Below are 72,089 nucleotides of genomic sequence, written 5' to 3' on the forward strand. Positions count from 1 at the left end.
ATAATAAGGTGAATGTTATGCTGTTTATATATATTTGCCTAATTTATTAAATAAAGATAAAAATTAATATTTAAATTAAAAATATAAAAATAAATAATTTTTTAATATTTAAAACTTATTATAAAAGACAAATTTAACAATTTTAACACCAAAATTATAAGTATCACAGAATTTGTCTATATATATATATATAACTGTTGCTGGGAAATTAAATATGACCCAGCAATATGATGTTAGTTTGTTATTCAATAATGACCGTTGTGATATGAAATATCATCAGAATAATATAACTTGCAAGCTAGATTCCCTAGCATAGCAATAGCATCGTAGCCAAGCTCACAACTGATGAAGAAGAAAATTATTGGTGACAACAACTACTATAACTATGGCATTTTAAAAAGGTGTTGTTAAAATTAAAATAATATTTTTTTTATTATTTAGCAATATCTTTTAAAAAGTGTTGTTAAAAAAGGTTTAATTATTTTGTTGATCTCTATAGTTTTGCAAAATTTTTAATTAGGTCCTTATATTTTTTTTTCTAATTGAGTCTTTACACCAATTTTTTTTTAATTGAGTCCTTACACCTTTTTTTTATTTGAGTTCCTGCACCAATTTTTTTTTTTAGTTGGATCCATATACAATTAAGCCAATTACTATCAAGAATGACTTAATTGAAAAAAAATTTGGTACAGAGATCCAATTAAAAGAAAAAAAAAGTATAGGAACTTAATTAAAAATTTCGCAAAAATATAGGGACCAACAGAATAATTAAACCTTAAAAAAATATTACTAAAATGTGAAAAAAAAGTGTGATTTTAATTTTAATAATACTTACATAATCATCACAGTTACCATAATCATAGACGTATTAGAATTCACCAATTTAAAATAAGATCTCTACTATTTTACTATACTAGGAAACTATATGGACCTTGAACTTAAGAAATCTCGACAAGAAATATGATATGTTTCGTAGCCAGTCTATTACTACCGAAAGGTGAACTCCAATGGTGTTAGAGATTAATTGTTGGCTTTTGGCAAATGGATACCCTTAGTATCCCCGAAAAGAGGACTTCAAATAAATGAAATTCGATGTAATCATGAGAGCTAGCAGACAGAGTAATTTGTTGGGGTTGCTTAGATATCATGTCTCTTATTCACCAAAGGCACCTATTCTCCCCTTTGAGTTGCACTTGAATACTGTGTTTAAGAAAGAAATAGACATGTAGACAAAGACGAACAAGAGTCATTGTATCATGGTTGTAACGTGAAACAAAATAGTAAAGATGAAAACTTCTTCAACGTCAGTTAAACAGTTCGTGATGGTGGTCCAATACAGTATGGGAAAGCAATGTGGTGAATATTTCCGGTTCCCACGTTCTCTCTCTTACGGAAAATACAAGATTTTTCTATCTTCGAAATAGAAAATATTATATATGTCTTTATCTACACAACCAAACAAGTTTTTATCTCAACTATCTCTACGTATCAACGACGATATTCATAATCTTGAAAAATTACAGAATCCACTATGGTGAGGACACAACCAATATTAATAAAACTAATGTGAAAAAAGAGGAAAGCCAATAGTGTCATTGATAACAAATCCAACTACAATAATGAAGCTACCAAAAGAATTACAAAAATGGGAACACAGGAAAACATATGTGAACCGAAGGGGACCAAAATCTGACTTAGAAAAAATCCAATTCAAACGACAACACAATGATACTACTATATGGTGATTGTACAGTTTGTCCATATGAAAAAAGAATAATAAATGCTATAATCTAATAATTTCTGCCTTCTAAAAGTTCTACCAGGCAAAACAACTGTATCAACTATTATAAGGTCAGAAATGTGATCCCCTTTTTTTGGTTTTCCCATGGTTTCCATTTCTATTATGGTTTGAAATAACTTTCTAGGTAGCTGAAGGCAATATATGACTTGGCACAACAAGAGGGAAGAAATCTTTACACCAAAAAAAAAAAAAAGAAACAATCTGAACTGCAAGTTTTGGAGCCAAGCCGCAACTGAATCGCTTCAAGTGGGAACCAAAAACCACATGGTATTTAAACATCTTAGGATCAAAATCAATGTGATCATGGGGTTTAAGGTTTTGGCCATTCTGACCTTTTAATTTGAATCAATGGGGATCCGAGAAGGTTATGCATCCACCCGAAATTCCAAATACAGAAGCTCAGCTAACCTGCTCGCCGATCAAATCGAGACCAACAACCAGGAAGCTTATACCTTGAAATAATAGGAAGTAGAAGTGAATTCCTTGTGCAGATAATAAGCTTCTAACCGAAGCAGTTAGCAAGATAAATGCGAGAGCAAGTTCTTTCCTGAACAGAAGATTTCTCTTCGTCTTTCCACTTTTCTTAGACAAATCTAGTTTGCTTAGTTCTTCGATGCCCGAATCCGAGGATGATCTATGAAGAGTGGCAGATTGCATTAGAGGTTCAGATTCCTTCTCGTAGGCGATCAAATCTGTCTCTGATGACCTTCCTAGTTTTTTCGTGACTACCCACTCATAAGAACTTCCAAAGCGAAATAAGCCGGATACCATGGCATTGAATTTGGTCACTGACATGGTGTTCTCAAACAGAAGGTATGGTACAATGAATGGAAATGAGCGTGGAGCCGGAAGAATGCTTAGGACAGACATGAGGCCAGGAATGTAACAAACAACTAAGGCAGGTAGTTCAGCTTCGGGAAGGAACATCGTCATTGGAAGAATGAAGCAGAAGAGGGTGAATGAATAAAATGGAAGAATGAGCTTCCTTAGAAGGAAGAAAAGAAATATCATATTGGCCTTCTTTACCCAACTAATCTGGAGAAAATAAAATTTACATCGGCACAATAATATTAGATCCTTCTGTAAGTCAAATACTCAATTATTTTTAATGAAATGGATGACATAAACTAGGTAGCAGTACATGCATTAAAAATAAAAAGCATATTTGATAACAATTATCTATTATTTGATTCTCTCTACCTTCAATCTATAATGTTTATGAAGATTATACACAAATTTAGAAAAGATTTTCAAATGAAGGAGCTATTAGAATTATCCTGATTAATCCTGGTAACCACAAAAGGCAACTTCAATATGTGACTGATTGAACATCTTTGTAAGTTATTTTAAGCAATAATTCTTCCAACTCAACCACCAAGAATAGGAATTCTTAGTGAAACAGGAAACTTGGAAATCAAATTCTGACTTTAAATGACTGAAAAGCTTTCAACTTTTGTATTCTGATTCTAAATGTAAATATTTTAATGTAGAGGAAATAGATGATTGTATATTTTTGTGCCTGCTACCTATGTTTGTCTTAAACTAGATTTAGGTTCTTTTGAGCATACACACCATTCTTACTTTCACTATATAATAACAGAGTAGTAGTTTCCTCGATTTAAGATAAGTCAAATTATTCTTAAAAGAAAACATACATAAAATTGAATACCTTCGAACGAAGAATGTCAAAAAAGCATAGACGAAACAATTGCATTGGACCAGAATGCCATCGGTGTTGCTGCTTCTTATATGCCTCATAGGTCTCTGGAAGCTCGCAAAGGCACTGCAAGAACCATAAATAGATATATAAAAACTAAAATATTTCAGATTAAGCTGCGATATTTGAAATAATGCTCACCTTAACGTCATTGATAAATACAAACTTCCATCCATGCAGATGAGCACGAACGGCAATATCCATGTCCTCGACAGTTGTTCGCTCCAACCAGCCACCACTGTCCTCTAGGGCCTTTATTCTCCAGACACCTGCGGTTCCGTTGAAACCGAAGAAGTTTAGGAACCAGCCATTCACCTGCTGTTCAACTTCAAAGTGGAATGATAAATTTATGTTCTGCAATCTTGTAAGCAAGTTCTCATCCTTGTTTACAAACGCCCATCTTGCTTGGACTAATGCCAAATCATCATTTCCCTTCAATGAGAGAAAAACAAGGACCAATCAGATTACAAAGACACTCACACTCAATACCGGAACCAAAAGGAATTTTCATTTAGCAATCAATCTTTTTTTTGTCCTCTTTTAAATTATTTAAAACATTTGCAGTATTTATTTAGTTCATTGGAATATCTTCTTTATACAATGAAATGATTTGTTAATAACTGCCATTTGTGATGACATCTCCTGACCTGAATTGTTAATTCAAACCAAATTTAGAAGTGGGGATATAAAAAAAGGAGATGCATATCACACTTATTGAATAATAAAAGAAAATTTATTCTTAATGTAAATTGTTAACTTCCTAGATTTATATACTTAAAAAGAAAAACTCAACTATCAGCATAATGTGTTGCACTTGGGATGAATTGGACCAAAATTTATGATGCCACAAAAGAAAGTGTACTCCGTTTCATAGTTGAAGTTAATAATTCTTCTTCCTGTTATTTTTTCTTTATCCCTTAAATGTATAAACATGAATTACCTCGAAATAAGGTATCGTCTTCAATAAGAAATCTGGAGTTGGCTGAAAATCAGCATCAAATATCGCTACAAACTCATAATCCTTAACATAATCACAGCTCATTGCAGATTTAAGATTCCCTGCCTTGTAACCTGTACGTATGAGACGATGTCTATATATTATCCGAACACCCCTCTGTTGCCATTTATGCACTTCTGCCTTGATGAGTTGTTGGATGTCTACATCATCGGAATCATCAAGAACCTGTACAAGCATTCTCTCTTTTGGCCAATCCATGATACAAACCGCTCCAATGGATTGCTGGTAAACCTATGGTCAACAAGGTACAAATTATGATGATACCAAAAAGGAGAGTATGGTAATATAAATTAAGATATAAGATTCTCAGCTCATACAGAAAAGTCAGCACCATCCATGCTCCAATTGATAAAATCAAAACATTTCCAAGAAAGTAACTATGCCAATCGCCATCTAAAGAAAGGACAATCTTATCTAATTCACTTTGCATTACAAATCAAGACATAAAAGGTAACACCAGCCAACTCAGAAGTTATAGGTGTTCATGAAACCAAATCTGCCTTGTATGCAGGAGAAATATTTTTTTTCCCCTCCATGTATGTTTGTGTTGTATGTGAAGAAGAAGATTATCTGAAACCTGAGTAGGACCACGCTTGAGGCTGTCACCAAGTAGAATCTCAGGAAGGTATATATAGACAGTCTTACCCTCGAGCAGAGCGTCTGGCATTTGATTTGGGGAACTTGTAGGTTGCAGGACAACAATCTTATTATTATGCCAAGGTTAACTCTCTAGATTTTAAAACTAGTAGGTCTAATAAATCAAACTTGAGATATTTTGTGATGATTAGGCTAAGAGAGCACTCCATTGCAAAACAACCCAACTTTATCCAGTTAAGGAAGGTCGTCTACATAAATCAAACACTATCATACTGCATCGAAATCCAATTTCCCCAAAATACTTCTAAATCAACCATCTTCTCTTCTCTACAACTATTAATTACACGTTTCTCATTTGAACCTATGTTGATCTTCTCATCGTATAACTAAAACACCTTTGGCGAGTCAACAAGCACACAAAACATTTTGAAACTAGACGATTCTGCTATCATTTTGTGCTTTACCCCACTTTACACATCCTTCTCTTTTATTTTCCTCTAAATTCAACATGGTACTGGAGCAGTACCACTATTTTTCAATTCAATCCCCAGCCCCCCTCTCAGTTTTGGTTTGCCCCAACTCAGCCTGTTAAAGCTTAATTACTTGGTTATAAATAACTCCCTACATATAAAATCCTACCCTTCCCCATTAGAATTCGTTTCTTTTCAGAATCTCTAACAATCATATCCTTTCTTTAATTCTACAATGTTGCACATAGTTTTAGGTAACTATCTCAAACTAGCCAATCACATACATTTCCGTATTTTTCTAGATTTGCAGCCATTATGGAACTCAAACACACACTTTGACACCGAACTGTCAACCTTTTCTAGTTCAAATTCGTCTAGAAAATCAACATTAAGCAACAAGTTCCCTAACAAACATTGACTTTAGACTGATAAACCAACAACTAAAAATTCATTGTCAAATTAGAAATAGGGTAAAATCCAGTTCACCCGTGGTTTTTTTTACCCCTGCTCAATTTCCACACATCAGAATTTTTTACCAAAACAAAAAAACGAATCGTTGTGGTATCACTAAACCACCTCATTTTTTGTTTTACACAAAACTGTTAAAATCAAATGCAGGTTAGCACCACAAGGCTATTCATGAGCCCTTATCATTCATTTCACCAATGAAAGAACAAAATTTAACATGCATGGTATTTTACAAAACAATTTACATCCCATGAAGAAACAACACAACCCCAGTGAGGATTATTTCAATTTGAGCCTTTGTTGGTGTACTGCTCTGTAGAATTTAAGGATTTGAAGAGACATAGAATACACTAGCACCTTTCAACAAAAATGAACATTAATTTGAGTCAAAAAAGACAACGGATGAGGTTTACATGGGAGAGAATTATATACAAAGACATAATTAAATCATTGATATAAATTCTATAGCTCCAGCAACAGAGCCATCCATGACTGAACACACATTGACAAATTCAAATGAAATTCACAAGAAGGTGCACAAGAATAGCTCCTAGATTGTTTCATTTATCTAATCATCCATTCAATCAACGGAACCTTATTACAAGTTAATGTTAGTATGCCAACAAATATGTGTCATATTACTCCAGACAAATGTTCTCCAACCTACTAACACAAGAAACTATAATTTGGAAATGAAGCATTACTTAAGCATCTCAATAAGTTAGAAAACCAAGTTGGCACCATAAGCACAAATCACAATCAAATAAAACAAACCAGCATCAGCATTTTTAAATATCAACAAGTGCAACATTAACAAATCTAAACGACAAACATAAGAAAAAGAATTCGTTTCGAAAGGACAATGGAACCTACATCATTCTTACCTCCCTCTCATTGCACATGGGAATCTGAATCAACACCATAGGATATTCTTCCACATTCACCTCCCTATTCTCTCCAATGCTGGCATACTCAATCGAAGCCACCGGCTTGAGCCGCCGGAACTTGATCCAAAAACACCCCAAGATCAACACAATCCTATCAACTGTCTGCACAATGAACAAAAATGTGCACACATTGGCCAAACCCTGCAGTGGCGGGGCAAGGTACTCGGCCCGAATCTCGAGCCATCTGGCGTAAACAACTCCCACCATCCCCAGCACCTCGGCGGACCCAACCACCGGAGGGCTGAAATGCCATCCTTTAAAATATGCTAACAATTCAAACCCTAATAAGAGGATCACCACAATTAAGAACGCCCTGATCGCCCGGTAGAGCCGCGACGAGGAATCGGACCGCGATCCGGCCGAGGAGATCCGCCGGTTGGCTGTCCGGACGAGATGGACGGCGCCGTTCGATATCCACGCAAGAAACGCGCCAACCTGCTGGAATTTCAGCCTCACAACCCATGACAGCTGGCGTGCGCTCCGTGCCCGGTCCTTCTCCACCAATGGATCGGAGGAACGAGCTTTTCCGCCGCGTCCGCCGCCTCCACCACCACCCTTGACATCGCCGCCGCCCTGGATGTCGACGGAAAGAAAAGGAGCTGATTCCGTTTGGTGCTCCTTGTCTTGGAAAAGGTCTACGTTGTTCTTTTCTCTCTGCTTATTCCACCATTCCTGAAACTCATAGTTTGGTGCCCGAGACATAGGAAGAGTAACAATAACCGAAAAAAAAAAAAAAAGAAACAATGAATGAGGAATAAATGGTGAGAAAAAAAACGAAGAGACTCGAGATCTTTTGTTTCTTCCCCTTTTTTCTCTCTTATTTTTTGGGGCTGTGTTTTGATGTTCTATTTTTTTTTTTTTTCTTTTTGGTGAAGTGTGATCCAAATTCCAAAGGCAAAGGGCGAATGAAAGCTAGAAGAGTATAACTATATTTGGAAAATGTGGAACCAAAATTTTAGCCACTTGATCTTGTTTCAGCTCATTTTTTGTTTTATTGTTTTATTGTTTTTCTTATGGCACCGACGCGGGTGTTGGCTGCAACGAGATCTGTTATTATTGAGCGGAGGACGGTGGCGCGTGAAGTGGTAGATGGGCGCGTGGGTGAAGAAGGAGTTGAATTGGATTTGGCTCGTGTGTTTGTTAACTGAAATGATGGCAGAATCATGTGAGTTCAATTAAGGGAGACCAGGGTAACCACGTTTTTATGTCGCTGTTCAGATCGCGAGACTACTATTGCTGCTACTTCTACTAGTGAGCTTTCTTTCCCTTTTATATCAGTTTCGGAACAGTATCAGTGTTTTACTTAACTTATCTTGGGAAAATCCACTGCCCAGTGGGGTTTCTCTTTCTCACTTGTGTCTCTGTCATTGTGTGTGCAATTTCATTAGAAAATAACTGACATTATTAAAATAGTATTAAAAAAAGTTATATAATTAAAGAAATAATTTTAAAAAATATCAATAATAAATTTAAAAATGTGATAAAATAATTAAAAACATCAAATTTTAATATATTTAATATTTTTTATTAATATGATTAGAAGAATGAAATATTTTTTATTTTTAAAATTTCTTAATTTTGCTCTAAATATTTTTTTGTAATTTTTTAAAATAAAAAAGTGAAAAAAATTTCCAGTTATTAAATTTTGTTGAGTTTTGTATACACCTAAATACGCAGTCAAATATTTCCAAAAAATTCAAATTAAATACATAAATTATTTGCCAAATACAACTTTTGTTTTCTACTTATAAAACAAAAAGGCATTTTTTATTATTTTTGTCGTGATTTTTTAATTTATTTGTCGTTGGAATTTTTTTTTTTTTAAAAAAGATTTTCGTCAATGATACAGATTTTTTGGTACCATTCCAATTGTTTAGCCAAAATTAAATAAATGTTTATATGTGAAAATAAATTTAAAAAATGGATCAAGTAGATAAAGCCACATAATCAGAGGATTATAAGTAGTAAACTCTCCATTCCCAGAATGGGTGTCGGAGATATTCACCAAGTGTCAAGTGTCAACAGCACACATTTTCTTAGCAGTTAGTCCCCATTTGGACCGAATGGAACAACAAAGAAAAATGCTTATTTAATAGATGTATTACAAGCGATTGAGAGACACCGATAAAAGTTTTTAAAAAGTGCAATTTTTACTATATCCTTATGCATCTCTAACTTGATCTGCCAATATAATTAAGCGAAGTATTATCTATCAATTCAAAACATTTTGATGAAAATTACTAGTACTCATAATTTAAGGGAAAAAAAAAACAAAAACAAAAGGAACATCAAAAACAAAACTAAGATAACAATACGCGTTAAGTCACACTAACGTGTTATGGCTTCATTCAGAAGGTGATGACGGTGCAAAAATCACCAAGAATGGAACCAATCCCCAACAAAAACGAATAAATCCATAATACAAGTATGAGAATAGAACAATTAGGCAGCACCCTTTCCCTTCTTCTTCTGGATTTTCTTCATGTAAAATTCAAGCTCCTTACCTTCCAAAATATAGCTGCAGCATTCAAGAAGGAATGAAACAAGCAACGGATCAAGAATCAAATTAGCCAATTCAGTGCAACCCAAACAAGCAATAATTATATGCATTACCCGTCAGCCCTGCCACATTGACCAGGTCGAGAAGCAATGCAAGCCAGCAATCTCCCACCACCAAACTGCTCTTCAATATGGGGATCAAGCTTACGATCTTTCTGACGTTTCTCGATTTTTCTCTGCACATGGTTGCTTTTCTTGGCTTCCTCCGTGGGGGTCTCACCTTCCTGCAAATTAGACATCAATGGATAATAAGAAACACATCAGCCTCTGCACAGCATTCTTATTTATGCTGCATTTTGTGCATTTGATCTAATGGAAAATGAAAACCAAAATTCTAAAATGCAAAAATTAGAGTATAAGAAAATCACATTTTAAGGGGTGAAAAGCACAATGAAAATTTAATAAAAAACACAAGTCAAATTTAAAATAAATGCTACTAATAGATTTTCATAAATTATATGCAAAGCATCAAACAAAAACAAATATATCATATTGACACTGTTCAGGCACTGTTAGATGTAACAAACATAAACAAATGCATGAGAGTGGTTACTTAAAATCTTGAGATATTCATGAGTAATGACCAATATTATTTGTATGACAAAAAATGCAAGAACACCCAAGTTCAACATCGAAAGGATAAAATAAACTAATCAATTGGACTTCAGTATACAAATATTGTATAAATATCATTATGCTTACAGCTTAGTTTATAGAATTTTGTTAAAAAAGAAATACCACTTCCCCTAATTTCCTATATTGTTTGAATTAAATTCTCAGGAGTAATAAAAATAATATCTCCATTTTTGTTTCTTTAAGGAGCAACTAGAAGTTGGTTAATTATTTTCAAAAGGCTTATCATTTACATTGATTATGAAGACAGGATAAAACATGACGAAAGCTTATCATACTAAAACAAAACAAAGAGAAAAGATCAGAAGGCTTCATTCACCTCAGCATCCTTCTTGGCAGCAGCTGTTTTCTTCTTCCTGCCAATATCAACACCATAATGCTGAAGGTACCACTGCTTGAATGGGGCAGCATCAACCTGAACAATGGCACTCTTGACAAGAGTCTGAGTTCTCACGAGCTCATTGTTTGAGGCATTGTAAACAACATCAAGAATACGAGTCTTGCGAGTCACAGCTTCACTTCCCCATGAATAGTTTCCGGTATCCAACCTCAATGCCCTCCACTTCACATTGCCACCTCTAACACGAATCCTCCTGACCGTCTTATTGCTCGATAACTTAGTGTTGGCTGGCTGGCGCCCAAGCTCATACCTATGTTAAACCATAAAAGTATCTTGGCTTCATAAAAATTATTTAGGACATATATATATATATAGGCCAGTTTATTAAGAAAATGTTGTATAGTACTATTTCATTTCAATTTAGGTTTTACTACAGGAATAGAAAATAAAACAACCTCATTGTATTGCATTTCCACTTTCTGTACTTATGATTTTCTATTTCCTAAATATATAAAACGAAATTATTAAATAACACATATCAGGAGAAGAAACTGGATCCTTTCACAAATCAGGCAATAACAGATAAGCCACTTTCAAACAAGTTCTACATTTTGCATCAAACTTCTATGCAACATTCCAATGAGCTAACACTGTCAGTTCTTCATCTCCCAATTTAATCCAAGAAGCCTAAATAAAAAATGAAACTAACTAGATCCAATCAAGGACAAGGGTTGAAATTTGGGTTTGAAACTAAGAGAAACTAAGGCACTTCGAAAAACAAAAAAAAACAAAATGAAGAAAAACACGGAGAATCGAAAGAGAGAGTGAAATCGTACTTCCTCTTCTTCCTCCAAACCTTCTTCTTGCCACCAGTGGCGCGCCTCTTGTGCATAGAATCCCTGGAAATACCTGCAACACAACAAACAAATCCATCACATAATTGGTGTTGCAATTGGATTCTGTGAAATCATGACATAATTGGCGTGGCAATTGGAGAAGAGCGATAATGTTGATTGAATCATACCCATCTTGGCTGAACCAAAACCACAACAGAGTCGGCCTCTCCCTGCTACCACCTTAAACCCTAATTGTGCCTTACACTATATATATATATATAGTTATATACGAGCTTGTGTTCTTTTCTCTTTGGGTCAGGGCTTCTTTTTGTTTTTGGTAATGGGCTTCTCTTTTTTTATGACCTAGTTTCTGATTTTTTTTTCTCTTTGGGTTACGATTACAGGCCTAAATTGAGCCTAATGTTAATTGTAATCAGTAACTGGGTCTTGTTTGGTTGGGTTTTCCTCAACCGGACAACGCTTTGTCCCCCCCACCCCCCCCCCAAAATAAAACTCAATTGTAAATTTGTAATAGCGAGCCATACACGGAAAAATGATAATTTTATAATTTAATATCAATTTTTATCTTAAATTTTAATTTCATCACTATTCATAATTTATTTCTATTTATTATAACCTTTTAATCTCTTATCTCCACTATGATAGTCGTCTTCTACTATAGAATATAAACTCTAACTACTTATTTTTATCTCTTATCCCAATTAATAGAATGTATAAAAGAAGATTTACTTGTGAAAATAAGTCGCTAATACAAAATTGACAAAAAAGTTAATTATTTATACATTAAATATTAAGTATTTAATAATAACTTATTTATTGTGAATATGAATTTAATTTTAATAATTAACCATATAAATTATTAACGTTCATATATATATATATATATATATATATATATATATATATATATATATATATATATATATATATATATATATATAATTTTTTTTATATTATAAGTGCATTAAAATTAAATTCTATAAATATCTTTCCTAGGAGGTTAAGAGTTTATAAATTTTGAAGATGAGAGCAATCTCTGAAATTTAAGTATTCTAAAATAGTTTATTTGAATTATATTTTAGACATATAATATACTATCTTTAATATGCATTAATTATTTTATTCTCATTTAATAATATACCCGTTAGACTTGATTGAGCTGGTAACATGATAAATATGTTTAATTGACATAATGAGTATTTATTCTTATCTATAAACATTATCTTATTATTTTCATTCGTTAGTTATTTTTTGTGCAAAGAATTATCACATATATATAATAAATTATCATTTGTATCCATGAAAGATACAAACGTTGACAAATGTATCCATATAAAAATAAAATAACAATTATACTCATAGAAAATAATTTCTGTGTTTCAAAAATACTCTAACGGATCAATTGTGTAACCAATGTTCGAGTACTCTTGGCACACACGGAAGCCATCTTCCGTAGTTATAATTATCATTTTATTCTTATATGAGTACATTTGTCAGTATATGTATATTTGATAGGTACAAATAATAATTTATTCGAATATACTACTTTATTTGGTTTGTTATTTACTTATTTTTATTTTTAGTAAAATAAAAAACATTAAAAATAAAAATAAAAAAAATAAAAACTCTAACCAAACACAGCCTAATTCTCTTTGAAAAATTTCTAGAGAATTGACTTTTAATGGTCTTGGCCTCTTGGAGGGCACTATAAAGTATAAAAAGTTGCAACATATCTGCACACTCACACCACAAATCATATATAGAATTCCTGAACCTAAGGCAGCAACCAACCATGGTAGTAAAGGTGTATGGTCCAGCATATGGTTGCCCAAAGCGGGTGCTAGTTTGTCTCATTGAGAAACAAATTGAGTTTGAAACAGTCGATGTTGATCTCATCAAGGGGGAACATAAGGAACCTGACTTCCTCAAGTTGCAGGTCTGTCTTCTCATTTCATGTTCTTCTTACTTTGCTTCATGGGTTTCAAGATTTTTTCTTTTTTTTTTTTTTTTTATGTATAATTATACTAATTTTGCAGCCGTTTGGAGTTGTTCCTGTTATTCAAGATGGTGATTATACTCTCTATGGTTAGTCCACTCAAATCCCTACAAATTTCAGCAATTTTTTTTTTCTTTTTCTTTTTAAAGTTCCATGCTTAGTAATTTTATTTTATAAAATATTTTGATCTAAGAGTTTAATTTTGATGCCCTAATCATCAAAATTAAATTATTGATTTAGATTGAAGAAAAAAAATGTTATAGTTAATTTGCATGAAGTGTACATAAATTATATGGACAATAAAAAACGAAAAATGAAAAGACATAACAAAATAAAAAGATAGAAAAATTGATAGCAAAAATAGAATTAATAAAAGAATACAGAGAAAATTAAAAGGAATAAAAAAATAAAATGAATATCCCACCCGACTCGAATAATTACTTCAAAAGGATAATTATTTCAAAAGGATAACGAGATCCTTAAGAAAAAAAATATTCAATTTGGCTCCTCATCTTTTTTTTGGACTGATTAGTCCCTATATAAAAAAAAATATTGACTTTTTTTGGCATAAGGGTCTCATTATCCTTTCGAGATAAAAAAATATTGAATTTTTTTTTTTGCACAGAAATCTCGTTATCCTTTTAAAATAATTGTCAGGGCTCGGTTTAAATTAATTGTAGGGGCTGTTTTAAGTTTTTCTGAAAAAAATATAGCGAAAACATAAAAAAAATAGATAAAGGTTTTACTAAAGAGAAACTTTCACTTAAATTCATTCTAGTTAATGCACTTTGTGAAATCAATTATGCAGAATCTCGTGCAATAATAAGGTACTATGCTGAAAAGTACAGAGAGCAAGGGACTGAATTGCTAGGAAAGACAATAGAAGAAAGGGGTGTTGTAGAACAATGGCTTGAAGTTGAAGCCCACAATTTCCAACCTCCAATCTACAACTTAGTAATGAATGTTCTGTTTGCTCCAATTCAGGGTGTTCCCTCGGACACAAAAGCGGTTCAAGAGAGTGATGAAAAGATTGCAAAGGTGCTCGATATTTACGAGGAGAGGTTGTCGAAGGCGAAGTACTTAGCCGGAGATTTCTTCAGCCTTGCGGATCTTAGCCATCTTCCATTTGGTCATTATCTGGTGAACCAAACAGGGAGAGGGAATTTGGTTAGAGAAAGGAAGCATGTGAGTGCTTGGTGGGATAATATTAGCAATAGGCCATCATGGAAGAAGGTTGTTCATGAATACAAGTATATTGTCTAATTTGCTTGGTTAAGAAGATAATTAGATAAAGCTTGCTACCATGCTGCTAATAAGGACCAGTCGTTTGTTTTTGTAGATTGCTTTTCTGTCTTTATCATGATGGGTGTGCAATAAGTTGTTAAATGAGAATAAATATCTTGTGTTCTTGGAACTTTGGTTCAATATCTGTCTTATCATTTATTAATGGTAAATACTAAGGTTTTTGAAATTGGACCGATCATCAAACTGTTTATTATTAATTTATTAGTTTAATTGTTTTAATTATAGTTTAATTGAAAAAGTTATTTTATAATAAAATTTTAATAAATATATTAAACATAATTAAAATATCATTTAAAATATAAATTTTAACATAATTTTAATAAATATATTAAACAATTAAACATAAATAATATAAATTTTAAAATATCATTTAAATTAAAAATACATAAAAGTATTATAATTTTATTTAAATACAAATTTAAAAATTAAATAAAAAAATAAATATAAAATACTAATATTAAAATTTGTCATCAGTAATAATTAATATTAAATAATTATCTATGATTATTCATAAATAAATATTTTATCATTAACTTTAATATATTTAAGTATCATTTTAAAAAATGTTATGATAAATATTTTATTTTTTTATTATCTAGGACTTTTTTTTTCTGGTGTAGGACTTTAGTAGTGGTTTTTTTGTTTTTGGGCTATTTGAAGCCCAACAAGAACAATATAAGTCCTAACACAACTACACAAACACTCTTTCCTCTTCATGGGAAAAAAAAAAAAAAAAAGCTCCCTCCCCTCTTCAAAAGTGTGTAGCGCACTAGAGCCTCCTTCACTAAAAATAGAAAATAAAAAATACTCTTAAAAGTTTTAAACTTAAAAAACCACCTAAGAGCATCTCCAACGGTAAGGGAATGTAGGACCCATTCTGACAAAAGTTAAAGATCAACCATTAGAGCAACATAAATACGAGTCTCAACACATATTTTAAAGTAAGAAAGACCCTGCTCAGAGAAACTTGCTTTGTTTTCATTATAATCAATAAAATTTTAACATGTGGCACTTAAATTTAAAAAAAAATGAAATAATATAGTATTAATATAATAACTAATAACGTTACATAATATGTTATCAATAAAGGATTAGACTTCATCTTATTATATACCAACTTATTTAACTTTACGTATATAATTAATATTATAATTATTTATAAATTAAATATGATTTAAGTATTTAATTTAGTTATTTAAAAAATTATATTAAATAATTAAATTATATTATTATATCAAAACTTCACATTATCGAATACTCTTTATTGCTATATATAAATTTATTTAATACTAATATCTTTTAATAGTGAATTATTTTTAAATTTATAAATTTAAATTACATTATTCAAAAAAATTAATTACATTAATTTTAAGTATTTTAATTAATTAATTAAGTGATACCACAATCAGGACTAAAGTTAGTTCTTCCTAATGGAGAAGAGAGAGATGCTTTGAGTTCCTATTTATTGTTTATGACGCAAAAACTAATGTGAAGTTACTTTTTATGACAGGTGGACCATAAATAAGAATTGGGATAAGTTCCCTAGTGGAGATGGTCTAAATTCTTTATTCTCCTAACACAAGTCAACTGTAGCCCTGTTCCTCCAAGACACAAGTCAAACTTCACTTCTTCTCGAAAAATGAGGGAAAGATTAATGTGGTACATTTTGTTGAATATATGGAGACTAATTTAGAGTAACTGAGATCTCCAATACTAAATTGGTGTAATTTGCCAATTTTAAAGACTAAAGTACTAAATTGGTGTAATTTGCCAATTTTAAAGACTAAAGTGAAACTTAAATCGAAAGACGGTGATGTAATGATGTTAGAAGGACTAACTCTACATGAGATGGCCTTCTAATCATTCTAAATGCAATAATATCCTTTCATATTTTTTTAATACATTTAAATTTTAAACAATCATAATTTTAAAAAGATATTATAATTTTGTAAGACTAATCCAAAAAAATACTTTATGGTTTTTAGAGAATTATATGACTTTGGACTAACTTAAGTTAACTCCAAATATACTTAAAAAAAAATACACAAATGTAGATTTTAAAATCCAAACTAAGTTCAAAAAACTTTAAGGAGCAAAAGTAGCTAACAATGGGTTAAGAAAACCAATCTAGATCAACCATCAAGACCTCATAGTTTAACAAATCCATGCAAAATTAATGTTATCATCACATTGTATAACATTGTTCAGATAAAGGTTTAAAATAGAAATTTAGATGATAAGAAGTAATTGCTTTGGTCTTATATAAGTCCTGCCATATAAAATCAAAATAAACCAAGCCCTATTACTAAGTTTTGCTTATGATTAAGCCTTGAAGTTGATTCATATGATATACTCATTAATGCAGGTCTCCAAAGCAGAGAGATTGAGATGCACGTCATGCACATTTGAATTCGAAGCTGCTACAACAGCCTCCAAGACAAATCCCATTACTTCCGCTCTTCGGTTCAAATTACTCTGTCGCTTCGCCTTCGCAATCTCTGCTTTCATGGCTCTGAAGTCACTCCAAAAAATTAACAAAAATCAATGGATTACTTTACTAAAACAATAATCTTATATGCATGTTAAAAACCAATTATTAATCAGTAAAAATACATGTTAAAATATAAAATATACATTAAAAATAAATAAAATAATATATATTATACATAAATATATAATAACTTATTTAAAAATTTATTTTTTATACAGGGTATTTGAATTCCACAATGAATTAAATACTAAAACTAATCATAAAAAAATACGATATGGAGTAAAAATATATCCATCTAAAACAAAAATAGAGATTATTGGATAGTTTTGGTAGATTTGTTTAACAAATCAATTTTTAGGAATATCAAGTAAATTTTCCATTTTTTCTTTTTAACATTGTATTAATCATGATTAAAGTCGAATGAAATCGAAGAAGGTGTATCATACATTCACATTCATAATATCTCAGTTGTTATCGCTTGGATATAGAGCTGCCAATTTTAATCCTATCTATGGGTATTCAATCCAAATCAATCCGTTCGAGTAGAATTGGCAGTTCAATCTGCATTGAGTTGGGTTGAGATGCGGGTAGGATCGGATGTGGATATAAGCTTAACACAATTCGATCATATCGCACTCGTGATATATTAAATATGTTATTAAAAATTATTCTACATATATAATAAAGTTGATAAAAATCGAATTCACATTTTTTAATTTTAATATGGATTTAATTTTGTATTTTCTATTTTATTAGTATGTTTATGAACTATGAAATGATTATATATTATGTTCTATTGAAAAATTTGATTTGTTGTGGGTCGAGTGTAGAACTTTAGAGTATGGGTAGGGTTAGAGTTGAGAGATTCTTAACTCGCAAGTAGAGTAGGGTTGGATTTTAGAGATAATTTAACCCGTGAATAGGGTTAAGATGGAGTCTAAAGTCTAAATTTTATCCTATCCTTAGGATGCTAGCCTTACTTGGACAAAGACTTCAAACCCTATGTGTTGTCACATCATTAACTCTAGACGTATTTAATAATTTTACTATCAATCATATTTAAAATAGTAAAATATATTTTTGTTTTTAACGTTTAATTTGATTTAATTTTATTCTTAATATTTAAGTTTAATGCTCTCTAATCTAGCCATAATCCTAACTCAAATATTAAATTCTTAATCCAACTTTAACCTCAAACTCACCTAGTTAGAAATTCCTCCAAACCCATCCATCCACCTTCATCTAACCACCACCACCACCACTGCACTACCACCTATACCACTATCAGCATTGTCACAACATTAAACCCCCTCACTACCGCAGTACCCCATCATAACAGCAACTATCACACTCCATTCCCCACCCACACCATGATAGTGTATTGTCTGATGTCGTTCACCCCATTCATTAATCAATAATAACAACTCATTCCACTCCACCCAAATTTCTACCACATATTCCTCACCCACAACAATAGCAACTGATTTTTTTAATTAAAAAATAAACAAAATTGAAAAAGACGACTAAATTCTTATTTTTGATCTTAAGATTCACACGATTATCCATTATGGTCCCTATAATTTAAAATTTTCTATAGTAGTACCTAGATTCATGTCTTGACACCAATTTGATCCTTCAATCCTTTTAGACAATAAGTCAATAAATGGAGTGCTGAGATGGTACCCTCCTTGCCATGCTGGATGTTGCAATGACTAGCTGACGTGGCTTAATTTATAGTTGTATCCAATGTAGCTCCTGGAACTCTAATTACAGTCTTCCTCATCCTCCTTCCTCTTTTTTGTCTTCTTCTTTTCCATTTTATAATTATCAATGACAACAACAATCCCACCATAATTACACTCCAAAAATTCCTCATTATCTTCTCAAAATCACCCCCATCGTCCAAAATATTCAAATTGGGATCAATTTCTAACAGACTAGTCCAAAATTTTCAATCCTGGCATTGAATTCAACATCAAAGAGAATATTACTAGACTTAATATCACTATAAATCAAAGGGGGCCACAACTATGAAGGAAAAGAACACGTTTTGCTATGTCCAATGCAATAGAGAAGCAGAGTTCAAGGCACTTTCTATGCAATAGAGCGTCTTGGAGGTTTCCGTTTGCCATGAGGTTGTAGACGAGGAGAAAATGATGTCGTTTTGGGTTGATTAGAATTCCCAAACGACGATGACAAAGGGGGATTGGTGGAGCCTAGAGGCAAAGAAAAGCTCATTGTGGAACTCGCGTTCACCTTGCTGTGAGGTTGTTGTGGGATCCATGAGCTTCACTACGATAGGGGTTCTCACCGAAGGAGGGAGGGTGGTGGAGAAGATGGCACCGAAGCCGCCATGGCCGAGTGGGGAAGAAAAAGAGTTGGTGGTACGGCAAAAGAGAAAGTAGAAGAGGCGGTGTGGGACTTGGAGTCGTCTCCGGCGGTGGAAAGGATGGTGCACTTGCGACGTTAGAGGAAGAAAACGAGGAAAAGGAGAAAGGCAGCAGTGGCAGTGATAAGAAAAAGAAGAAGACAAGAAGAAGGAAGTTGAGGAAGATTGGAATTAGAGTTTCAAAGACCATATTGGGTACAAATACAAATTAAGTCACGTCAACTAGTCGTTGCAGCGTCCAGTATGGTAAGGGGTGCCATCTCAACACTTTGTTTGCTGGCTATTTTCTGAAAGGGTCGAGGGACCAAATTGGTGTCCGAATCCGAATATGGGGAACCGCTATAGGGGATTTTGAATTTTGGAAACCAAAATGGATAATCACATGAATCTCAAAGACCAAAATGGAGAGTTAGTCTTACAAAGAGAGATAGATAGAGGAAGAAGGAGAGAGGACAACGGTAGGGACGTTGAGAGAAAAAACGAACGTGGAGCCAGGGTGAGGGTAAAGGTCGAAGAACGAAAGGTAAAGGCATACTCGAAGGGCAAGGCAGAAATAGAGGAGGACAAGGTCATGGTTTTTTTATTGCGGATGGCGGCTCATGGGGTGAGCCAAAAATCCACCATAAAATTATAGCAGATGGCGTTGCGAAAAATGGCAAAAATGACGTATTACCTAAAAAATACATATATATGTACAAAAAAAACATGCAAAAAAATTGTAAATATAATAAATTATAAAATCTATCTTGTTGAGTTAAGAAATTAACTAAATTAATTAGTGATGACAAATATTATTTTTGGGCAAAATAAATAATTAGTGTTGATTAATTATATTTGCATATTACTAATTATTTATTGTTGCAGGCCAAATCCAATTCCATAGCCCAAATGGAATGAAAAGCAAACAGAAAAGAATGGTGGGCTGAAAACAAAATAGAAGCCCAAGGAAAAGAAAAGAAAGAAGTCAGATGGGTTGCTCAAATGACAAACCCAGCTTAATTTCAATTTCCTCCATCTTGCTCCAACCAAAGCAACGTTCCCCTCTCTTTTGTCATAGTCAAATCAGAGTTTCAAAAAAGTAAGAAAGAGAAAGAGAGAGAGCTTCTTCCCTAAGCTAATCACCAAAGAAGCAAGAGAGAGAAGGATTAAGCTTGAAAGGCAGATGTCATTTCAACAAGTTCAAACCAAATCAAGCTTAGGTTAAAGGTAACCCATTTTCTCTTTGCATGCATCAGATCTTCTTCTCTTCTTTCCAACTCTCTACTTTATCCGAAATGGGATACAAAGGAAAGATGGTTTCTGTTCTTCTCTGCTGTGTATCCACGGTCTTAAACATGACTTGGGAACCAAGTTAGTTTTCAAGGGCTCAGATCAAGTTGACCATGGGAAGATTTCTATGGTTGCTGCTTTATAGCTTTCGGTCAAGATGAGAAAGTCAGAAACAAAGTTTCTACTCTGGGGATTAAGAAGAAAAAGTGAATCTGTGGGTTGGTGAAGCTCAAGGCTCAAGGTGTTGACCTTGGAAGAAGAACCCAGCAACATGCAAGGAGATAAAAGAAGTTTGCTGCTCATTCAGAAGGTAAGGAGAGAAAACTAGTGAATAGAAGTTTTGTTCTGAGAGAGCTCTTTGAAGAAGTTCAACTAACTGGACAGTGTAACCTAATCAAAGGTGCATTCCGCCAGTATGAAGAACTGAATCAGAGGCTTGCCAATCTGGTTTTTCGCATAGCACAGAGGCTGTTGATGAAATCAATCTCCTTCATATTTTACAGATTGTAATGTACTTTTCAATGTCTATCTTTCTGTAATTTCTTGTGAGAAAAGGCATTGTGAGGAAACTCAAGTAAAAGCCATGAGTGAAAAAAGGCTGAGTGAAACACTTGAGAGAAAAGTCTAGAGTTATTTTCTGATTTCTTTAGGTATGTCCATGTCTTGCATCTTGTACCTGTGAGGTATCCCTTTCTTAGTTGGGTTAGCACTAAGAGTGATTAGTTAGGTATTAGCATAGCCAATGTCAAGTTAGGTTAGAACTTGAGTGTGAAAGGATTGGGTCAATCCTGTAAAATTGGTGTATGTAATACTGTTAACTATAGTGAAATTCTTCCATAGTGATGGAGGAGACTGGATGTAGGTTGCATAGCACAAGGCAATCGAACCAGGATACATGCTGGTGTTAGCTTTTCTCTTCTCTGCTGAGTTTTATTTTCTGATATTCATGAGACAAAAATAAATTGTCTCATAAATTTCCGCTGCTGAGTTCAAACAGAACCTAAATTGAAAGTTTATTTTAAAAGGGTAATAACAGCAACTTAAAAGGAAGGCATAGATTCAACCCCCCTTCTCTAAGCCTGCCACAACCTTCAATTGGTATCAGGAGCTAAGGTCTCAAGAATCAAGCTTAACCGCTTGGAGCAAAGATCCAATGGTGAACAACTTGGGCACAACTACAGTTGCATACACCTTCACTGAAGGCCAGTCAAACAACCGGTCACCTTTCTTCAACGGGAAGAACTACTCCTACTGGAAAGAAAGGATAAGGATTTTCATCCAATCCATTGACTACAATATATGGAAGATTGTTGTGAGCGGTTCCAAAATCCCAACAAAAATAAGTGCTGATGGAGTGGTGACTCCAAAAGAAGAAGCTGAATGGAATGAAGATGATAAGAAGAAGATAGAGCTGAATGCTAAAGCAATCAACCTTCTTCACTGTGCTATCAGCTTTGAAGAGTACCAGAAGGTGTCTAGATGCAAGACAGCCAAAGAAATCTGGGAAAAACTCCAGGTTACACACGAAGGCACCAAGCAAGTCAAAGAAACGAGGATTGATATGCTGCGAAAAGAGTATGTGATGTTTAGCATGAAGGATGGAGAAAGCATTGATGAAGCGTTTGAGAGATTCTCAATCATAATTAACAACCTTGATGCTATGGGTACAAACTATGCAAAACAAACCTTGGTGAGAAAACTCCTTAGAAGCCTCACAAAAGAATGGGAAAACACTGCCACTGTCCTAACCGAGAGTAACAACATAAGCCTCATAACCTATGATGAGCTAAGAGGAAAAATCCTTGCCTACGAAGCCACACACACAAACACAGACTCAAAGAAAAAGGGAATAGCCCTCAAGTCACAAATAGAACCAAAAGAGAGTGAGTCTAGTGATGGTATTTCAGATGACGAGCTTTTGTTTTTTGCTAGGAGATTTAGAAGGATGATGAAGAACAAGGGAAAATACAAGGGTTCAAGTTCAAAGGAGCACAAGTTTGACTTGAGCAAGGTGACGTGCCATCACTACAAGGAGGCTAGACATTTCAAGCTAAACTGTCCAAAGCTCAAAAAGGAGGACAAAGGAAAAAAGGAAAGGAAGAGAGTACTCATGGCAGCTTGGGAGGATCTTGAGAATGACTCAAATGAAGAAGAAGAATCTGAAGGAGATGACAAAGACTGCTTCATGGCTGGAAACAACAATCTTGATGAGGTAAATTACTATGATTTGACCATTGAGGACTTACATGCTATTATTGATGATCTCACTTTAAACACCTCAAAACTGCTTGACAAGTACAATGAATGCAGATCTGAAAGAGATGTGTTAAGAGCTGAAAATAATTTTTTAAAAGAAAAAGTGAAGAAAACTGAATGTGCTTTGGACATCATTGAAGAAAACAGATTTCTAAAATCTGAACTTGAAAAATTAAAAGGAAAGCACATTGTGGATCCTTCTCATGAGTTAATTGCTGAAAATGAAAGATTAAATGATATGATTAAAAGGCTGAATGGTGACTTAGTAAAATTTGCTCAAGGTTCTAGTAACTTGGACAAATTACTTGCAAGTCAAAGACCATTATTTGAAAAATCTGGTTTAGGCTACATAGCCAAGGAAGATGCAGTTTTCAACACTTCCTCTATAAAATTTGTGGCTTCTTCATCAAATACCAAACCCATACCAAACAAATCGGGTATTGGATATGTTTTAACTTTTGAAGAAAAATTTAATAAAGTGTACACAAGTGAAACTGAGCCTTCACCAAGAACTGATCCGAGTTCAAACCGGCCAGGTTTGGGTTACATTTCGAAAAATGACGTTGCTTTCAAGAAACCACCATTTTATAACAAAACCTCATTTTCGAAAGGTAAAAATGTTCAAAGAAATTCTGGTGAAAATGCTTTTGCAAAGAGTAATAACTTTGATAAAAATCAGTTTGTCAAAAGAAATGCATCTCCTCCAAAAATCAGAAAATTTCAACACTTTAATCAGTTCAAGCAATATAACTCACCTCAATTTCAGCGACACACATCAGAAAATCATTGTGTCAATTGCAAGAAATTTGGTCACTCATATGCACAATGTTTTATTGAAAAGAGAGTTATAGGAAACAAAGTTTATAATGTTGTTTGTAATTTCAATGCTCTTGGGCAACCAAGATGGATTAACTTCAAAGGATCCAAATTAATTTGGATACCTAAGGCTACTTGAAACTCTTCATGCAGATTTGCCTAGCATCCAAGAACAAAAAGGACATGTGGTACATGGATAGTGGATGTTCAAGGCACATGACTGGAAGGTCAACCTACTTCATCAAACTAAACAAGTATGATGGAGGTTTTGTGACTTTGGAGATGATGGTAAAGGTAAAATCATTGCTGTTGGAAAAGTAGGTAATGAGCAATCTACTTTCATTGATGATGTACTTTTGGTATGTGGTTTGAAGCACAATCTTTTGAGTATAAGTCAGCTGTGTGATTTAGGATATTTAGTTACTTTCAAAAGATTTGAATGCTGTGTTGTTAATGAAAAGACAAATGAAGTGATGTTTGTTACCAAGCATTTTAATAATATGTATGGACTTACTCTTGATGAACTAAAAGATCAAAATGTAGCTTGTCTTCACTCTAAAGAATCTGAAAAGTGGTTATGGCACAAGAGATTGGGTCATGCAAGTATGTTTCAAATAAACAAACTTGTGAAGAAAGAATTAGTAAAAGGTCTTCCTTTGATAAAGTTTGACAAAGACATCACTTGTGATGCTTGTCAAATGGGAAAACAAACAAAAAATTCTTTTAAACCAAAGGAAGACATTTCTACTAAAAGACCACTTGAGTTGCTACACATTGATTTATTTAGTCCAACAAGAATTCAAAGCCTAGGTGGTAAACATTATGGTTTAGTAATTGTGGATGACTATACTAGATTTGGTTGGGTTTTATTTCTTGCACACAAAAATGAAGCCTTTTCGGCCTTTGAACCTTTTTGCAAGAAAATTCAAAATGAAAAGGATTTGAAAATCTCTTCTATAAGAAGCGATCATGGAACTGAATTTGAAAATAATTTATTTGAATCTTTTTGCGAGGAATTTGGAATATCTCACAACTTCTCTTGTCCAAGAACACCACAACAAAATGGTGTTGTGGAAAGAAGAAATAGAAGCATACAAGAGATGACAAGAGCTATGCTTTGTGAGAGTAATGTTCCAAAATTCCTTTGGGTTGAAGCGGTTAACACGGCTTGCCACATTTTTAATAGAACAATCATAAGAAAATTTTTGAAGAAAACCCCTTATGAACTTTGGAAAGGCTACCCACCAAACTTAGATTACTTGCACATCTTTGGATGCAAATGTTTTGTTTTAAATAACAAAGAAAATTTGGAAAAATTTGATCCAAAGGCTTATGAGTGTTTGTTTGTAGGATATTCCACAACTGGTAAAGCATATAGGGTTTATCATCAAGATGCTATGATTATTGAAGAGTCCATACATGTTACATTTTGTGATACTAATTTGGTGCAAAGAGTTTTGGAAGATTGTGATGTAGGAAATCAAGCTCAAAAGGAAAATGAAGCCACTCAAAATAATGAAAAAGAAAATTCTGGTCAAACTGAACCAGAAACGGCAACTGCTGAAAATTCAAGAGACAATTCCATTTTGTCTCATGAATCTGAAGGAAATCCTAAAGCCAGCAGCACCCAGATTCCCTTGGTATCTGAATCTGCCTCCAAATCTACCAGACCTCGTGAATGGAGATTCTTGAAGAATTATCCTGAGAAATTTGTCATTGGGGATGTTTCTCATGGAGTGCAAACACGGTCTTCCACTAGAAAGGCAAATGAAGGATCAAACATTGCCCTTCTTTCACAAATAGAGCCTCAAAATGTCAAGGAAGCCCTTAGTGACCCTTCTTGGGTTAAAGCTATGGAGGATGAGCTTCTTGAGTTTGAAAAGAACCAAGTGTGGACTTTGGTTCCAAGGCCAAGTGGAAAGAAAGTGACCAGCACCAAGTGGATATTTCGAAACAAGTTGGGAGAAGATGGTAGCATTGCAAGAAACAAGGCAAGGCTAGTGGCACAAGGATATGACCAAGAAGAAGGAATAGACTTTGATGAATCCTTTGCCCCTGTTGCCTGAATGGAAGCCATAAGACTTCTCTTAGCCTATGCTGCATTTTGTGATTTTAAATTATATCAAATGGATGTGAAATGTGCATTTTTGAATGGTGTGATAGATAGAGAAGTGTATGTGGAGCAGCCTCCTGGTTTTGAAAATAAAGAGCATTCTAATCATATTTTCAAATTATCTAAAGCTCTTTATAGTTTAAGACAAGCTCCTAGAGTTTAGTATGAGAGACTTAGCTCTTTTCTTTTGAAAAATAGTTTTCAAAGAGACACCACTGACACAACTCTATTTATCAAGAATTCTAATGATTCTTTTATTCTAGTCCAAATATATGTTGATGACATTATTTTTGGATCAGCCAATGAATCCCTTTGTTCTGAATTTGGAAAGCTCATGACAAGTGAATTTGACATGAGTATGATGGGTGAACTTAATTTTTTCCTTGGGCTGCAAATTAAACAAACTGAAAAAGGTATTTTCATTCATCAAGAGAAGTATGCCAAGGAATTAGTTAAGAAATTTGGTATGGAAAATGCCAAACCCATGGGAACTCCTATGCATCCTAATTCAAAATTAGATAAGGGAGAAACTGAGAAAGATGTTGATGAGACTAGGTATAGAGGAATGATTGGTTCTCTTATGTACTTAACTTCCTCTAGTCCCGATATTGTGCAAAGTGTTGGATTGTGTTCTAGGTTCCAATCCAAACCAAAAGAATCACATCTTTCTGCAGTTAAGAGGATCATTAGATATGTTCATGGCACATCCAATTTTGGTCTTTGGTATCCTAAGATTGATGATTTTTCTGCAGTTGGTTATTGTGATGCAGATTTTGCTGGTGATAGAGTTGATAGAAGGAGCACTTCAGGTTTATGTTGCTTCCTTGGAAAGTCCTTAAATGTTTGGTCAAGTAAGATGCAACCAACAGTGGCCCTATCCACTGCAGAGGCTAAGTATATAGCTGCCTCTTCCTGTTGTTCTCAGCTTTTATGGTTAAAAACACAGCTTGCCGATTACAAATTAAATGCTGAAAATATTCCCTTGATGTGTGATAATATGAGTGCCATTAATATTTCTAAAAATCCAGTTTTGCACTCTAGGACTAAACATATTGAAGTGAAATTTCACTCAATAAGAGAGCATGTCCAAAAGGGAGATATTTGCATTCAATTTGTTAAATCAGAGGAACAATTAGCATATATTTTTACAAAACCATTAGCTGATGATAGATTCTGCATGCTTAGGACTTGTCTAGGAATTTTGAGTTATGATTCCTTATTTAAAAATTGCTGATGTATTTGCTGGAGCGTTTTTGTCTCATAAACAGGTATGAGACAATTCTGGACAGGTGATGAACGTTTCCTTCAAATCAGCGTGTTCTGGGCTTGTTTCAAGTGAAACTCAATCTGGGCTAACTTCAAAATTCAGATCATGAGTGGTCCAAATGTGTTTCCTTAAGTCCAACTATCTCTGGGCCCAAATATGAATGTTACAATTTTTTGGTTAAAAATTTTTTGTTGGCCTGTGTGTTTAATTTTTTTTGAAAAAGTTTTATTTTAATTTTTGTCCAAAAAGATTTTCAGTTTAATTTTTTTAAGGATTTTGAATATTTAAAATTAAATTTCCTTGTTTTGAAAATCAAATCAAATCTTTCTTTTATGAGGTCATATCTTTTCAAGTCTTTTCAAATGGTGATGCAGTTGCATGGTTTTGAAAATCTTTTTTTGGGTACGGTTACCAACACTCCCTCTCTTCCCTCCATAACTCCCTCTCTATCCCTTTCGGTTTTCACCACTACCCTCATTACTCTTTTTCTTCTTAAATCAAAAACCACCAAATGAGGAAGAAAACCATAGCACACAAACCTCCTCGTGAAAAGGTGTATAAACTTCCATCCAAGCCTTCCACTCGCTCCCAAGACAGAACCTTCACACATTCACCATCTTCTCCTACCTCTCCTCCTCGCACAAACCAAGACCACACCAAGGTACCCTGCCCCTGCCAAACCGACGCCACCACCTAAGGCAACGCCATCCAAACCAAGCTCCTCGAAACCTGGCTCATCTAATGGTAAGCGTCCTGCTGTCGAAGAACCTGTTCCTGAGACAACAAAACCTAAGCCAAACTCTGTTCTTGTGCGCTCTCAACGAGGTAACACTCGAGTCCCTCTCAAAAATGTTAAAGAACCATGTAAGGCCCACATCGGTTGGGGAAGAAAACGAAGCATGCCTTATAAGGGTGTGGATACCTCTCCCTAGCATGACGCGTTTTGACGAGTGAGTGTGGGGGGCTTCGGCTAGCATCCCTATCGTCAAAAGCAAAACCGTGAGGCCTTGTGTGCCAAAGTAGATAATATCGTGCTAGTGGGTGGTATGGGCTGTTACAGATGGTATCAGAGCCGGAACCCGAATCGATGTGCCAGCGAGGGCGCTGGGCTCCCTTAGGGGGGTGGATTGTAAAGCCCACATCGGTTGGAGAGGGGAACGAAGCATGCCTTATAAGGGTGTGGATACCTCTCCCTAGCATGACACATTTTGACGAGTGGTGTGGGGGGCTTCGGCTAGCATCCCTATCGTCAAAAGCAAAACCGTGAGGCCTTGTGTGCCAAAGCAGACAATATCGTGCTAGTGGGTGGTCTGGGCTGTTACAAACCAGACATTGGACCTTTTGATCACAAAGCCCATTCTTTTACCTCTCACTCGAACTATAATCCCTATAGATTTAAATCTGCCATGAATAATGACTTTTATGATGGGGTTATAAAGTATCGTACCATGTGTCCCTCTTTTCTTGCTTATTTGCCATCTTTGAAAAGAAAAGGTTTTCCATTTGTTGATAACTTGATTTTTCTGGACTGGAATCATCTTTTTGACATCAAAAAGCCTGTTTATCCCTTGTTGGTCAAAGAATTTTATGCAAACATGACTTATCATGAAGGCACTGCCCACTCATATGTAAAGGGCCGAGACATAATAATGAAACCATCAGTGATGCTTTGAAGTTTACTGATGTTGGGCCTTGTGCTTACACTTCGGTTAAGTGGGATGAAGGTGTTGGAATTTCTTATCATGATGCATTGGCACACATCTGTGAACATGTTTCTTTAATTGATGGCATTACACCCACTCACAAAGCCCTGCGGTATGAGCGTGCTCAGTTGCACCGAATGGTCAACCATATTATTCTTCCTCAAAGTGGCTCATATCAAAGGGTTTCCTATACTGATACTCTTGTTTTATATGCCCTTCTCACCAAAACGGAAATGTCATTTGCATATTTGATGGTTAGATATATGTTTGATACTGTTAGGAGTGAAAAGGACAAAGTACTTCCTTATGGCATGTTTCTAACTTGCATATTTGAGTATTTTGGTGTTGACTTGACCAATGAGGAATATCAAAATAGACATTCATACCTAAAAGGGGGTGGTTCAGTGAAACAGCAAAAATGACCCACTAGATCTGAAAGAGTTGTCCTAGATGATGAAGATGATGACTTTGTCCCTGAGGATTCTCCTGCTCCTTCCACTGAGGGTACATCCATCTCTACTAGAAAGAAATCTGCCTTGCTGAATGTGGTCAAAGATGTTGTTCAGGAGTTTGTTTCTCAATCAACTCACTTGATTGCTATGAGCAAAGAGCAAAGAAAGCTGGCTAGCAAGCATGAGAACTTCTTAAAGAAATCAAGGGATAGAGTGGTTGTGTTCATGTCCTTCATCAATAACCTTCAAGAGGATGAAGACCCTACCACTGATGTTGAAGAGGAAGCTAATTCGGAAGAGAATGGTTCTGATGCCTAGAAATTGTCTCATGAAAACTGCTGCTGCTCTCTTTTTGTCTCATGAATTCTGTTTATTTTGCTACTATTGAACTATTTTTATCTTGGATGACTGTAATAACTCTAATTACTACTGCACTTCTATTAGTTTAGTTCGAACTTTGGACTGTGATCTAACCTTTTCTTGTAGGATTTGTACTGATGTTTTTGTTGATCATGCTTATTATCCACCCTTGATGACAAAAGGGAGAGTAATAGCAAGCACTAGTAAATGTGTCCTAGGAATTTTTTGGCATTTGCTGCAGCTACTATTATGTCTTTTGGGATTTTTGTCTAATTGAAACTTGATTTCACATGCTGAATCCTTTTGCTGCTGATATTAGCTTGATGTTGGGCTGATTGTATGATGTTGTTTATTTGATACCCTTTAGCCAAGATAAATGTGTATAGCTCTTTATTGTGCTCTCTTTAAGTGTAATATAAAACAGGAACAAAGAGGAAAGCATAAATCCAGGGGGAGCTAATCTTGAAAAGGAAAAGGGGAGCAACATAAAAGCAAATGACAAAAATCAAAGGGAGTTTCTAAACCTTACTCAAACTCATTTCTTTTTTATTATTGCTTAAATCATGTTTGTCATCAAGGGGGAGATTGTTGAGTTAAGAAATTAACTAAATTAATTAGTGATGACAAACATTATTTTTGGGCAAAATAAATAATTAGTGTTGATTAATTATATTTGCATATTACTAATTATTTATTGTTGCAGGCCAAATCCAATTCCATAGCCCAAATGGAATGAAAAGCAAACAGAAAAGAATGGTGGGCTGAAAACAAAATAGAAGCCCAAGGAAAAGAAAAGAAAGAAGTCAGATGGGTTGCTCAAATGAATACCCGAACCAAACCCAGCTTAATTTCAATTCCCTCCATCTTGCTCCAACCAAAGCAACATTCCCCTCTCTTTTGTCATAGTCAAATCAGAGTTTCAGAAAAGTAAGAAAGAGAAAGAGAGAGAGCTTCTTCCCTAAGCTAATCACCAAAGAAGCAAGAGAGAGAAGGGTTAAGCTTGAAAAGCAGATGTCATTTCAACAAGTTCAAACCAAATCAAGCTTAGGTTAAAGGTAACCCATTTCCTCTTTGCATGCATCAGATCTTCTTCTCTTCTTCCCAACTCTCTGCTCTATCCAAAATGGGATACAAAGAAAAGATGGTTTCTGTTCTTCTCTGCTGTGTATCCACGGTCTTAAACATGACTTGGGGACCAAGTTGGTTTTCAAGGGCTCAGATCAAGTTGACTATGGAAAGATTTCTATGGTTGCTGCTTTATGGCTTTCGGTCAAGATGAGGAAGTCAGAAACAAAGTTTCTACTCTGGGGATTAAGAAGAAAAAGTGAATCTGTGGGTTGGTGAAGCTCAAGGCTCAAGGTGTTGACCTTGGAAGAAGAACCCAGCAACATGCAAGGAGATAAAAGAAGCTTGCTGCTCATTCAGAAGGTAAGGAGAGAAAACCAGTGAATAGAGATTTTGTTCTGAGAGAGCTCTTTGAAGAAGTTCAACTAACTGGACAGTGTAACCTAATCAAAGGTGCATTCCGCCAGTATGAAGAACTGAATCAGAGACTTGCTAATCTGGTTTTTCGCATAGCACAGAGGCTGTTGATGAAATCAATCTCCTTCATGTTTTACAGATTGTAATGTACTTTTCAATGTTTATCTTTCTGTAATTTCTTGTGAAAAAAGGCATTGTGAGAAAACTCAAGTAAAAGCCATGAGTGGAAAAAGGCTGAGTGAAACACTTGAGAGAAAAGCCTAGAGTTATTTTCTAATTTCTTTAGATATGTCCATGTCTTGCATCTTGTACCTGTGAGGTATCTCTTTCTTAGTTGGGTTAGCACTAAGAGTGATTAGTTAGGTATTAGCATAGCCAATGTCAAGTTAGGTTAGAACTTGAGTGTGAAAGGATTGGGTCAATCCTGGAAAATTAGTGTATGTAATACTGTTAACTATAGTGAAATTCTTCCATAGTTGTGGAGGAGACTGGATGTAGGTTGCACAGCACAAGGCAACCGAACCAGGATACATGCTGGTGTTAGCTTTTCTCTTCTCTGCTGAGTTCTATTTTCTGATATTCATGAGACAAAAATAAATTGTCTCATAAATTTCCACTGCTGAGTTCAAACAGAACCTAAATTGAAAGTTTGTTTTAAAAGGGTAATAACAGCAACTTAAAAGGAATGCATAGATTCAACCCCCTTCTCTAAGCCTACCACAACCTTCATATCTATATAAGGAACTTTTTAGTAATAAAACATCCAATTAATGTAGCAAATATAATAGCAAATTTAGCAAATAAACATAACATCAAGTTCAAATGATAACTCAAAAGTCATAAGGAAGCCATAAAATAGAAGATAAAAAACATAAAAACTATAAACCATCTAAATTCTAGCTCTCATCAACTTCATCCAAATTAACATGATTGTTATCGTGTCCCTCTGCCCCCTCATCATCCTCTGATTCAGTATCATTAAATTGAATCTCCTTTTCTTTTTCTTCTTCATTTTCAGAATTCTCTTCATCTTCAAATTCTAGTTCTTCTTCCTCTTCCACAATTACTGCCTTTTCTTTTTCTTTTTTTGAAGCCATAGACCCACTTGATCCACCTTTTGCACCACCGCTTGCAGTTGCAGGTTCTTTTCTTTTTCTAATTTGTTGTCTTCTCCTAGTATTTGTCGTAGGCTCATGTCCCCCCATTGCTTCAAACACAAGGTTCCAACTCAAAGTGTTGTCATCTTGATGAACCAAATCAGCATCATCATCCACATTATCATTATCTCGAAAGGTGGCAGTCCCAATTTCTCCAACTAGTCACTCATTATACTCATCAATGTTATTGAGTACAATAGGGTCAACTTCATCTTTAAGGTTGTACCTCTCGACGAGTTGTTGGTTATACTTTATGAATATGCTCAAATATACTCCAATTGCGCTCACATCCTGAAGTACTACAAGTCAAGCTCAAGATCTTGACAGCAAAGTCTCGCATGTTTGGAGCTTCATGTCCATATGTCCGCCACCAAAATGCTATAAAATTAAAATAAATTTGTCTAAGATTTTAATCGAACTAAATTTATAAAGCTTTGTAAAATTTATAACAATCTTACCGGGTGAAATCTTTTTCCTCTGAGATTTTGTAAAATCTGATTCAAAAAGTCCATAGCCAGCTTTGTATAGTGCTTGCTCCTTCAATATCTTCTGTTGCACAACTTGACTTGGCACCAATCTAATGATGCACTCAAACCACCCCTTTGTGACTTCTAAATCCAGTCAATGTGAGGGTTATCATAAAATAACTTGGAATTTAAAAAATGACCAACTGCATGCAACGGACTATAAAGTTGACAATTCCATCTGTTGTCAATGATTTTTAAAAATATCATTGTACTTGCTCTCATCATTAAGAAATATTTTTATGATGCATTATTTTCTCTTTTCTATTGCTTCATAAATATATCCCATTGGTGGCTTCTTCTCCCCATCAATAAGTCTAAGCACCCGAATAAGAGGGCCCATGATCTTAAAGGTGTACTTGACATGATTCCAAAAGAAGGGCATGATAACAATCTTTGTTGTCTCCCTCCCATTTACCTCCTTTGACAACTTATTCTTTGCCCATTTATTTGAGGTGAACATTCTTCTCATATTTTCTTTCTCCTCATAAAGCCTTTTCAGAGAGAGAAATGAAGTGGCAAATCGGGTGACTGTATGTCTTACTAACTTCTTGTCATTTGTGAAGTGTCTCAACATAGATAACGTGCTAGAGTGACTATAAGTGAAGCTAACCAAAGAAATAACCCTTTTTATAGGCTTTTGAATTAATGGTAGCTTCCCAATATCCACAAGCATCAAATCCAAACAGTAGGAAGCACAAGGGGTCTAAAAGAAATTTGGTCTTTTCTCCATCAGCAACTTACCAGCAAGAACATAATTGCTCCCATTGTCAGTTACAACTTAAACAACGTTTTGCTCACCAATTTTCTCTACAACATCATCAAGAAGATCAAATAATTTCTCACCAATCTTCACATAATCAGAAGCATTAATAAACTTCAAAAACATTATTCCAGCTGGAGAATTTACAAAAAAATTAATAATGCTCCTTTACCTCTTATCCATCCAAGCATCTGACATATTAGAGAAGTCATACTTTTTTCATTATTCTTTATGACCATTCAACAATCCTTTAGTGTATTCCAACTCTTCATGGAACCCTTAGAGTATGATAATTGGGAGTAAGTAAATTGGGACCAAAGCTTCCAACCCACAACATATCTTGAAAACTCCTCAACTTCACTGGGATCAATGGAAATCCTAGCTTGGTAGAACCACCGTACTATGTATCGATGAACTCTACGAACTGCTTCCTTATTACATGCTTCTTTGATGTTCTGCTACCTCAATTTCTCTCTTTTGTTTCTTGTAATGGCGATTTCAGGTCTTCTAACAAACAAGACCATTGGACCTCTCATACTACTTGCACCCCTTCTAGCTACTGCCATTAGAGTTGGATTATGAAGCTCATCAATCCCTTGAGCATCTTCCTCTGACAATCTAAATCCCTAACTCTCTATGTCAAGTTCCCTAGCATTAAAACTCTGTTCTTCGGTACTTCTTGGTGTGGCACTTTGTCTTTCTTGATTCTTTTTCTGATTATAATACTCCCATAATTTAGCAATAACATCCTTTGGGACTATTTTACATCCAGCAACGTTTCTAGGCTTGATCATTAAGTACTCTTTTGTCCGTGTAATGCCTCCTTTTATAATTTTTTCACAAAAATTACGTACAGTGTCATTGGTATTTTCTTCTTCTTCAGTACTAATATATTTTCTGCCTGGGTCAATTCTATTAGAACGGACAGGAGCTGAGGGACCAACAAAGGCAATGCCAGCTGCAGGACCAGCGGAGGCAGGGGTAGGAGCATCAGAATCAAGGGCTTGTCTAGAAGTGGGCATAGTAAACTAAATGGAAAAAAATTATAAGAAGAGAGGTTTAACACTGATTATTGATAACATCTATAAAGAAAGGGCAATAGGAAAGAGAGAAAAGAAGGGGCAGTAGAGAAGTTGAAACAAGATGTATGAACCAAAGAGGGAACCATGGTTAACAGTGGCAGCAAGGAGTGGCTGTGGTGATGAGCAGCAGCAATGATCGGTGCGACGAGCGGCGGCAGCGGCGACAAGTGGCGCGATGAGCGACGGCGATGGGTGGTGCAGAGAGAAGCATCGCAGAGAATATAGAGACAGAGCGAAGTTTTTGTTAAAATGAGGCAGATGAGGAAGTTTTTGAATAAGAGGCTGATTATTAGGATTAGTGGGATCACTTAGATTTTCTAATTTACCAGAAACATCCTCAGATTTTTTTGGAAAATCCAAAAAACTTTGCCATTTCTGCCATTTACATTGCGTTCCGTCATGGCGCCACCGCAATTGCGCCCGTCGTGAAAACCACATTGCGACGACCACAATATGGCGGCAGAGTCAAAACCCGCCATGCCATAACGTTATGGCACCACCACAACCTCAATTTCAAAACATTGGATAAGGTAGAGAATAAGTAAATTTTAAAAGAAAAATCGCAAATGTTAGGAGTATCTTAAAAAAATCGTAAATATTAAGGACAAAAACATACCTTACTCTATTTAAAATTAATAACTAAAGAATATGTAACTTCTAGTTTTAACTAGCACTCTCATGACAATCAATTTCAAAAGTAATATATTTTCTATATATATATATATATATATATATATATGCTATTTTGGTAGATATAAAAAAATTAACTTTTTTTAAGTCTAATTATCTTATTTTTACGAGGTGAAATGTATGTTGTAAAATATATAAAAAAAAGATAAATTATACTTTTGTACTCAAGATTTTTGAAAATTTTTTAAAATACCTTTAAATTTTAATTTGATTCAATTTTATCCTTAATGTTATAATAAATTTTAATTTTGTACTTGCCTTTAATTTTTTAATGATCAAAATAAAGTCAAAATAATTTTATTAGTTTTGCCCCCTTATATTTATCATCATCAGATATCATCTTCATCCCTAAATCCTATCAGTTTAGGAATGGCAAAACTCCCCAAAATATGAGAATTTCCACGAAAATCGCTCCAAATAAGAACTCGAAGACAAAAAATTTTTTCTGCAGAAATGAAGATGGGGTAAAATTTCTCCAAAACAGACGCGGGCATCCCCATCCCTACTAAGTCCCTAATTATTAAATTTATTTAAATATTCTTAATAATTTATTTTTAATATAGATCTTTTAGTCATTTCAATATATATATATATATATTGAAAAATCTAATCCTAACTTAAAAAATATCTTCCCTTCTCTCCATAACACTAACATTGTGCTGTTCCACATTTTTAATCTCTTCTCTCCATGACTATGGTGTGTTATTTTATATTTTAGGACTTGTAATCTTGGACAATACTCTATTTGTATATTGTAATAATATTTTGTGATTTTTTTAATTTTTTAGTACAATTTTCATATAAATTATTAATATAAAGAGATGGAGAGTAGGTCCCCACAGGAAATTAGACCCTGCAGAAAATGGAGATGGGGCAATATTCCCCACAGTGGAGATCGAGGTGAGGACGGAAAGCAAATCTGGGGGCGGGGCCAGAAGTAGGGAGGCATCTCCCGCCCCGTCTTACCCTGTTGCCATCCCTACCCATCACACTATACCACCATGGTACCAGTACACACCACCACATCATCACAATACCAGTGCTCACCACCCCACCACCCTTACTGCCTGCATCCTACCCTTTAGCCACGACCACCACCACCAAACAATGTTATCAAACCACACTTTCTCACCTCACCGTCACCTTGGCCTCTTTCTTCAAAATTTTTTTTCTCTCTTTTTCTCTCTATATTTACTATGTTTTACTGATCTACCTCCCTTTACCATCATTGCATCTCACTTCCACCATCTTCTCACTTTTATCTTCCTCCAACGCACACTCTATTTTTCTTTGCGAAACTTTATGGCACTTCCTTTTCCTTCTTTGATTTCGATATATATATATATCTCTTTGTTATTGTTGATTTTGTGTGTGTCGATAGTGATGGTGGTGGTGATCGAGTTAGGATTTGTGTGTTGATTGAAATTGGAGTGACATGAGAAAAAAGGTAGAGACAATGGTGACAGTGGAGGTAAAAATATAGTGATGAACATGAGAGAGAGAGAGAGAAAAAGAGTGAAAGAGAGAAGGGAGGGAGGGGACAGAGAGGGCGATAACTAGAAGAAAGGGGTGGTTGATCGTTGAGTGGGGTGGTTATCCGATAAAGTTGTTGAGATGATGTTCATAATGATAGTGGTGGTGGTGGTGGCCAATGACCAAAAGAAGTGAGGGTGATTCGACTTTTTGTGGTGGTGGATGAAAAGAAATGGCAGTGAGATGAAAAAAGGTGGTCTAGTGAAATTGTTTTGACGATGATAATGATGATGGCGATGGTATGATGGTGGTGATGGTATTATCTGTAGGTAAGGAATAATAATAGGTTGTCGATAGTATAAGCGATGATGATAATAATGATGATGATGACGATGTAGAATTAACAAGGATAGAGTTGGTAAAAAAAATTGATTTAACTTTTATTGTTAAAAAAATAACTGAAAGAATAAAATTAAAATTTAATTTAAATAATAAGATAAACTTGAATTAAATTAAAACTTGGGGATATTTTTAAAATTTTTTAAAAACTTTAAACATAGAAAATATATTTTATATCCTGTAAAAAAATAAAAGAAATGGGGGTGTAAATTAATATATTAAAAGATCTTAGATCATAACTAAGTTTCACTATAGTAATAGGTTAAGGTTGGCAAGCATGGATGATAGACAAACCTGCAACAATGTACTTCACACTCAGGATCTGGTGTGTTGCAATATTTAGCATGAAGCTTAAGCAAATCCCAAATTTCCATGCATTCCGAACAATCTCCTTCATCAATACCAATCATACAATCTTCCTTATGCCTGATAAGTTTCCTCACCCTCAAACACTTTGGAAATGTGCAACTTAAAGTTTGACAATATGATGCATGTTGAATCAGTGCAATTTCTCTTCTTGTCTGTATACAATTATATCCAAGCATATTTAATAAAAATTAGTTAAATAATCAGATAAGAGGAACCTCATAATATGATGATTCAAGGGTGATGTAATATTTGCAAATTCGAATTTTTAGAAAAAAAAAACACTGAAATTTTATAAAAAGCAACACAAATTTTATTTTTAAAAAACAGCAAATAAATTTTAGGGTTAAGTACTAAAATCGTCCCTAAAGTAAGGGGCGAAAATCAAATTCATCCTCGACCTTTTTTCGTTATTAAAATCATCATCAACGTTCAAAAACACTTTAAAATCATCCTTTCCCAAATTCTTGGACCAAAATACCCTCATCATCATCATTCTCCTCTTCACCTTTCTCACTCCACCACCTCCACTGCCAGAACAGAAGCCTATGCCCAACGTGAATCCACCACCACCACCAGTAGTATCATCATGGTCATCATCACCATCATCAGAATTTTTTTCAAAATCAACCGAAATCAACCAGAAGTCCAAGATGAACAAGAACCCACCACCACCACCACCATTATCATCATAGTCATCATCATCATCATCATCAGAAGAAGAAGAAGAAGAACAATAACAAAACTCAAAACAGAACCCACCATCACCCCACTATCATCATCAACACCAAAACCCACCACCACCCCCACCTCAGAAAATCATAACTCAGAATAATCAACAAATTCACTTTGAACAATAATCAACAAATTCAGCAACAACAATATTCCAAATTCAAGACAAATCACAAAAAATTAAATTATAGATATTCCATAACAAATTTCACAAAAAATAGAAGCGGGCGGTGAGAGCGAGGAGGAGAAACAGTGGCGGATCACAAGCGGCAGGGCGGCGGTGCGACTTCCCTTCCCTCCCCCTCCTCCCCCCCCCACCCCCTTCTCGCGCCTAACCCCCCTTTTTTCTTTCCCCCCGTTTCTCTCTATATCCCTTTCTTTCTTTTCTTTTTTATTTATTTTATATTTATTTTATTTTATAATTATATTTATTTTATTTTATAATTTTTTTAATGAGGAGTAGTTTGGTAATAAAAAATAAAATTGGTAAAAATGATGATTTTAAAGTGTTTTTGAACGTTGAGGATGATTTTAATAACGAAAAAAGGTTGGGACGATTTTGATTTTGACCCAAGACGTTAGGGACGAAAACAATACTTAAGCCTAAATTTTATTAGAACAACATATAAGTTTTGTAAAAATGATGCAAAAGCTTTTAAAAATAGTAAACGCAGATCGAATATAGCCAAAATCTCAATTCGATCCGCACTAAAATTATCGGGTGAGATCTGATCCAATATCCGCAATTTTTAATCTTAGATCTGATCCGATCTGCACATTTGCAGATCAGATCAGATCTCGGATATATCCGCAAAATATATAAATATTTAAAAAGCTTATTTTTATTTAAAAAATATCAACAAAATACTATTTTTTTACTCTTTTAAACATATTTACTATTAAAATATTATTAAACATACTTTTTTAAATAATAAAAATAAAATAATACAACATATATAATCATTATTAGTTGAAATAAAATATAAAAAGAATATTCACTTATTTATTTATTTATTTTTATGGATCTGCGAATATGCAAATACCTACATAAAATCCACAATCTGATCCGATAACCTTGCAAATCGGATCGATATATGCAATTTTGGATCAGATTCGGATAAATACTGCGGATATGCGAATCGAATCCGATCCATAAACACCCCTAAAAATAACACAAATTATAAAAACTTGTAATCAACTTTCAACTATTTAATATATATTTGATCTCTAAAACAAATCCACGGCCTTGTCTTTTGGGGAATTGGGCAAGGATTTGGTTGAAAATCACATTGACATAATAAAACATTAATGGATTAATTTTGGGTAGACTGAATGATCAATTAATTTATCTACTTAAATAAATGTTAAATTTACAACAGAATAATTTGTAGCCTATTAAATTAAGAGTACTATAAAAAAAATAAAACAATAACAAATTTGTTGTTATATCTTTCTATATGGGTACAATATAATCAATAGTTGAAATTTGATTACAAGTTTTATAAAATTTCTAAATCTAAGAGCGCATTGTTAATGTAAAAATTCAATCATCACATATTTGTATATATTTATACGTTAAAAAAAATCCAAATTTTGTTTTTAAATTATGAAAAACTTATGAATTTTTTTTAAATAAAATAATTAACAATTTCTTAAGAATTATCATTTGATTCATTTACTCCTAAAGAATTATCACTGTACCTTTTGTTATTAAAAAATTAATTTAATGTACAATCCTCCAATTTGACATAAAAGCTCAAATTTGGATTTTTTTATAATTCGAATTTGAAGACAATGTGATCAAAACACTTGCTATCGGCTATTTATTTTATAAATTAAATGATAATTTAATTAATATAATATTTAATTATTTTTTAAATTACATATCATATAAAAATATTTGTTAATCACGTATTATTTATTTTAATATTGTTTATCTCGTTTGCAGTATAATATATTTATATATATTTTGCCTTTGTTATAAACGAGATAAATAATTTAAAAAATATATATCAATAATTAATTTATTTATTTAAAATAAATCCCCAAGGAGGTATTCACATGTTTATTGAAATTAATTAGAAATTTTGAATCAAAAGATGAAATCACTTAATACCTCAATTGTTAAGGTATCTCCATTATCCTGAAGATGAAGATTGGCCATCGAACAAATTTTGTCAGCCACAAACTAGGAATGTTTAAAACAAAAAAAAAATCAAAAGAAAACAAAACAGTCAAAGGCCATATACTAATTAAACAGATAAACCGTAGACTTTGAATCTTTGATGATTGAAGATAGAGAATGAGAAAGAATGAACAAGAACCTAAAGCTCTTACTCAATACAAGTAAAAGGATACGACGTTTGTCAAGGAAAATCTTGATAAAATATGGTCAATATGTTGTAAAAAAATTGTGACGGCTTAGCAGCACAACTTTCACAAGACAAGTATTTATGTGAGACAATCAATGAAACCTAACTCTAAACGGTGTCGTATACTTAAAAAATTACTTTTAATATTAACAAAATCCATTTCCATTTTATTTTTTCCAGTAATATTTATTCATTACTTCAAAATATTGATTTATTTATTATATCATAAATATTTCCTTTTGGAAAAGTATAATGTTGCTTTTGGAAAAGTATATGGAACTAAGAGGTGATCAGACAAAAAGTAAACAACTTAACTAATTTATTTATAATTATATTTAATTAATTTTATTTTTTTTTAATTTATAATATTTGATATTAATTGTTTCTCACTCCAAATTAAAATTCTGAATGATACGTTGGAGAAATAGGGGGGAGATCACGGAATTTTCAACAATTCCGATTCTTAGTATATAAAAAAATTTATAAAATATATAAAAGAACATCCATTTAGTATGAAAAAAAAAACATTCTTATATTTAGTAGAAGAAACATCCTAATGCCTAGCATAAGTACCATCTACGTAGAAGTTTTAGATTCTAACATTTGACTAATTTTTTACTGGTACCCTCTTAATTTCTAGCATTGTTGCTTTTTTTTTTTTCTACTTTTCCCTGAATGGAATTCTATTTGCTTTTATGGTATGAGTATGACACTGATTTATTTGGTCCTTCCTAGTGAGAAAGTTTAGTGGGAATTGAACCTAAAGTTCTTCCCACATATCCAATTTGAGTTGTCAATTGCGCTGCATCACGTTGATCTAAGGACTAAGGGTATGATTACGAAAGAGGATTTGGATCTTCTAAGTGACGAATTTTGTAACGTTGAGAAAGTGATTCAATTTAATGGGACTAATCCAATTCATAATGGAAGTAACTAATCCAATCACTTCAGAAGACTTTTTATCATGATGAAAATTTTCGAGCTAAAGCAAATGTAAATTAATTTTTTTTATTGATAACAAAAATATTTGGAGGCCAAAAATTAGGAGATCAAAGATAATCATAACTAACTATTTTTTGATGGGCTTATTCATCTACTTAAGTAAATATTAGGAGTTGAAATCCTGCTTTGTATATGCAGTAATTTATTAGTCAATGACAAACTCTTAATAGAGTTTAAATTTGTAATAAATAATTATTGGCCTGTTAAGTTAGATGGACAACTAAAAAAAAGATAATGATAACTTTTTTTTATGATAACGTTAGAGAGAATTTTGTCAAAACTTATCTTATTTAATATTCATTAATTAAATAAATTTTGACTATTTTTTATTAATTTTTTTATTATCAAATATTTTTATTTTTTTAATTCATTAATTATCACTAAAATAAATATATAATATTAAAAATAATAAATATATAAGTATAAAGTATTATATACATAAAATTATAAATATTAAGTTAAACAAAGTAATTTTAGATTATTATGTTTTTAATATTATTAGTTGTTTCTTGACTTGGAATAATAATAATAATAATAATAATAATAATAATAATAATAATAATAATAATAATAATATCAACAATGGTAGGAATGGGAGGAGAGTATGAGAGTGAAGATGGTGGCAAAGAAGATGGTTGGAAACACCATGAGGAGAAAGAAAAAATATTTTTTTGATGTTGACAATGATTTAGGTTTGAATACAATTTAAAGATAATTTAGGAATTAAGGTTTTAAAGGTAGAAAGAAGATAAAATTGCAAAAATAATATTTTTTTTGCCGTATTAACTACCCGTTATAACGTTAGTGTAGTAGGAATCAATCCAACTTAATTTTTTAATGGCAAACAATGGACGAAAAAATATTTTAGGCTGCGTTTATTTACTAAAAATAAGACATTGAAACAAAGACACTGAAACATAAAATCGTATTTAATAGAAGACATTGAATTAGTATATTTTGTGTCAAAAGACATTGAATTAGTGTATTTTGTGTCTATCTTAATAAGAAGGATATAGAAACACTAACAAAAAACACAACTTATTTTTTATTTTTTTTTCATTATTCTTATTAATTTTTCATAATTATATATTTTATTATTATATTTTTTGTCTCAAATTTTTTAATAAAAAAAATTATATTTTCATAATTTGTTCTAATTTATCACCAAACAGAATACAAAAACACAAAAATTTGTGTCTCTATCTTTTATGTCTTGTTCTCAGTGTCTTGTCTTATCCTGTTCTTACACAATCTTAAAGATTACTATAAGTTTCAAAATGCAACTTCGAAAATAAATTTAAGTAACTATTAATTTTAAAAATGACTTTAAAATTCGAATATAACTTAAAAAACTACTATAAAACTTAACTCTACATGATCCGGAACTTAAAAATTTTTAATGATTAAAGTTCCACTATAAAACTTAACTCTACGTGATCCGGAACTTAGAAATTTTTAATGATTGAAGTAATATATAATGGTAATAAAACAATCTAAAAAGGCTAATCAAATCTAAACAATAGACAATATAATTTGAGTAATAACTGGAAGTTAAATATAGTATACCAAATATCTTGATTGCATTGGATTATTTTACACCAAACTCTAAAAAATTCTCAATGTGAGATCATAAGCTATCTTTGAAGACTATATATACGTACTTCTTAACAGAATTTCAATTTCATAAATTAATAAAAATATAATGTTTCCTGAATGTAAACTAAAACATACAATTTAAATTTCTATTTCTATTCTCATTCATTTTACTTTATATTTTATTTAAATCTAATCTAAAAATACTTTTTTATTATTTATATTTTAAAATTAATGAATTAACTTGTAAAATTTGTTAATGTTTCGCAGCCTTGTCACTTATTTGAAAATATTTCCCTAGCTCGTGTAAAAACGTAAATAACGAATTTTTATTTAAATGAAAAAAATCCAAATAACTATCATCTATATGACCAAAGTAAACATTAATTTTATAACTTCACGAAGACAAATTTCTTTCCGCTGTTCTATTAGAATAAACAATTTGTCCCTGTTAACAAAGCCAACAAAATTAAAACGTTGACCAAACCAATACTAATAGGAACGAAACCAAATCAAGCCGGACCCAGGAATAGATGAATTTCCATCGTGTATTTTCTTGTTCATTTTATGCCTTGTTGTCAATGCTCATGGGTTGTGAATCCGTGGAGGCAGGTTTCTGCAGGTTAAACAAATGGAACATTAATACACACAAATCAGGAACACCAAAACAAACCCTTGTCCTTAACAACAGATAGAGAAAGAGGTGATAGATTGATAGAATACTCACGTCTAACTTGGTCATTTTGCTGAACATATTTCCATAAAATTTTGCCTCTTTTTTGTTGTACTCCTTCATCTTTTCCTTCAAAATCCTGTACTCTAGCTTAACATCCCTGGTTTATATTCATCAGAACGAGTTAAATTGATTATTTATACATCCATAGATGATATCTATAAAATAACAACAATGATGCATGAATCACAATAGTGTGTTAGACACCACTTTCATATATATATATATATATATATATAGAGAGAGAGAGAGAGAGAGAAGAAAAAGGAGAGGAGAAAAAGTAAGAAAAGTGGTGTCTAGCCCATTTTTGCAGGACCATCTCTATGACCTTTTTTTGGGGGGGGGGGGGGGGGGGGGGGGGGGGGGGATAATTCTATGGTAAAGAAATTTGTGTAAAGAGAAGTGTATAAATTTATTTTTAAAAATTAATAACAATAAAATGACACATTTCCTAAACTAGTATCTAACTATCTATGAGAGTAAATCTTCATCTCTTCACCATTTTTCCCCTTCACTATAACATGCACCTTAAAAGAAAAGATTCATTAATATGGAGACATGAATAACACAAGATATAGGATAAGAGCAAAATCATAGCTTTCTATGTCTTAACATATCTGCGGAAAAGGAAAATTCCTCTACAAAAAATGATGAGCATTACACCAAATGGATGCCAACTGTCTAGTCACATAGAGGTGAGATTAAATCTAAGTAAATTGCAAACAGAAAATATACCTGTTATTAGGGTCAATCTCAAGTGCTTTCTTGATATCAAATTCTGCCAAATCCAAGTCAGCTAACTGGATATATGCTTGTGCTCTTCTATAGAGTGCTTTCACATTTGTGCTCTCAAGGTCCAAAACCTGAATGTCCGCACAAAAAAAAAGTTGTTTATTATGCAAGGGTCGATACTATACAAGATGTGATACGAGAGCCATACCTTTGTACACAATTTCTCTGCTTGTTTATAATCTTTCAACTTCAACTTGCAAGCTGCATCATTCAAGTTGCAAGCAATCTTCAAGTCCTTGGCACTCTTCTTCTCTTCAATGCTGAAGTTGGTATCATATTCTACGAACTTAATAGCCTGCAAAAAGGTTTTAATAGTAAAAGCCTCAAATTACAATGAAACTGAAATTGAATATAGGTGTATATTCCTGTATATGTGCGTGCATGATTACCTTCTCATATCTTTTAGAAGCTTTTGCATATTTACCAGCTCTAAACAGTGCATTCCCTTCTTCTTTCTTCTTACCAGCAGCTTCAATTTTCTCTGGAGTTTCCATGTCCCAAGATTCCTTATCCTATAAGAAATCATGAAGATTGTTCCAAGGTGGGTATATGAATAGATACAACGAATGGGTAAAACGGGATAGTAAAATGGTATGCCATTATTCTTATTTTGCCTTTTGTGCCAAGAGCAGCAATTCTCTAGACAGATTTCCTCAAAGTTACTGTATATTTGACTGCTCCTATGTTTTAGGGAGGATATGCAAAACAGATTTAAGAATGAGTAGAGAAATCAAATTAATCTTTTACACTCAATTGGCAAGGCTTGACAAAAATTGATTAGTATATAAGAGATGGTTCTAATTAACAAGTAACTTGTATATAGGAATAAAAACAAGCATAAATGGAGAAGCATATCAAATTTGGAATTTGCAGGTAATATAAGAAAGTGCAGTTTTATTATGCTATTTTTTTCAGATAATCACTCATCAGTACTTTCTTTGGAATTATGTCCAACAGCAGTTGCATGCTTAATATGAAAGTTTTAAAAACCAAAGTACCAAAAATGGATATTAAATCACAGGATCTCTATTTGGATTTGTACTGATCATATCTCTGAGAACCTGTGATTGAATTGTCATTGAACTGGAAATTTTTCAAACTAAAAACATGGCCCACGTTCTGAACAGTTCAACCAATCAATTCAACCCAATTTTTAAATTATTGGCAAGTCTTACTTTACAAAAGTAAAATTTCTTCCACTGAAATTGAAACACAAATATGACCAAATCTTAATAGATCTCACGAGTCTCAGTTTTCGGCATACCTTCACAAAAGATACTAATTCAACCTCATAATACACAGTGGAGTCAGGTGGAACAACTGCCAATTCTTGCTTGGATTCTGATGAACCAAACGCATACTCAGGAGCAATAGTCAACAGTGCTACCTCGCCCTTCTTCATCGTCAACATGGCCTTATCAAGCCCCTCAATTACTTGCTCTGTTGAACACATCAAATATTCACTTCTCTAGGCATAAAAGTATATTTGGAGTTACATTGAGGAATTTCTATTACCCTCATCTGTTTTGAATTCAAGTAGTTCCCCTTCACCATCATGGCCCTTCTTCACAAAAATAGTGCCATCGTGCAGCTTACCAGTAAGTTTCACTGAGAAGATACAAAATGAGAAAGAATCTATCAGAATCAACGCAATAAATCAATTGATAAATTAAAAATCACTATTCATGATGTCAACAAGAATTCACATTTCACAATGGATCCCTCATTGGGACGCTCATATCCTTCTCCTTCAGTAAGGATCTTTTTCATGACCTTCTTGTCATCAGTTACATTGGTCACTGTCTTCCAAGAGACTAACTCAAGAGTAATCAGCAATGTTGCATTTGGTGGAACTGCACCTTCATCACCATGGGCTGGCTTACCCTTCTCGCCAAATCCATCTAATAACCCAATAAGAAATGAATAAATAATTGATCTAAAATAAAAATGAAATGAAGTTATGAACAAAATAGCATTCTCTTTCGCCAAAACACAAAATAAAAAATCACCAAATCATTGACAACTCACATTGTGGCTTTACAGTCAAAATTACTTTTTGCCCCTTCTTCATTGTTTTGATGGCCTTTGACAATGCAGGGCAAAAGTGACCTATCATAAAGTAACGACTAACATAAGATACAACACAAGCATAAGTATAAATTGAGATAACAAAGATGTGTGCCACACTTACCGTCTTCTACTGTGAACTCTACCCCATCAGATTTCTTTACAAGTGTTCCATCTTCAAGGCGTGCCTCATAATTAACTGTGGCACCAAGAGGGCAACACATAGTAAGGTACAGATGTCGACGAACAAACGGAGAAATCAAATACGAGAAATATGCATACCCAGAACTTCATCAGGATCCTTAGGGTTCTCCCATTTCTCTCCCTCAACAAGTATCTTCTTAAACAAACCACCATCCTTACATATGTCCTTCACACTAGTCCAAGACAACAGCTCAACATCAAATTGAAGAGTTGCTTTGGGCGGAATTGTGGGAGGAGAACCGGATTCACCATAAGCTAGCTCAGGTGGGATGGTGAAAAGGGCATTTTCACCTTTCTTCATGCTTCTAATACCTTCATCCCATCCTTTAATTACTTGCCCTACATATTTGAAAGTGTCACTTAGAAATATATTAAATGATGACTAGAGGTGCATCTCATAAATGTGCATCTATTTGGTGCACTTTAGTAGTATCAGCTGCACAAAGTTGATTTCAAATAACAATCAAAACAACACAAAATCCATCAAACAATCCTGCATTGCTAACAGCTAAATCAGTTCATAAACCAATCAAGCAGTCACTCTTCCAAATTCCAAAGCTTTCAATGACAACACCAAAAATCCTAACAAAATCGACAAAGATTAAAGCAAGCACATCACTCACCTTGTCCAAGTGTGAACGTGAAAGGGGCTCCCCTATCTCTGCTGGAATCAAACTTGGTGCCATCAAGCAGAGTCCCGGTATAGTGAACTGCCAATAAATAAATAAATAAATAAACCAAACAACAATAATAAGTAAATTTTATAAACGCAATACTATTATTATTATCATTATTATTTCAAAAATGAATTTGATGTTCACTCAAGAAAAGAACGTAACCGAGAACAAATCCAATCGAAGCAAACGAAAATGGAAGAAAGTGAAAGAGAGAGATATTTATACCTTGGACTTCATCACCGGCTTCAGGATTCTCCCATCCTTCACCTTCTTTAAGGAGCTTCTTCTTCAATCCAAGCTTGCCAATTTCCTTCTCCTCTCCGACCTTGAGAACGGGGAAATCGTCGTCCATTCCAACGCCGCCGCCGCCGGCGAAGTCGAAGTCGTCGTTCATAGGCTCCGCCGTCGGCAAGTCGAGATCTTCGTCCATGTCAGTGCAATGTGCTCAGAAAGATCACGTAAGTGGAGAAGTGAAAGCGAAGAGAGGGTTTTAAAACGAAGTGAGCGAAGGATCCGTTGGGATTGTTCCAGAGACTTCTATGGGAAAGTCTATTTAGAAAAAGCTATGACATTTATTATTCACCCATGCTACTTAATCAGTAATTTTTTACATTTTAGACAAATATTTGACTAATAATAATTTATATTTATATTTATAAAAATTTATACAAAATTTATATTTATATTTTTTTTAACTAAAAATAGGAAGATTCGAACCCACATCTCTTAAAAAAATATAGAAAGATTATGTTATTTGAACTATAATTTATTGACAAATTTATATTTATATTTACTAAAATTTATATACATAAATTAATATAATTTATACTCATATCTATTAAATTTACACACAAAAATTAATAAAATTTATTTATAAAAAATAATTTAATATTTATATTAATTAATTATTGATTAAAATTATTAAAATCTGTTAGTTGAATACTTCTCAAGATTTTCTATTTATTATTTAAAAATTATTAGAGCTAATTTTGATATTGTTTTATATAGTCATTAAATTAAATTTATCTATTCAAATAAATTTTTAAATAATATATTAATGTTGGATTTTCTTGTTAGTATTTTTTATTGATACTCAGACATCAAAAAAAAAAAAAAAAAATACTCAATTCCTATAAATCCTTATATGGAACTACTTTAAAATTGCTCTAAACAATGTGTATTTGCTAAAGAAAGTTGGATTAGACATAAAAGTATAAACATATAATACAAAAGGACTTTTTTTTCTTCTTTTTGCTATTGATAGGGGTGCTCAAAATAAAAATAAAAGAAAAACCAAATCAAACCAAACTTAAATACAAGACAAAAAAGAAAAAACTTAAATCACATAAAACTATGCTTCATGTGTTTTAACTAAACCCCAAATTTTCAGAATTTTTTATTTAAATAAATATATTTATTATTGAAATAAATAAATTTAAAAATTATTATAAAAATTCTTCCCTCAATCTTATCTCATTTATAGTATAAACAAGATAATTTTGAACGTATTTCGTTTACACTGTAAATGAGATAAGGCACGTGCACGTAACATGTATATATCTCATTTACAGTGTAAACGGGATACGTTTTAAATTAATGTGTTTACAGTATAAACGAGATACAGTAGGACAATTTTTCAACAGCTACAAAAGAATATGCAACTTTTGGCATTCTCCACAAACATTTCATATCTCCCGTTTTTCTCACAAAATGAAGGCAAAAATGTTCAGCAATAGTGGACATGTAGTTGTGTGTGTTTACCCCGATTGTCGTATGAGAAACGGCAACAATGTGATGATATTTGAGTGTAAGAATCCGTTACTGTTGCGCACTCGGCATGCAAGTTTGTTGTCCGAATTGAAGAGTTTGATATTGAGCAACCTTGGTTCCACAGGCAGAAGAGAGATCGGAAGTGTGGGGTATAGGTTGCTAGTACCGTTGGGTAATGGAGTTTTCCGTTTTTGACTATTTCGGCTCCTCGGCGACGAGCATGTGCGACTCATGCTCGACATCCATAGGAAAATCATGCGGAACAAGTGATGGAGCTATCCGTCGAGGTTGGAGATGTTGGTGGTGGTGGTTCTGTACACTCGACCTATGTGCAGGACGATCGACCTCTCGCACCATCACCGATTCATGTCACCATTCTAGTGGAAGACATGGAGGTGTGTGAGGAAGAATCCAACAAAGAGTACGTTGCCAATAGCGCCGATATTTATTCTTCTGCAGGGGAAGATGAGGAGGAGTTTGTATCGGAGATGCCGACCGAGACAGCGATGCGTTATGTTTTGCCTCCCCCACCCGATTCCAACGCTATCAGATGTACCAAGTCACTATCATATGTTGGATCTGGAGGCCATACATGAGATAACTTCGTTTTCTAACACCGGAAAAGATGATTACAACCTAGGCGGTAGGGTAGAGTTTCGGGTCAGACTCAGATTCAAATGCCGAGATGCAGTGATGCAGGGTGTGAAGAACTACAGTATTCACAAAAGTGTTGAATACCGAGTGATTAAATCGGACCGATTAAAGTACCATGTGCATTGCCATCAAGCTGCAAATGGCTGTCCATGGAGTCTCCGTGTTGCCCTCCGACAAAACCTCGGATACTGGTGAGTTTAAGTTTAATTGAGACTTACTTACTCATTTATGATTGCTATATATTAAGTAGTTCCAACCATGTATGCTTTATTTCGTTAGGGAGGTCCGAAGGGTTGGTGAAGCGCATACTTGTTTAGCACCCACCATGTCCTAGGACCATTGACAGTTGGACAGCAGTCTCATCTGTAAGGTCATCTTGCCGTTGATACAATCTAACCCATCCGTCAGCATTTCTGTCCTGCAAGGTGTAGTCCGATAGAGCTATCACTTCAAACCCTCATACAGAAAGGTATGGATGGCGAAGCAAAAGGCAATTGCTCAAATATACGGTGATTGAGAGGAGTCATACAACAAGGTGCTGAAACTGCTTCAGGCGTTGTAGAGTTGTTTCCCGGTTACCATTTGTGAGCTAAGTGTAACACCCTAACTTTTAGCACCTCATGATCATACTAAAAGTTCGAGTGCTACTTACCTTTATTCTTTGAATTATATACTATGTTTATTTAATATGGAGCCTTTGCGAATACGAACCGAAACTTTAATTAAGAAAACGAAAGTTTTAACAATAGTGTGTGTGTGTGTGTATATATATATATATATATATATATATATATATATATATATATATATATATATATCCACATAGTTTTATTGATAGTAAAATTATCGTTGGTCTAGAATTTCATCAATAGAAAATCATGTCATAGTATAGTCCTAAACCAACAAATAATCCTTTTGATCAAATTTTGATATGGTTGTCACAAGTTCAACCCCAATAAAAAAATAACCGAGAGTATTGGTCTCGGGTCGTCCTCAAGAGAATGGGCAAACATGTGCATCAATATTGGTTAAAATTCCGGGGTTGGGAGTCATAAACTTAGCATGCAAGAATCTTAAAGTGCAAGAAACTAAATCAAGTAATTAAAGCAAAGTAAAAGTAAATGCAATCTAACAAATCAACATACAGATCTATTTCTATTCTAAAACTAAGTAAACAACTAAACTAACTATAACAAGAATCAAGCAATTGGGATTTTTGGGTTCAAATATGAATTATAAAAGGGACTCTTAGCTAAGGCATAGGAATTGGGATCACCATCCTTGTCTAATAACCATATGTTGACAATTATGAGGAACCAAGCTCATTAAGTCTACTTTTACAAGTGAAGTATGTCAAATAGCTTGGTCAATTTTAACTCGTAAGTCCCAATCCAACTACTAATTGGCTTAGTAGTAGATTAGTGTCAATGGGTATCAATTTGACCACTAAGGGTTCTCAAATCACCAATTCAATTAGACTCAATAACTTAAGGTCACCCAATTTCCCTAGCCTAGGCCAAGAGTATAGAAAACTACTCCATAATCAAAGAAAGCATTTCATCAAACACATAGTATGCACTAACTAAAAACATATTTAGATTGCAAAATTAATTGGAAATTACAAGTACCCACTAACAATTATCAATAGAAAACAACTCAAATAACACTATCAATCATAAAAAACATCAATGCACTAAGAAAAATTCAAAATCCACAGAGTTCATAAAATGAGAAGAAAAGGAGAAATGACAAGAAAACACAATTTCAACACAAGATCTACACAAATTATAACTAGAGAACTAAGATTAAGTGAATAAAACTAGAATTAACAATACCCAATTCAGAAATTCAACAAATGATGATCAAAATAAACTAAACCTAGAGAGAAGTAAGAGTTTCTCTCTCTAGGAAAAATAAGAACAAAAACTAGCTAAAATTATGTGTATGGTGTGAATGAGTCCTCATTTTCCTCTTGGTTCCTTGGGTCTTTTCCATGCAGAATTGAGCTCAGATTGGGTCTGGAGCCTTGCAGAAATCGCCAACCACGATTTCATTAATGAGTCACGTGCTGGGCGTCACATGTGCGCGTTGGTCACGCGTGCGCGTCATATGAACTCCTCGGGCCACGCGTACGCGTCAGTCATGCGTACGCATTGGTAGGGTTTCGCGATCACCACGCGAGTGCGCCAGCTTATGCGCGCGCCAGCCTCAGCTATACACGGCCACGCGTGCGCGTCGCCACTAATTTTTCAAAGCTTTATTCTTCATGTCCCTTCCACTTGTGCATACTTCCTTTCCATCTTCTAGGCCATTCTTGCGCTACAAATCCTAAATTCACTTAATAAACACATCACGGCATCGAATGGTAATAGAAGAGGATTAAAATTTGGCATTTTTAGGGTTAAAGAGGCATGTTTTAAACCATAAAGCATAATTAGGAAGGAAACACAAAAACATGCCATTTATATGAATAAGTGTGAAAAAATATTGCTAAAACCCCCAATTTCTACACAAGATAAACCCTAAAATTGGGGTTTATCATTTATATACATAGACTTATTCAAAAATCCTCAATTATAAGTCCTACCTCTCTAAAAGACCAAAATAATAAACGACGAGAAGAAAATAAATTCTAACAACTCAACTCGTAAACATGTTCTTCTATGCTCCTGTAACTCCGCACTAAACCTTCGCACCTGTAGCTGAAAGGGGTGGAAATAGGGGGGTAAGAACTGAGGAGTTCTTAGTAGGGTCGGGGTTAGAAGTTAAGTTCGTTTCATTAAGTTCTCAATCAATAACAATAGTCAACAAAGTATAATCCAACTCAACAATTATAGAACATAGAATCCAATTACAAGTACACACAATCACAAACAAATATGCACAAACAAGTATAATGCATGTCTGTCCTATGGCTGATGATATCATCTGTCGATTATATAGCCAACTTGACATGTCCTGATAGTTAACCATGGACAGAAACACCCATTGCGAAACAAGTGAGTTTGAGCTACAACCCCCTTACTACTACCCGCTTAACCTAAAGCAAGTAGAAGAACCACTACTATCGCTACTATACAGGCAAGTACTTAAAAGCTCAGCTTGGAGCAAGTGGAATAATCCACTACTATTACTATTACCCAGACGTCATAATCACTGACCTGGAGCAAGTGAGACGAACCACAATCCTTACTACTACCCAGATATCACATTTAAAATTCATTGTTACTTTCATTATCATTTCAATTCTTTCATATTCATTCAAAACTCCATAATTAAAAACTCAATGTTTATAATTCTTCTTTCTCATCTCATACTCAGAGCAAGTGGGACTAAACCACAATCCTTGCGTACCGTCCAGGTGTTTTCCAAATATCAAAATCTCTCTTTAAAAACAATTCAAATCAATTTCTCTTTTATTAAACTCTTTTTCTTGATAAAACTCAAAACATAATTATTTCTTTAATAATACAAAATTAGCTAATATAATTCTTAAAACTTTTGAAAATCTATTTTTGACTCCCAAAATAATCAAAACACCCCAACTGGCTGTTCATACATATCTGAACCGAAGTCTCAAGCAAACAACAATAATTCAACATAAATTCAACATAGACTTAATCAAACTCAAACAATAATCAATCGAACCAACATTCACTTATCAAATTCATATTTAATTATTATAAAATTATCAAATCCTACCTCCATACGAAATCAAAACAACAAAAACTCCGGAAAAGCTTTCTGACTGAACTGCTAAAGAAAAAAATATCAAAAATCGTCTGTGTCTCCTAAAATTTCAATTGGCCGAACTCAAGAAAAAGAGAAATTAAGTCACTGTCAACTTTTACCGGACAAAAATAATGCTAATGTGTAAAAAAAAATACAAACATTTTTATCAAATTAATTTTTTATTGCAATTACGGATCTCAATAAATCAAAACCAGAAGTTCGAAAGTTTCATAGTTTCTCTCTTCCTCATACACGGTCTCTCTCTTTCTCAAATTCCATTCGGTTAAATGAATGGATGAAACCTAAAGAAGTTATATATATACACATGTCACGTTTCAATTCCTTTTTCTTTGATTATATATACATATATATTTATTTATACATATGCATATAACCATGTTTCAATATATATATAAGCCACTTTGTGTTTTTTTTCTTTTAGTTTCCTATAAGGCCTCGGCCAAAGGAGAAAAGAAATAGTAATAATAATAATAACAATGATAATATAATAATGATAATATAGTAATAATAATGATATAATAATAATAATAATATAGTAATAATAATGATAATAATAATAATAATAATAATAATTAGAAAAAATCAATTTAAATTTTTGCTTATAAAAATATTTTTTAATAAATAATTTAAATTAATAGAATAAGTCATAATTAAATTAAATTTTAATAATTATAAAATTTTAGTTAATTATTTTTAGTAAAATAATTTTTTTAAAAACAAAATCTCAACAAATATAATGACTCATAAATAGCTAATTATTTAATTTTCAAAAATTCGAAGTCTTACACTAAGGGTCAAACCATACTATGACGGGCACCTTTTGGTCCGCGACTGCAGCATGTTCGACAAACTTCTTTGGATTTTTCCATTCTGTGTGGAAGCTTTCAAGCATTGCAAGTCGTTTGTCTCCATCGACGATACGCATTTGTATGGCAGATACGGTGGGGTGTTGCTTATTGCAGCAGCACAAGACGGCAACAGCAATATCCTACCTATTGTTTTTGCCATTGTGGAGTCCGAGAATACAGAGTCATGGTCGTTCTTCCTTACTAATTTGAGGGGATGTCTTTGTGGTCTTCATGTATGTCGAACTCCGCCTCCTCGTCGGACTCTACATCTCACCGTGCCTGGCGAGACCTGACCCTCTCCCTCCAAGCCCCCTCGCCTGGTTTGCGCTCTCTAGCACCCCTTTCCCTCCTAGCAGGCCGTCGGGTGTCCATCCTGACCTCCCTCGCACGTCTACGCCAATCAAGAACGCCCCGAAGAAGGTGGAGATCATCCCTCGGCTGGCTGGTAGTGAGCTGGACGTCGGCTGGTAACTCTGTCAGCCTCGGATCCTCCAGTACATCCTGGCCTGACAGGTGCCTCACCCGGTAGGCACCCCGGCACCAATCATAATACTCATGAGTCGGCCTATAGTCAAATGTGTGTTGAATGGAGATTCTGTGGCCAGCTTCAAAAAGTCTACTCCAGCCGTTGTACCAATCACAATGTCTGTTAGGAACCTGTCAGAAAAAATAAAGAAAAGTAACTAATCTGACGGGATCACTCACTACCAACGATTTGGAGAAAGTATATTTATTTTGTAATACTTAAAGGATGTTGATGCTAAGTAAAATCAACAACGGACCTAATGTAAGATGTTAAAATTGCACGTGTTATAATTGTAAAAAAATTAAGTCTACACTCAGAAAAAAATAAAGATAAATAAGACAAAGGTCGGAACCTATCAAGGTTGACTGGGGAACTAGGCACCAACTACTCTCTATTAAACTAATGCTTCACCCGGTCAACCTGGTAAAACTGAACGATGTTGAAGTAGACGAGGGGGACGACTGACATCCATGTCCCCCACTCTTCCTCCTCGACGAACCAAGGGGGCACAGGGCCTGCAGAGCAGGATTGTCATACGGCGTCCAGACAAACTGAACCAACAGTTATAGTATAGAATGAATAAATATTTGATATCCTAAAAGGTAAATAATGTTCCAAACCATAGAATAGCTATAAGTGCGTACTTATAGCTAATTTGCATAAAAAACGAAATCTACGTAAAGGACTAAATTAAAAAAGTTGTGGTGTCAACCGTGGTGCTAACCTCGTCAAATCGTAATCGGTCTATCGCCACTCTCCATTGCAGGACCTTCGCCTCATGCTGGTCTTTGCTCTGTTGCTACAATTCTATCAACCTGACACCAATCAAAAAAACAACAACGGTTCATTATGCAGAATATCATAAAAGGTTACAAATTGATAACACAATAAAGACATAAACAGTTGTTACCTCGCAGCCATATGAAACATGAAAATTCCTCGCTCTGGTGGACACCACTTAGGAAATCTTTGGTATATCCAGGACATCAACAGCGGAGTGCAGCCAGCGATGTCCGTGACACCTCGGTGTGCTGCCGAGCACAGTGACTCGTATGTCTAGGGCAGCATAGCCGAGTCTCAAGACAAAGCCCGGCACCACCCAAAGTCCTGAAGCAGCAGCAGCCAACGCAGATGGACCAAGTTATTCGACTTGTTCGTCATCAGATTGCCTTCGATCAGTAACATGGTGTAACACCTAACATACTGTTGGAGGGTCTCTGGGTCGTCTGTCGGTGGCATCTGGCAGACACGGTCCCGCAGCCATACAAGCTTCAGCGAGAATGACTCCTTCCTCTGCGCTGCCTACTGTGGAACCACCAGAGGCCTAGCACCGAGCAACTGCTCCACCAACTCCCACGTCTCCGTGCAGTACCACCTGTAGAAGTCACCAAAGCACCCCCCAACTAGGTCTCCATGTGTGCGTAGCTCGAGGTGGTACGCCACGTCCTGCAAGGTGATAGTGGCCTCACCCTACGGGAGATGGAATGTGTGGGTCTCTAGACGTCATCGCTCCACGAATGTCATAATCAGGGAGTTGTTGAATGTGAAATTCCTGAGAGGCACCGTGTTGCCGAATCCAGCCTCCGTTAGATACGGGCGATGGCGTTGGGTGGAGGAAGGGTATGGCTCACTCGTCGGGGGAGGAGAAGGCGAGGCCTCTAACAAAAAAATATATATTCACAATTATTAAAAAATAAATAATCGAATAGGTCCATCAACATAACAAACTGTCTTCACTATTCTATACATCTACCTAACAAAATCTTACACGTACATACTAACTAGATTTATGCCGATATGACATTTTCTGTGACTATGTACTTTCTTAACTAATACACATTTCTTCATTCTGTTACGTGAATTTAAAATATTCAATAGAGTTATTAACAATCTAACCAACAAAGTCTGACTTAACTTAATAATCTAATTATCAAACTTGACTAGTTACTAACTAAATTAATAATTATGTATTAACAAGTAACAACCTAATACACGAAAAATAAACTAGAATTCCAAATTTCTATCAGTGGCCTAAATGACATATAGCCGTTCATCAGCCTTATCTCGTTTATAGTGTAAACGAGATATACACGTATTACGTGCACGTGCCTTATCTCGTTTATGTTCAACATTATCTCGTTTACAATGTAAACGAAATAAGGCTGGAGACGGATTTTCATAATAATTTTTAAATTTATTTATTTCAATAATAAATACATTTATTTAATTTATTTAAATACAAAATTTCCAAATTTTCATTTCTTGGCTCACGTTAATTCCATAAATGATTTTTGTTAACAACTTGTTGACAGGTGCCATGCTAAGTAGATAATTAGTGGCAAGTGTTAAAATAAAATTTTACCATATAAAATCATATAAAATGAAATAATGAAGTATTTTTAATGGGCCAATTATAAGGTACAGATTTACTCATACAGATTTAAGGAGGTGTTGACAAGTGGCAAAGATGATGGTGTTAGGGAACAGGCTTGGCAGGGCTTTATAACATTGTCTGCCTTGGCTGCTGTAGGTGGAGCTGGCTAATGAAAGCTGGAGCCGATGTAACAAATCTAAAATTGGATTTAGTGAGTAGGCTGGGCCTTTGCTTTAGAATTTAGTTTTTGGGCATGAGTGGACTAGAAACAAAATGATATAAGAAACAAAATGACATGGTGGAGTCCAGAAGAATGCAGGCTCTGGTAAGAAATAAACAAAATCGTAACCCCAATTCAGTAAGATCGGATTCAGAATCGTCAACCTTCCTCGTAGTTCGTGGTCTTTATCTTCTCTGATTCACATGTGTGAATTTCTTCATTATTGATATCAAAGTCCTTGTGGTTTGTTTCCGATGTATTGATCGACTGAATCGGATATCAGGTTCACAGTGTTTGAGAAATGTGGCCTGTGACGGACTTAAAATACCTGCAGATAAGGCCGATAAAATCGCGACTTATTTTGATGGTGTCCACCTTTGGGGAAAAGTTATAGGGTCAAAGTTATATACCCTGAGGAAATACTTACCTAGTATTCAACAAGGTCCGTTAGAAGTCAGGTGTTGTTAAATTCACTTGTGGCTGCACTTTTATTTTCCCTTTTCGTATAATCTCATGTTTTAGGGTTTTTTTAATTTTTTTTTTGGCTTACAGTGGTTCCTGGTTGTAGACCCAGGAGAATACATGGTAGAACAGGACCTTTTTGGAATAGAGGTGATTCGGAGGAGCAAGAGGTGGCCGATTTGGGTAATCGAGGGTTGCAATCCTACGATGACCATAGAGGTATTACTTGGTTCGGGTTATTTAATTTGTTTGGGCTTAGCCCAAGACTGGTTAAATGTAATAGGTTTAAAGAGAATGTAGCAGCCGCCGTTCTATAACAAGGAGAACCCTAACCCCAGTTCATCACACCTAGAAGCAGAAATGTCGACCCCTTCTAACGTATGTAACGGTTCAGGCTTTAAGGTAACTCCTCGCCCTTGTCGTTTGGTATTTCAGACGTGTGAATTTGTAGGTTATTTATATTCTAACGCCGCTGTGTGTTGTTGTGATTCATTGTTTGATTAATTGTGAGGTAGGGGTTATGAGTGGGGGAGAGATCTGGATTACCTCGGAACAAAGACACCGCAGGATAAGGAGGAAGAGATCCGGTGCTTTGATGAGGGCGATTACCCTTGGGATGCGCACTGAGGAGGGAATTGTGTAGGTGGCGTACAGTAGAACTGGAAAAAAGGTACGTTGAACCACCAATATTTCTTCAGATATGTTATTTTTGTTAATGAAGGAGGTGAAAGGTTGGTCCAATTCATGTATTTTTTTTATTTTAGATACTTAATTTTATTATAGGGTGTTGTTGTTCTGTACGCGATGAGTGATGCAAACCCTAACCGATATTGTGTTGTTGGTGCTTTGTTACTTCAATAAGATACGAGTGGAAAGCTTATTGTTGATGAATCCAGGTAAACTGACAAATTCCATACTGTTCTGGGGACTATGTTATTTATAAGTTAGAGAATCAATTCTAAACCTAAATTTATGTAAATACCTTGCTTTTAAGATACTTATAATATCTTTTCGCATGTATGAATTGCAATGAGTCACGTTGATGCTTGCATGTTGTGTAATTGAGAAGGCAACGAATTAGTTTGGAAAAAAAGTAAAGTTGAAGATCCACAATTATTTAATGTAAGGGTAGTCTTGGGTGATGGAATGGAACATCAAAAGAAGGTTCTGTGTCGGGGTAATTGCATTATAGAAGTAGTTTTTACGAATCATGATTTTTATTGTTGTTGGATTTTCTGTCCATGTTCATCGGCTGATTAATTGTTGATAGTCCTATCTAAATGCATTTTCTGTTTTTGATTGCTTCTCCAGTCCCCCCGTATTGTAATGCTTCGCCTCTGCCCCGACAGAATCACAGAAGGAGCAATTTAACACGGAAGAGCAGCTCCAAAATTGTTTAGGCGGCTAGTGGTTCCCTCGTTCTATACCTATTCACGAATCGGTTAGTAATATAGTAACTTTTGTTGGGTATAAAGCTATCTTGGATTATAATAAATTTTTTCGTTTCGAAACTCCAATTTATAGTTTCTTGACAAAAAAAAGGCAAAATAATCACTGAGAACTTGGTTAAATTGCATTCATTCCAGTTCAACTTAGTACATGAATGAAAAGTCGTTAGAACAGAGAATACTGGTGTATTGTATAGTTTTCTGTGCCTGTTGTTAGTAATTAGTTGAGTACGTGATGCCGTAAAGTCGGATAGTTTTAAAGGATTATTGGAGAGGGCTGTCTGGTCCGATATCGGTGATGGTATCAGCCGGGGAAGGAATAAAAGTAAAATGGAGTAAGAAAGAAGATGTTAGTATTTGGTTTAATGAATGTTGGTACGGAATTGTAAAGTTATTGGGTTTAGGGCGTGGGTATTTTGTGATTTTTAAGTGTAACGGAGGATCTAAATTTAAGTTCCCGGTGATCCATTCGAGTGAACAACCCGTGCGACTATCTGGCTTCTCCTCCCTTACTCTTTCTGGACGAAGTGTTTCTCATGCCTTGTACCTTGACGGTCACAAAAAAAAGTCTCGTCTTACCAAAACACCGTTCATTCGAGCCACGTCACCCTTTCTTACACCAAACCCCCTGAGCCTGGCAAACTGTTTGTATGCCGCATAAGCCTCTTCCTCGGTACTAAACACTATGTCCAAGAAATTCTCCGTGGACCTAAAACCGGGAGCATCACCCACACACGTCTCCTGGCCTGGACTGACCCTGTTCCCGTGGGTTTCGTCACCCGTTTCAGCTGTCTCGGAGTCATTCTCATAGGAGTCATTCTCGTCATCCCCACTCGAAGAAGTGATACGAAAATACTCCTCCTCACTAAGCCCGCCCGAATCGTCCTCTTCAACGGTGCACTGCAAGTTTGAATCCATCTTTGAGATCATAACAAGAACAAAAAAAAGGAATGGGAGCCATGCTCTATCACAACATTAGTATAGGAAATGTTTTCTTTGCCAAAAAAGAAAAGAAAATATTCTTTCTTACGACAGGGACCACTGGTGTGGAACCTACATTGAATACAACTAATTCAACACCTCCTCTTTCATAATATATTTTACTTATTATTGACTTATCAAAAATAAAAAAAAATAGCCTAACGCCATACAAATAAAACTAGCACAACGTAAGACATAACTCACGTTACTCAACCAATGGAACATGTAAACGTTATATCTAGTCTTTTAAGCCAACTCTCACGCTATAAATCACATGATTTTTTATTCATACCTTCGGTGTGAGAAAGACACTGCATACTAATACATTGAAACTTTCCATCTTTTTAAGTATGACTACTAAAGACTATTCAATTGTTACTTGCACGATCTACGACCGCCCAGTACACATCCACAAACATGTCAAACAATTTTGTATGAACCCTATTCTCTATCACAATTAACTTCTTTTTCTCTGTAATCTCATTTTTGTTCTTACAATATTGGCAAATCCATAAAAGGGTACCTTAAAGACAACATTGAAGCATGGCAATGTGTAGATGACTCACTTCATGTGTTCTATGTAATGACTAGCTACGGTAAGGAAGGAACACCTGAATGTCAAACATAAAAACACAAAGAGGGACGAGAAATTTCATGCGACAAGTAGCAATTGTAAATCAATCCCAAAACTCTATAACACCAACAACTCAGTATTCAGGTTGAACGAGACAAGTTGACATTCTAGTCGTAGAAATTCAAAAGGAGGAAAGCACAAAGGCAATAGCATATACAACAAAACTGGATAAACCACGTACCTCATGCTTCTAGCCGAAACCAAAGCCAGGCACAATGCAACGGATGTTTTCAACAGATTAATGGATTGAGTTCACTTCAATACACCCAATGCTTCAAACCTCTAAAGCAAGACACCGTTTTCAACAGAGTATAACTCAATAGATAAAAAACCAGCCTACTTCATACCTGCCCCGACCCGGAAAGTAGCGCAGCACCAGCTTTCGCCCCCACTCGCAACGGTAACGTCTCACGCACAGCCGCAATCAGCGCCGGATAGGAGAGGAACCAACAACCTACACCGGAGTTGGTTTCGAGCGTTCGACCTCTGCCTCGCAGCAGCACTGTCTCCTTGTGCCTCAAACTTAGGGCATCATTTTTGGGCATAACATCCTCGTCAGTGCTTCACTTTCCTTTGATGCATCAGGGTACGCGTCTGTGTTTTTTTTTTCCTCCCTTCCATTTTCAATAGAAAAAAACAAAACCCATCTTCCATTGGATACCCAAATATTTTTATTGGCATAGCCCACCTTAACAAGTCCACTAACAGACAGTGCAACCAAAAAGCTTTGGCTGGTGACTCAGCCAATCCTACCATTAACCGGTAGACAAGCTCTGCAAAGTAGAGCAACATGTCGATCTCATAGTCATTTGGGCAGAAAATATGTAAATCTGTTTCAATTTGAATCTGTACCATATAATGACCCTTTTTAATGACATATGTCAATTTAGTATCACATGTTATAATATAATTTATCCATGTATTACTAATATATTATTATTGTAAGTGATTTGTCCACGTCTTCAGATTTTTGGCAGGGTGGGACAACCCCATTACCACCCAAAAAAAGATATTTTTTGTATCTAAATGGTTATTTTTGATAGTTGAGAATATATTTTTGGTGATTAGGTAATTAATTTTAAGTGGCTGAAAAGATATTTTTGTGGCTGAAAGGAACATGTGTGTTTATTAGGGATGGTAACAAGTTCTCATGAGGGTGAGGACATGCCTCTGTCCCCACCTCTATTATCGGTCCATGTCTCTGTCCCGTTTTCACAACGGATAACTGAGATCCCGTATCTGCCAGAGACTCGAGTATCCATGGATTTTAAAAAAAAAGAAAAAAAAAATAAAAAATGCAGAAATTGAAGATAAATCACAGAGACAGAGACAATGAGGCACATATATGAGATATAATTACAAAAATGGCAAAAAATCACAAATATAACAAAAATCAAATTAACAAATGTTTCAAGATAAATTATAGAAATTATAAAAAATTACAAAAAATTACATGAATCACAGTCTTACAGAAATCACAGAAATTAATAAATTATAGGGTATGAAGAAGAATAACGCTCACTAAATAATATTTTGTTAAGCAGAAGAGTAAGATAACTATTTAAACAACCCAAAAGTTAGTTATATAAATATATATTAATACCAAAAAAATTAATAACATGAGACCCAAAGAAATAAAAAGGTAAACAATAAAAAATAAACCAAAATCTGTTTCTAAACTTTCACAACACAATCCCTATTTATAAAATTGACCTCGAATTGGATCAAATTATCATTTTGAAAATTAACCTATACAACTATTAGCCTGTCATAAAATACTACACATTCTCCGAAATGGATACTTGCGTCCACATTGTAATTTCCAATTGTCACGCACTCAAAAAAAAAAATAGGTTAAGACCATCTTCAGTAAGGAACTTATCCCATTTTCTATTTGTGGTCCACCTGTCATAAAAAGTAACTCCACACCAGCTTTTGTGTCATAAACAGTAAATAGGAACTCAAAGCATCTCTCTCTTCTCCATTAGAAGGAACTAACTTTAGTCCCTGTTGTGGTCCCACTTAATTAATTAATTAAAATACTTAAAATTAATGTAATTGATTTTTTTCAATAATATTATTTAGATTTATAAATTTAAAAATAATTCACTATTAAAAGATATTAATATTAAATAAATTCATATATAACAATAATACACAATATATAATTCGGGATTACACTAATTTGTAAAATTACTTAATACAAAGAAAAACATAATTAAGCTCTATAGTTGACGACAAGCATTGTGAAATTGCCATATATGTTCAATCAAGTCCTCTTTCAATTGTCTATGTTGCTACCTATTTCGAAGTTGGGCATTTCTTTGGAGAAATTGATGGTATGGTGCAAAATCTTCTTCTCCCAGCTGAGGTTGTGATAAGCCAATTTTGACATCATCATACTCTAAACTTTGAGCAAAATTTCCTACATAAGTGTCTCTTTCATCCTCAACAATCATATTATGTAATATAATACAAGCTCTCATTATGTTGGCAAGCTTCTTCTTTTCCCAAAAGCGAGCTAGACCACGTATAATTGCAAAGCGTGCTTGCAACACTCCGAATGCTCGCTCCACATCTTTTCTTTGCCCTTCTTGGTATTGTGCAAATAACTTGCGTTTCTCTCCTTGTGGCTTTGAGATTGATTTGACAAATGTGGCCCATTCAGGATAAATACTATCTGCTAAATAGTATCCCATGGTATAATTATTATCATTAATAGTATAATTTACCTCCAGAGCACGGTCATTTAGAATATCATCGAACACTGGAGAACGATCTAACACGTTGATATTGTTATTTGAACCAGAAACTCTAAAGAATGCATGCCATATCCAAAGGTCTGAAGATGCTACAACCTCAAGTACTATGGTTGCAACCCCACAATAACCACTCATGTACATACCTTTCCACGCCTTTGGACAATTTTTCCATTGCCAATGCATGCAGTCAATGCTACCCAACATGCCAGGAAAGCCACGACCCTCTGCCATTTGTAGCAGGCGTCGTACGTCATTTGGATTTGGTTTTCGCAAGTATTCATCCTCGAACACCGAAATGACACCTTCAACAAATTTTTTCAAGCATTCGATTGTAGTGCTCTCGCCTATGCGCACATAATCATCAACAGCATCAGCTGCTACGCCATATGCTAACATCCGTATCGCAGCGGTACATTTTTGGAGTGGTGACAAGCCTTTTCTTCCAATTGCATCAACCCTCTATTGGAAATACGGATAGACGTTTGAGAGAGCGTCTACTATCCGAAGGAACACATGTCTTCTCATTCGAAATCTCTGTCGAAAAATGTCAGCATTATACACCGGTTCATCTGCAAAGTAATCTTGGAAAAGGCGATCGTGTCCTGCTTCTCAATCTCTGTTGATCCATCTACGAGGAGTTGGGATAGAGCTTCTATCGATATCTTCTTCTTCTGAATCTTCGAGTAAACACTTATCGATCCAATTATCTATGATTGTGTTATCTTGCCGTCTTCTTTTGCCATACAAAGCCTCATTAAACATATCTTCAAAATTTCTAGCCAAATCTAGAAATGTAATTTTTAGTTCTCTTTCGAGGTGAGAAACAAGAGTTGAAGTGGAGTTGCAGAGTCATTGATAGTTGATATTTATAAGTGTGTCTGCAATAAGTACTACTCCTCAACGGCTAGTTTTACAATGGCTACTTAACAACTAGTTTTGCAACAACTACTTAACGGCTAGTTCTGCAACGGCTACTTTTGCAACGGTTACTTTCATGAACAATAACAGCACAATAATATTGACTAATTTAAAAAATTACATCAGAAATAAATCAAACAAACTACATCACATACCAGTAATACGCAATAAAAATAAGAAGGGATAAGTACTTTTTTCGTCCCCAATGTCTGGTGTCAAAATCAAAATCGTCTCCGACCTTTTTTTCTTATTAAAATCATCCTCAACGTTACAAAACGTCATAAAATCGTCCTTTTCTACTTCAATTTTATTTTTTTTTCAAATTACCCTTATTAAATAATAAAAATAATTAATAAATTAAAACAAAACCTAACTGGTGCACGAAATTGTGATCTCTGGTAATGGATTCTTAGGCCAGATACTCTGATCTAGTTTTATTGTCTGTCACAACTTTGATACAACTAACCAGCAAGTGCACTGGGTCGTCCAAGTAATACCTTACGTGAGTAAGGGTCGAATCCCACGGAGATTGTTGGTATGAAGCAAGCTATGGTCATCTTGTAAATCTCAGTCAGGCGGATATAAAATAATTATGGAGTTTTCGAATAATAAATAATAAAATAGGGATAGAAATACTTATGTAAGTCATTGGTAGGAATTTCAGACAAGCGAATGGAGATGTTTTCGTTCCTCTGAACCTCTGCTTTCCTGCTATCTTCATCCAATCAGTCTTACTCCTTTCCATGGCTGGCTTTATGCAAGGGCATCACCGTTGTCAGTGGCTACATCCCCTCCTCTCAGTGAATAATATGCTCACGCACCCTGTCACGGCACGGCTATTCATCTATCGGTTCCCGATCATGCTGGAATAGGATTCACCCTCCTTTTGCGTCTGTCACTAACGCCCAGCACTCGCGAGTTTGAAGCTCGTCACAGTCATTCAATCATTGAATCCTACTCAGAATACCACAGACAAGGTTTATACCTTCCGGATTCTCTTGAATGCCGCCATCATTCTAGCTTACACCACGAAGATTCTGGTTAGGAGATCTAAGAGATACTCATTCTAGCTTATTTCATGTAGAACAGAAGTGTTTGTCAGGCACGCGTTCATAAGGGAGAATGGTAATGAGCGTCACACATAATCATCACCTTCATCACGTTCTTGGGTGCGAATGGATATCTTAGAAGCGAAATAAGAAGAATTGAATAGAAAACAGTAGTACTTTGCATTAATCTTTGAGGAACAGCAGAGCTCCACACCTTAATCTATGGAGTGTAGAAACTCTACCGTATGAAAATACATAAGTGAAGGTCCAGGCATGGCCGAGATGGCCAGCCCCCAAAACGTGATCAAAGGATCATAAGGTAATCCAAAGATGCCTAATACAATAGTAAGAGGTCCTATTTATAATAAACTAGCTACTAGGGTTTACATGAGTAAGTATTTGATGTATAAATCCACTTCCGGGGCCCACTTGGTGTGTGTTTGGGCTGAGCTTAAGTGTTGCACGTGCAGAGGCCATTTGTGGAGTTGAACGCCAGTTTCTGTGCCAATTTGGGCGTTCAACTCTGGTTTTGGATCCTTTTCTGGCGCTGGACGCCAGATTTGGGCAGAAGGCTGGCGTTGAACGCCAGTTTACATCGTCAATTCTTGGCCAAAGTATGGACTATTATATATTGTTGGAAATCCCTGGATGTCTACTTTCCAACGCAATTGGAAGCGCGCCATTTCGAGTTCTGTAGCTCCAGAAAATCCACTTTGAGTGCAGGGAGGTCAGAATCCAACAGCATCAGCAGTCCTTCTTCAACCTCTGAATCTGATTTTTGCTCAAGTCCCTCAATTTCAGCCAGAAAATACCTGAAATCACAGAAAAACACACAATCTCATAGTAAAGTCCAGAAATGTGAATTTAACATAAAAACTAATGAAAACATCCCTAAAAGTAACTAGATCCTACTAAAAACATACTAAAAACAATGCCAAAAAAGCGTATAAATTATCCGCTCATCACAACACCAAACTTAAATTGTTGCTTGTCCCCAAGCAACTTAAAATCAAATAGGATAAAAAGAAGAGAATATACTACAAATTCAAAACTATCAATGAAACAGAGCTTCAATCATATGAGCGGGACTTATAGCTTTTTGCCTCTTGAATAGTTTTGGCATCTCACTTTATCCATTGAAGTTTAGAATGATTGGCATCTTTAGGGACTTCAGATTTCGAATAGTGTTATTGACTTTCCTAGTTCAGTATGATGATTCTTGAACACAGCTTCTTTATGAGTCTTGGCCGTGGCCCTAAGCACTTTGTTTTCCAGTATTACCACCGGATACATAAATGCCACAGACACATAATTGGGTGAACCTTTTCAGATTGTGACTTAGCCTTGCTAAAGTCCCCAATTAGAGGTGTCCAGGGTTCTTAAGCACACTCTTCTTTTGCTTTGGACCTTGACTTTAACCGCTCAGTCTCAAGTTTTCACTTGACACCTACACGCCACAAGCACATGGTTAGGGACAGCTTGGTTTAGCCGCTTAGACCAGGATTTTATTCCTTTAGGCCCTCCTATCCACTGATGCTCAAAGCCTTGGGATCCTTTTTATTTGCCCTTGCCTTTTGGTTTTAAGGGTTATTGGCTTTTTCTGCTTGCTTTTTCTTTTTCTTTCTATTTTTTTTTCTATTTTTTTTGCCTCTTTTTTTTTTTTTGCAAGCTTTGTTCTTTGCTGCTTTTTCTTGCTTCAAGAATCATTTTTATGATTTTTCAGATTATCAAATAACATGTCTCCTAATCATCATTCTTTCAAGAGCCAACATATTTAACATTCTTAAACAACAACTTCAAAAGACATATGCACTGTTCAAGCATACATTCAGAAAACAAGAAGCATTGTCACCACATCAATATAATTAAGCTAAGTTCAAGGATAAATTCGAAACTCATGTACTTCTTGTTCTTTTGAATTAAAATATTTTTCATTTAAGAGAGGTGATGGATTCATAGGACATTCATATCTTTAAGACAAAGTTACTAACTACTAATGATCATGTAATGAAGACACAAACTTAGATAAGCACATAATATAGAAGACGAAAAACAGAGAAAGCAAGAACAAGGAATGAATCCACCTTAGTGATGGTGGCGTTTCCTTCTTGAGGAACCAATGATGTCCTTGAGCTCTTCTATGTCTCTTCCTTGTCTTTGTTGCTCCTCCTTCATTGCTTTTAGATCTTCTCTGATTTCATGAAGGATGATGGAGTGCTCTTGATGTTCCACCCTTAGTTGCTTCCAATAATTGTGTGGAAGAAAATGTATCCCCTGAGGTATCTCAGGGATCTCTTGATTTGCAGTCAAATGTTCTACCACTGAGCTAGAGACCCTTGATGGAAGCTTTTGTCTTCCCTTTCCTCTTTCTAGAGGTTTCTCTGGCCTTAGGTGCCATCAATGGTTATGGAAAAAACAAAAAAGCTATGCTTTTACCACACCAAACTTAGAATGTTGCTCGCCCTCAAGCAAAAGAAGAAAGAATAGAAGAATAAGAAGATATGGAGGAGATGGATGGGAGTGTGTATTCGGCCATATGGGTGGGATTGGGTGGGAGAGAGATGTTGAATTTTGAAGGTAGTGGGTGTATGGATGTGAGTGGTAAATGGAAAGTAGAAGGGATGATCATGAATGGGAAGAGAGATGATGAGGTAGGTGGGGATACTGTGGGGTCCACAGATCCTGAGGTGTCAAGGCATTTACATCCCTGCACCAATTTAGGCATGTAAAATGCCCTTGCACACAACTCTGGGCGTTCAGCGCCAGGTTGGTGCCCTTTTTGGGCGTTCAATGCCCCTTTGCTGCCATTTCTGGCGTTGAACGCCAGAACCATGCTTGTTCTGGGCGTTCAGCGCCAGGATGCTCCCATTCTGGGCGTTCAGCGCCAGAACTATGCTCTGTTCTGGCGTTTGAACGCCAGACAGATGCTCCTCCAGGGTGTGATTTTTCTTCTGCTGTTTTTGATTCCGTTTTCAATTTTTATATTTATTTTGTGACTCCACATGATCATGACCCTAAGAAAACATGAAAAACAATAAAAATAAGAGTTAGATAAACATTGGGTTGCCTCCCAACAAGCGCTTCTTTAATGTCAATAGCTTGACAGTGGGCTCTCATGGAGCCTCACAGATGTGCAGAGCTTTGTTGAAACTCTCCAACACCAAACTTAGAGTTTGGATATGGGAGTTCAACACCAAACTTAGAGTTTGGTCGTGGCCTCCCAACACCAAACTTAGAGTTTGACTGTGGGGGCTCTGGTTGACTCTGCTTGGAGAGAAGCTTTTTCTGCTTCCTCTCCATGGTTGCAGAGGGAGATCCTTGAGTATTGAATACAAGGGAGTTCTCATTCCATTGAAGGACTATTTCACCTCTGTCAACATCAATCACAGCTCTTGCTGTGGCCAGGAAAGGTCTTCCTAGGATGATGGATTCATCCTCTTCCTTTCCAGTATCCAGGACTATGAAATCAGTAGGTATGTAAAGGCCCTCAACCTTTACTAATACATCTTCTACTTGTCCATAAGCCTGTCTTCTTGAGCTGTCTGCCATCTCTAGTGAGATTTTAGCAGCTTGCACCCCATAGATTCCCAGTTTCTCTATTACAGAGAGGGGCATGAGGTTTATACCTGAACCAAGGTCACACAGAGCTTTAAAGATCATGGTGCCTATGGTACAAGGTAATATGAACTTTCCAGGATCCTGTCTCTTCTGAGGCAATGTCAGTTGATCCAGATCACTTAGTTCATTGATGAACAAGGGAGGTTCAACTTCCCAAGTATCAATGCCAAATAGTTTGGCATTCAGCTTCATGATTGCACCAAGAAACTTGGCAGTTTGCTCTTTAGTAACATCCTCATTCTCTTCAGAAGAGGAATACTCATCAGAGCTCATGAAGGGCATAAGGAGGTTCAATGGAATCTCTATGGTCTCGAAATGAGCCTCAGAGTCCTTTGGTTCCCCAGAGGGAAGCTCCTTATTGATCACTGGACATCCCTGGAGGTATTCCTCCTTGGGATTCACGTCCTCTCCTCTCCTCACAGGTTCGGCCATGGCGCTTATGTCAATGGCCTTGCACTCTCCTTTTGGATTCTCTTCTGTATTGCTTGGGAGAGTACTAGGAGGGATTTCAGTGATCCTTTTACTCAGCTGGCCCACTTGTGCTTCCAGATTTCTAATGGAAGATCTTGTTTCATTCATGAAACTTACAGTGGCCTTAGATAGATCAGAGACTAGATTTGCTAAATTAGAAGCATTTTGTTCAGAGTTCTCTATCTGTTGCTGAGTTGATGATGGAAAAGGCTTGCTATTGCTAAACCTGTTTCTTCCACCATTATTAAAGCCTTGTTGAGGCTTTTGATCCTTCCATGAGAAATTTGGATGATTTCTCCATGTTGAGTTATAGGTGTTTCCATAAGGTTCACCTAAGTAATTTACCTCTGCTATTGCAGGGTTCTCAGGATCATAAACTTCTTCAGAAGAAGAAGCCTCTTTAGTACTGTTGGATGCAGCTTGCATTCCATGCAGACTCTGTGAGATCATATTGACTTGCTGAGTCAATATTTTATTCTGAGCCAATATGGCATTCAGAGTATCAACTTCAAGAACTCCCTTCTTCATAGGCGTCCCATTACTCACAGGATTCCTTTCAGAAGTGTACATGAACTGGTTATTAGCAACCATGTCAATGAGTTCTTGAGCTTCTGCAGGCGTTTTCTTTAGGTGTATGGATCCACCTGCAGAAGTGTCCAGTGACATCTTTTATAGCTCAGATAAACCATCATAGAATATATCCAGGATGGTCCATTCTGAAAGCATGTCAGAAGGACACTTTTTGGTCAACTGTTTGTATCTTTCCCAAGCTTCATAGAGGGATTCACCTTCTTTCTGTCTGAAGGTTTGAACATCAGCTCTAATCTTGCTCAGCTTTTGAGGAGGAAAGTACTTGGCTAAGAAAGCCGTGACCAGCTTATCCCAAGAGTTCAGGCTGTCTTTAGGTTGAGAATCCAACCATAATCTAGCTCTGTCTCTTACAGCAAAAGGGAAAAGCATGAGCCTGTAGACTTCAGGAGCTACTCCATTAGTCTTAACAGTATCACATATCTGCAAGAATTCAGTTAAGAACTGAAAAGGATCTTCAGATGGAAGTCCATGAAACTTGCAGTTCTGCTGCATTAGAGAAACTAATTGAGGTTTCAGCTCAAAGTTGTTTGCTCCAATGGCAGGAATGGAGATGCTTCTTCCATGTAAATTGGAATTAGGTGCAGTAAAGTCACCAAGCATCTTCCTTACATTATTATTATTTTCGGCTGCCATCTCCTCTGCCTGTTCGAAAATTTCTGAAAGGTTATCCCTGAATTGTTGTATTTTAGCTTCTCTTAATTTTCTCTTCAGAGTCCTTTCAGGTTCTGGATCTACTTCCACAAGAATGTTTTGGTCCTTGCTCCTGCTCATATGACAAAGAAGAAGGCACAGAAAAATAATAATAATAATAGAGATCCTTTATACCATAGTATAGGGATCCCTTTGTGAGTGGAAGAAAAGAGGGGGAGACAAAGAATGTGATGTAAAGGAAGAAACACAACTGTACGAATGGAAGAGATGTGAGATGAGATGTTAGGATATGAATGAATAAATAGAATGAGATGGGGGAGGGATAATTTTCGAAAATTATTTTGAAAAAGAGTTAGTGATTTTTGAAAAATGGTTTTTGAAAAAATGTTAGTAATTTTTGAAAATTTTTGAAATAAAAATAAAAGAT

The 72,089-nt window shown here is 34.9% G+C and overlaps 5 protein-coding genes and 1 non-coding gene across 7 annotated transcripts; 2 read left to right on the top strand and 4 right to left on the bottom strand.

The window, feature by feature from the left end:
* Positions 1-1,567: 1,567 nt before the first annotated feature.
* Positions 1,568-8,378, bottom strand: LOC112775454 (probable xyloglucan glycosyltransferase 6). The gene is made up of 5 exons (XM_025819069.3): positions 6,956-8,378; positions 4,459-4,767; positions 3,660-3,950; positions 3,471-3,584; positions 1,568-2,836 (listed from the first exon to the last, which is right to left on the bottom strand). The coding sequence occupies exons 1-5, from the start codon at positions 7,718-7,720 to the stop codon at positions 2,201-2,203; spliced, it is 2,115 nt and encodes a 704-aa protein (XP_025674854.1). The 5' UTR covers positions 7,721-8,378; the 3' UTR covers positions 1,568-2,200.
* An 865-nt stretch (positions 8,379-9,243) lies between these two features.
* LOC112776093 (small ribosomal subunit protein eS8) lies at positions 9,244-11,695 on the bottom strand. The gene is made up of 5 exons (XM_025820078.3): positions 11,575-11,695; positions 11,387-11,459; positions 10,530-10,860; positions 9,632-9,801; positions 9,244-9,536 (listed from the first exon to the last, which is right to left on the bottom strand). The coding sequence occupies exons 1-5, from the start codon at positions 11,576-11,578 to the stop codon at positions 9,461-9,463; spliced, it is 654 nt and encodes a 217-aa protein (XP_025675863.1). The 5' UTR covers positions 11,579-11,695; the 3' UTR covers positions 9,244-9,460.
* A 1,302-nt stretch (positions 11,696-12,997) lies between these two features.
* On the top strand, positions 12,998-14,817 carry LOC112779610 (glutathione S-transferase F9-like). Its single transcript, XM_025823939.3, has 3 exons — positions 12,998-13,343; positions 13,444-13,492; positions 14,212-14,817. Exons 1-3 carry the CDS (start codon positions 13,200-13,202, stop codon positions 14,664-14,666), a joined length of 648 nt encoding a protein of 215 aa, XP_025679724.1. The 5' UTR covers positions 12,998-13,199; the 3' UTR covers positions 14,667-14,817.
* A 2,019-nt stretch (positions 14,818-16,836) lies between these two features.
* LOC112776610 (histone acetyltransferase HAC4) lies at positions 16,837-40,932 on the bottom strand. Of its 2 annotated transcripts, XM_025820817.2 has the most exons (4): positions 40,830-40,932; positions 40,609-40,680; positions 37,689-37,915; positions 16,837-17,220 (listed from the first exon to the last, which is right to left on the bottom strand). In XM_025820817.2, the coding sequence occupies exons 2-4, from the start codon at positions 40,654-40,656 to the stop codon at positions 17,049-17,051; spliced, it is 447 nt and encodes a 148-aa protein (XP_025676602.1). In that variant the 5' UTR covers positions 40,657-40,680; positions 40,830-40,932; the 3' UTR covers positions 16,837-17,048. The 2 variants fall into 2 exon arrangements, with proteins under 2 accessions (XP_025676602.1, XP_072084920.1); XM_072228819.1 differs by lacking the exon at positions 40,830-40,932 and having other exon boundaries at positions 40,609-40,797.
* Positions 40,933-43,827: 2,895 nt separating this feature from the next.
* Positions 43,828-48,536, bottom strand: LOC112775690 (peptidyl-prolyl cis-trans isomerase FKBP62). Its single transcript, XM_025819509.3, has 13 exons — positions 48,158-48,536; positions 47,879-47,965; positions 47,334-47,594; positions 47,176-47,250; positions 47,013-47,093; positions 46,691-46,885; positions 46,500-46,592; positions 46,249-46,424; positions 45,374-45,496; positions 45,133-45,279; positions 44,928-45,055; positions 44,187-44,292; positions 43,828-44,075 (listed from the first exon to the last, which is right to left on the bottom strand). Exons 1-13 carry the CDS (start codon positions 48,360-48,362, stop codon positions 44,025-44,027), a joined length of 1,728 nt encoding a protein of 575 aa, XP_025675294.1. The 5' UTR covers positions 48,363-48,536; the 3' UTR covers positions 43,828-44,024.
* Positions 48,537-71,141: 22,605 nt separating this feature from the next.
* LOC112781236 (small nucleolar RNA R71) lies at positions 71,142-71,248 on the top strand. The gene has a single exon (XR_003192025.1). It is a non-coding gene; the product is annotated as a small nucleolar RNA R71 (small nucleolar RNA).
* The last annotated feature ends 841 nt before the right edge of the window (positions 71,249-72,089 follow it).

The sequence above is a fragment of the Arachis hypogaea genome, chromosome 19, assembly GCF_003086295.3.
Source record: "Arachis hypogaea cultivar Tifrunner chromosome 19, arahy.Tifrunner.gnm2.J5K5, whole genome shotgun sequence".
NCBI lineage: Eukaryota > Viridiplantae > Streptophyta > Magnoliopsida > Fabales > Fabaceae > Arachis > Arachis hypogaea.

Excerpts from the sequence above, each read along its gene's own strand:
- LOC112779610 (XM_025823939.3), top strand. The coding sequence starts at position 13,200 with ATGGTAGTAAAGGTGTATGGTCCAGCATATGGTTGCCCAAAGCGGGTG. Across the intron at positions 13,344-13,443 it reads CTGACTTCCTCAAGTTGCAG|CCGTTTGGAGTTGTTCCTGT; the intron begins GTCTGTCTTCTC and ends CTAATTTTGCAG. Across the intron at positions 13,493-14,211 it reads TGGTGATTATACTCTCTATG|AATCTCGTGCAATAATAAGG; the intron begins GTTAGTCCACTC and ends TCAATTATGCAG.
- LOC112776610 (XM_025820817.2), bottom strand. The coding sequence starts at position 40,656 with ATGGCCAATCTTCATCTTCAGGATAATGGAGATACCTTAACAATTGAG. Across the intron at positions 37,916-40,608 it reads GAGATACCTTAACAATTGAG|ACAAGAAGAGAAATTGCACT; the intron begins GTATTAAGTGAT and ends AATTGTATACAG. Across the intron at positions 17,221-37,688 it reads TGTGAAGTACATTGTTGCAG|AGCCATGAAAGCAGAGATTG; the intron begins GTTTGTCTATCA and ends GAGTGACTTCAG.
- LOC112776093 (XM_025820078.3), bottom strand. Across the intron at positions 10,861-11,386 it reads GTTTGGAGGAAGAAGAGGAA|GTATGAGCTTGGGCGCCAGC; the intron begins GTACGATTTCAC and ends GGTTTAACATAG. Across the intron at positions 9,802-10,529 it reads CTGCCAAGAAGGATGCTGAG|GAAGGTGAGACCCCCACGGA; the intron begins GTGAATGAAGCC and ends TCTAATTTGCAG.
- LOC112775690 (XM_025819509.3), bottom strand. The coding sequence starts at position 48,362 with ATGGACGAAGATCTCGACTTGCCGACGGCGGAGCCTATGAACGACGAC. Across the intron at positions 45,280-45,373 it reads CTTCTAAAAGATATGAGAAG|GCTATTAAGTTCGTAGAATA; the intron begins GTAATCATGCAC and ends ACCTTTTTGCAG. Across the intron at positions 44,076-44,186 it reads GCAAAATGACCAAGTTAGAC|AAACCTGCCTCCACGGATTC; the intron begins GTGAGTATTCTA and ends TTTAACCTGCAG.
- LOC112775454 (XM_025819069.3), bottom strand. The coding sequence starts at position 7,720 with ATGTCTCGGGCACCAAACTATGAGTTTCAGGAATGGTGGAATAAGCAG. Across the intron at positions 3,585-3,659 it reads TATTTATCAATGACGTTAAG|TGCCTTTGCGAGCTTCCAGA; the intron begins GTGAGCATTATT and ends TGGTTCTTGCAG. Across the intron at positions 2,837-3,470 it reads TTGACATTCTTCGTTCGAAG|ATTAGTTGGGTAAAGAAGGC; the intron begins GTATTCAATTTT and ends TATTTTCTCCAG.